The 71513-nt window shown below is 34.1% G+C and overlaps 9 protein-coding genes across 16 annotated transcripts; 4 read left to right on the top strand and 5 right to left on the bottom strand.

The window, feature by feature from the left end:
* Window positions 1–7669: 7669 nt before the first annotated feature.
* Window positions 7670–10914, bottom strand: LOC132312579 (MYB-like transcription factor ODO1). The gene is made up of 2 exons (XM_059810996.1): window positions 10523–10914; window positions 7670–8536 (listed from the first exon to the last, which is right to left on the bottom strand). Exons 1-2 carry the CDS (start codon window positions 10783–10785, stop codon window positions 8008–8010), a joined length of 792 nt encoding a protein of 263 aa, XP_059666979.1. The 5' UTR covers window positions 10786–10914; the 3' UTR covers window positions 7670–8007.
* A 7217-nt stretch (window positions 10915–18131) lies between these two features.
* On the top strand, window positions 18132–32138 carry LOC132312576 (probable UMP-CMP kinase 2). Of its 3 annotated transcripts, none has more exons than XM_059810994.1 (10): window positions 18132–18523; window positions 19149–19228; window positions 27056–27109; window positions 27953–28007; window positions 28840–28957; window positions 29027–29183; window positions 29770–29850; window positions 29941–30048; window positions 30407–30480; window positions 31683–32138. In XM_059810994.1, exons 2-10 carry the CDS (start codon window positions 19163–19165, stop codon window positions 31687–31689), a joined length of 720 nt encoding a protein of 239 aa, XP_059666977.1. In that variant the 5' UTR covers window positions 18132–18523; window positions 19149–19162; the 3' UTR covers window positions 31690–32138. The 3 variants fall into 3 exon arrangements, with proteins under 3 accessions (XP_059666977.1, XP_059666976.1, XP_059666975.1); XM_059810993.1 differs by having other exon boundaries at window positions 18939–19228; XM_059810992.1 differs by having other exon boundaries at window positions 18906–19228.
* Window positions 32139–32371: 233 nt separating this feature from the next.
* Window positions 32372–34656, top strand: LOC132312575 (pentatricopeptide repeat-containing protein At4g25270, chloroplastic). Its single transcript, XM_059810991.1, has one exon. It carries the CDS (start codon window positions 32791–32793, stop codon window positions 34357–34359), a length of 1569 nt encoding a protein of 522 aa, XP_059666974.1. The 5' UTR covers window positions 32372–32790; the 3' UTR covers window positions 34360–34656.
* Window positions 34657–38684: 4028 nt separating this feature from the next.
* LOC132312578 (21 kDa protein-like) lies at window positions 38685–39485 on the top strand. The gene has a single exon (XM_059810995.1). It carries the CDS (start codon window positions 38732–38734, stop codon window positions 39326–39328), a length of 597 nt encoding a protein of 198 aa, XP_059666978.1. The 5' UTR covers window positions 38685–38731; the 3' UTR covers window positions 39329–39485.
* A 2366-nt stretch (window positions 39486–41851) lies between these two features.
* On the bottom strand, window positions 41852–42796 carry LOC132312574 (21 kDa protein-like). Its single transcript, XM_059810990.1, has one exon. The coding sequence runs from the start codon at window positions 42643–42645 to the stop codon at window positions 42037–42039; it is 609 nt and encodes a 202-aa protein (XP_059666973.1). The 5' UTR covers window positions 42646–42796; the 3' UTR covers window positions 41852–42036.
* A 1425-nt stretch (window positions 42797–44221) lies between these two features.
* On the bottom strand, window positions 44222–45060 carry LOC132312573 (21 kDa protein-like). Its single transcript, XM_059810989.1, has one exon. It carries the CDS (start codon window positions 44923–44925, stop codon window positions 44296–44298), a length of 630 nt encoding a protein of 209 aa, XP_059666972.1. The 5' UTR covers window positions 44926–45060; the 3' UTR covers window positions 44222–44295.
* A 4547-nt stretch (window positions 45061–49607) lies between these two features.
* On the top strand, window positions 49608–50472 carry LOC132312571 (21 kDa protein-like). The gene has a single exon (XM_059810987.1). The coding sequence runs from the start codon at window positions 49723–49725 to the stop codon at window positions 50320–50322; it is 600 nt and encodes a 199-aa protein (XP_059666970.1). The 5' UTR covers window positions 49608–49722; the 3' UTR covers window positions 50323–50472.
* Window positions 50473–51580: 1108 nt separating this feature from the next.
* LOC132312572 (uncharacterized) lies at window positions 51581–55412 on the bottom strand. Its single transcript, XM_059810988.1, has 6 exons — window positions 55195–55412; window positions 55029–55084; window positions 54183–54306; window positions 53974–54080; window positions 51911–51980; window positions 51581–51818 (listed from the first exon to the last, which is right to left on the bottom strand). The coding sequence occupies exons 1-6, from the start codon at window positions 55280–55282 to the stop codon at window positions 51739–51741; spliced, it is 525 nt and encodes a 174-aa protein (XP_059666971.1). The 5' UTR covers window positions 55283–55412; the 3' UTR covers window positions 51581–51738.
* A 944-nt stretch (window positions 55413–56356) lies between these two features.
* Window positions 56357–66310, bottom strand: LOC132312570 (pentatricopeptide repeat-containing protein At5g62370). 6 transcript variants are annotated; one of them, XM_059810983.1, is made up of 7 exons: window positions 62859–66310; window positions 62635–62708; window positions 59442–59780; window positions 59140–59252; window positions 57985–58192; window positions 57130–57242; window positions 56357–56690 (listed from the first exon to the last, which is right to left on the bottom strand). In XM_059810983.1, the coding sequence occupies exon 1, from the start codon at window positions 65952–65954 to the stop codon at window positions 62946–62948; it is 3009 nt and encodes a 1002-aa protein (XP_059666966.1). In that variant the 5' UTR covers window positions 65955–66310; the 3' UTR covers window positions 56357–56690; window positions 57130–57242; window positions 57985–58192; window positions 59140–59252; window positions 59442–59780; window positions 62635–62708; window positions 62859–62945. The 6 variants fall into 6 exon arrangements, with proteins under 6 accessions (XP_059666966.1, XP_059666963.1, XP_059666964.1 ...); XM_059810980.1 differs by having other exon boundaries at window positions 57130–57222; XM_059810981.1 differs by having other exon boundaries at window positions 57130–57222; window positions 57985–58186.
* Window positions 66311–71513: the final 5203 nt, after the last annotated feature.

The following is a 71513-nucleotide window of genomic DNA, read 5'->3' as shown; positions in this document are numbered from 1 at the left end:
CACAGGGGCTGAGCCAATTAAGGCCCTGATGGGACACGTGCCCCTCTCATTTTGCTTCAACCTACTATATATAAATAAATATTTTTGATATATGCATATACTTACATGGTAATTTTAAATAGTGCTTCCTCTCAAATTTTCAAATTCTTCTAATCTCCTTTTTAGAAAAAAAAAAAAGTTACATATATCCCTTCTTCAGGTATACAATATATTTTTCCTTTTCTAATTTTTGTTTCATTTTTCAAAAAAATTTCTTTTTTCACTTATGTATAATTATGTATTTTTGTATTTTTTAAACTTATTTCTTTTATCGATGGCATTTGTGATTGTATTTAATTAAAATATTATTAATTAATATTTTAATTCTCATATTTGTAACTATATTTTTTTCAGTATTTATTTAGCATATTATTTTACAACTATTTTTTTCTTATTTGCCTTTTTGATTTAAAAAAATTATACTTCCTATTTGTCATGTTTATTATTTTTTTTTATTATTATTTTTTTTTAACAAGTACATTTTACCCCCTGAAATAAAATTCTAGCTCCGCCCATGGTAGGATACTATTATGAATTCTACCATAAAAAGGTATCATGGTAGGACATTAGTATGAATTCTCCTATAAAAAGAGTTGTCAGGTCAACCCATTGAGGTATGATATAAATTTTATATGGGTTAAGTGTAAAAATCTCCCCTCTACTATTGATATAGTATAAAAAGGTTTATGTGTGGTATAAAACTTCCCTATACTAATACCCTCACTTCAATTAAATAAATTAAAAACTATAAATACAGGTGATGTAAAATTACCCTTTTGTCCAATTTGTTTAAAATTTTGTTTGTTTGGGACAAAAATAAAATAACCTCAATTAAGAGACTAACAAGAGTAGATGAAGCTTTTTCCCGTTTGGTATAGATATGATAAATTAAGGTTTAATTAGTAAGAAACCGCTTCTCTCTAACAATTTATTATTATTATTTTCATTTTTTGTTGTTTTTTTTCCTTGTATGGTCATTTTTATTTTATTTTTTGTAAAAGTGCTAGAAAAAGTTGTGAATTATGAATTAAGTCATGCTGATTTCTTTCAAATGAATAACATTTTCTATGGAAATAAAATATTGCTTAACATTTTCTATGGGAAGGAGTGGGTTCTTGTCCACTAAGGACTTGGCTGCCTCAGTGTTGCTCGCTATTGCAGCATAATGTAGAGCTGTCCTTCCACGAATACCATCACGTAGAGCCACATCCTCTGGTGACATCAACTCCAAGAGCAGCTTCACAAAATGGTTTTCCCGCGCAGATGATGATCTAACTACTACCATGAGTGCTGTTTCATTATCTATCGTGATCAAGACTCTCTCTACACCTGGTTTTTTTTTAATAAATTTGTTGGTTGTCTCCCAATGCGGCTTCGTGCAGCGACAAGTATTTACTAAGTGGATCTTCTTCTGTTTCTTCATCTGTGACAGTAATAAAAAACACACAAATATATTAATCATAATAGTACAGATCAGAATCACTTCAATTAGTTATTTCCTTCTTGAAATTTGAGAATTTCATGAAGAGTGATACAAAAAATCTCTAATTATTGAGTAGACGTGATACCATTTTCTAACACTATTGAGGGAGGGGGTGTTGTTAAGGAATTGGGTTAGGGGGTTTATATGCACATATGTGAGGGGCAAAATGGAAATCAAAGGATAAAATAAGGTTTTCATATTTAGTTTTTTGTCAAAAAGTGGTCAGAATGACTTATTTGCACTTTTTTTTAATTTTATGGACTAACATACACATTTTCAAAAAGTAGGGACTAGTTTTGCACAAATTCTATATATCAGAGTTTTTTTTGCACTTAACCCATTTTATATTTATTTCTTTATTGAATACACAATTAAGTACTAACTTGATTGTCGGAGTGCATTCGACCAACATTACGCCAGTCATCACTTCTCTTGTATCTTGTGTTGCAGGAAAGACCGGACTCCGAGGCATTGTGTAGTCACCCAGGATTTCTTAAATGCCCTTCTTTATTTGTTGAAAATTTCACTCAATACACCCAATGAAATGAATTAAAGAAAGAAGGAATTAAGATGAACAATCAAACCTTAAAAATTTCCATCTTTCTCTGAAAAAGAAAGACTGTTATCGAGAGAAAGAAGAACTAGTAACCAGATAAAGCAAAAGTATCAAAGAAAATGGGCCTCTCCCTGAAGAGGAACTAACAAAGAATTTAAGAAGATCCAAGCCACCAATTGATAGCAAAATAAAGTTTTAATAGAGGGTGATGAAATGACGGAGCTCAAATACGGAGTCCATATTAAATGATACATACTATACCATATAGATAGGTATGTGTTTTTTATATTTGCATTTTGTGGTATTGAAGTGCATTTAAGAATCACGGCTTCATTTAGATGGCCTTCACCCGTCAGTGGCAAGAACAAGAAATTGGTCTTAACAATCTTGGACGGTAATACTTTCAGAATTAAAAAAGATCAATTCCATTAGCATTTAGGGTTCAAAAAGATCATTGAGATTATTAGATTTTAACCCAGTTGACTCATTAAATACAGGTTTAATTAATTTTTAAATTAAAAACACGTGTTAGTATTTTATTGAATCGGTGTCATTTGGAGGACAACGTTGGTCCCAATAGGGCAAGAACAAGTATTGTCCCAATAGATGATAAAAAAAACATGAACACAAAAATAAAAATTTTGAAATATGTAGTTTGCTACAATGAAATTAAGAAATGTTAAAACATGGCGAGTAGTCTTTACTTCCTTAGAGGTGATATGTATATATTCTCTACCTTCATGTCAATGCACATACTTAGGCATGTTTAGATTGGCTTTTCAAACACTGATTTTGATTTTTGGGCCTAAAAGCTCTTTTAAGTAGTGTTTGACTAGTTTTTCCAAAGGATTTTTAGGTCTTAGAAGAGCATTTTGGAGAAATTGCCATCCCCCAGCTTTCTAAATGACGGGTTAACCTTTTTTTTCTTACTTAATAAAAAGGGTAAAGTATATTAACACCCCCTAAGGTTTGGCACAAGGACACTCAAGTGAAATTTATCTGTTTCTGGGACAATGACACCCCCTTGAAAAAATTATATCCAAACAAGGCCTTAAATCATATGAAAAGACAAAATTACCCCTTAATATTAAATTCATATTTATTACAAAATATCATTACATGTCAAAATGACACAATTGCCCCTCAAAATTTAGCACCACAAATGAGCACCAAGTGGCACCATATTAACAATCCATTGAACTACACCCCAAATACCGCCCCTCCCTCCCCCTCTCTCTCTCTCTCTCTCTCTCTCTGTGCGAATCTTTCATTTCTTCCCTTCTCTTCGTATCACCGTCTACCCTAGTCACCATGATCATTTTGAAACCCTAATTCTGAAGGCTAATTTCACGATCTCATCAAAACCAACCATTATCTTTGTTCCAACCATTATCTTTGTTTTGCTTTGGCCTCCACACATCTCAGATTCTCTCTCAACGCACTTTTCTCTTTATATATATATATATATATATATATATATATATATATATTAATCTATTCTTTTTTTCCTAAATTATATTAATCTATTCGTGTGTATGTATATCTATATATCTTTATTCTGTTTTTGATTTTATTTGTAGGTTTGATGAGAAAATCTTCCATTGAAACTTTGATCTTTCTTGAAATATTTTTGTTAATTTACAAAAAAATATGGGTTTTTTTTTTACAAAAATTTTGTTCCTGATTTTTTTACAAAAATGGTGTTTCCTTTACAAAAAAAATATTGTAAAGAAAATATGGTCTTTTCTTTATGCAGTTTTGGTTTTCTTTATTTTCTTTACTAAAATGGGGTTTCTAAATATGGGTTTTTTGTGTAAATAAATCTTTGTTCGTGTTTCTAAATATGGGATTTTTTTTTTTTTGTAACAAAATCTTTGTTCCTGTTTTCTAAATATAGGAATTTTTTTTTTAACGAAATCTTTGTTCTGTTTTCTAAATATGATTTTTTTTTTTTTTTTTTTTTGTATGTATGTATGTATGTAAAGAAATCTTTGTTCCTGTTTCTTTGATTTACAAGAAAATTTTTCAACAAAAAATATGGGGTTTTATTTATTTATTTATTTATAACCAATTTTTTTTTTTATTTTGAGAAATTATGACAGAATGAAAACAAATGGTTTTTTTTTTTTTTAACAAAAAATTTGTTATTAATTCACACATGCTATAAGATTGCATGTTTCTGACTTTCTGCAACCATAGTGATTGATCTATGAATGGTTGGTTGACACTTGGTTGCTGGATGGTTGGTTGACACTTGAATGTTGGTTATGTAATGATAGATTATGTAAATTTTGGTGTCAAATGTTGGTTATGTAATGACTTGGTACAAGTTTATTATAGATTGTGGGCCGTGGATGGCTACTTTTATGAAGTTAAATGTTGGTTATATAATATGACTGTAACGACAAGTTATGTAATTTTTGGTGCAATGTATTATTCTTCAATTTATTAATTTGTTTTAGTATATATATATATATATATATATAGTCTATACTCTTCATTTGGGGGTCAATGCTGGTACGCATAAATTTTATTCTCCAATCTGTTATATATATATATATATATATATATATATATATTTATTTATTTATTTCATCGGTTTCAAAAGGGCAGTTTTACTTAATTTTGTCTAATTTATTAATTTGTAAAGGTAAAAGGTCAACTAAATAGTCAAAGGGTAATTTGGTCAATTTTTCATGTCGGTTGGCTTCAAGGGGTGTCTTTGTCCACTTTTCAATCTTTAAGGAGTGTCATTGTCCAAAAAATAGGTAACTTTTACCTGAATTTTAAATTCCAAACGTGTCCCCATTAAAGACTTAATAACCTTGGGCAAAACTGGAAGAAGAATTTGGGGGCTCTTTCTCTTCTTTATTATTCAGAACAGGTAACCTTTAGGTGTCGACCCTTTCTTTCTGATCTACGACCACCTTTGCCTTGTCCCCCACCTGTTGAAAAGGGAGGTGACATTTCTAGGGTCTCCAATAACATTAAATTGCGCATAACCCTAAGCAATGATTCATTATTATTTTTGTTTTCGTCCTATTTATCAGATAGATTAGCAATTTAGCATCATATCTTTTTGCTTTTATTTTTATATGACTCGATTTGGTTTTGAAGCTTTGGGTATACCCGTAATATATGTGTGTATATATATATATTTTAATTTACTTGATCAAGGTTTCGGACAAGCATAATTTTATTAAAGAGAAATTATCAAAACACTTAATTTCAAAAAATATTTTGATACCGGCCACTTCCAAGATTACTAGTCGTTTTTAGTTTTCTCCGATGATGGTCACCGGCCACTCGCACAATAATTGTCGTTTTTAATTTTTTTTGATGATGGTGTCTGCACTGTACCGGTTGTAGACGAATAAGGGTGTGAAAAAAAAAAAAAAACTTATCTTTTTTTTTTTTTTTGTTGTGCACCCACAATTGTGTAAAAGCACATTATATTTAATTTCCTTGAATATTTCAATAAAATGTGTTATATATATATATATATATATATACATATATTGATGTTAAAAAAATAAAAGAAATTAATTTAAAAAATTAAATGTGAAAATCATTCATGAGATTCATGGTGTGACAGAATTTGTGAACTTGTATATAACATCACTTATATTTAATTTCCTTCAAATTTATCAAAATACTATATAACAAAGAATTAATAAAAATAATTAAATATGTATTGAGGTTGAAACAAAAAATTAATTTAAAAAATTAAATAATTGACTTTAAGAATGACTTCCTTATGTAAGAAAGCACCGTCATTAGTTGGGATACATTGGAATGCTGAGTATTTTTTACCCTCGTCTCATTGATTCATGCGGTAAAAGTGCTCATTTGATCAATTTTTTTAAAGGCTTTACAAAATTTCTTAAGGTATCTAATGATTTTTGCAATCTCTTAATTATTCTTATTCTTATTCTTATTATATTATTAGAATAAATTACACTCATATCCCTGAGGTTAGGTCATATTTCAGGTAAATAAAGATTTTGGTTTTAGTTTTCACTTACATTTGAATTAGTGGTTTAACATTTCACTTACACCCCAAATGTCAATTTTTTGTGGGATCAGAGTACTTTTAGGTGTTAAATGACTATACTAGCCTTTGACCTTTTGTTGACTATTTTTAAGACCAAACTACCCTAACATACAAAATAATTTACACATAAGCCATCTTCTCTCTCCTCCAATCTCTCTGCACAGAGCCATTAAAAATGAACTACGAATACTACTTCCGTGTAGTCCTCGCAATGGACCTCAACTACAAGGGTATGGTCACCGAGCTATCCACCATCCCTATCTCTCCACCATCTGAGCTCTCTGCCATCGATCCTTCTGAGCACCGCCGCGAGTCATTCACGGACACCTCCGGCGAGTTTGAACCGGCCAGAAAGGACTCAGACGGCACTGCGAAGATAGAAGATGTGGTAGTGCACAGCAGCGATGGTGGATGCCGTTGGGAATTTGGGACTGTTCGGGGGCGATGTACTTCGAATCGGCAAGTACACAGGACGGCGAGGCACAACATGGTTGAAGAGACGTCGGTGATGGCGGTTCGCAATCACGGTTCTGGCAGTGTTAAGGGATGGCGAGCAAGGTCCAATCCTCGGACCAGAGAGGATTCCGGCGAGTGAGCAAGAGGGGACTCGGCGTTAATGGATCTGGCCGACGGTGGTGACAAGGTTGGTTCGCAATGTGATGTCAACGATGGTTGGACCTTGGAAGATTGTTACCTTGGTGGGATTGAAAGGCAGCGTTGCTCTGCAGAGAGGTAGAGGAACGGCGATGGGTAGTGGGTCTAGACGACGGAGTGGGGTGGTGGTGGTGGTGTTGAGAAATTGGGTTTGGGTTGGCAGAAAACTTGATGGGTATTTATTTTAAAAAAAAAAAAAAACAAACAAAACTGGGGATGGCTTTACGATGAGGATGACTAGATGAGTGGTGATTGTGGAAGTTTTGGGTGATTGATGGGTGGAGGAGCAGTGCCGATTTGGTTGAAGGTGGTAGTTGTTATGGGTTTGATATGTTATTTGGTTGCCGATTTGGAATGGGGTGATGGGTGGTGGTGGGGGTTATGGCTGGGTTTGGTATGTTAATCAGTAACAATAGAGGATGTCCTCCTGCCTGAAAAGCAAATTGTTTTGGTCACTGCATAACAATGGTTTGGACGGTTAGGACTGAAATAGTGTATCTATATATACAGAGAGAGAGAGAGAAAGATGGGGGGCTTTTTGTCTTTTAAGATTATATATATTTTATATTAAAAATTTGAGAGTAAAATGGTCAATTAGCAGGTAAAAAGTAAATTGGGGTATAAGTGAAATACTAAACCAATAATTCACATATAAGTGAAAATTAAAACCAAAATCTTCATCTACCTAGAATATGACCCAATCTCAGGGTGTCTTAGTGTAATTTACCCTTATTGTTATGTATGATTTTTTATGAATAAATTTGATTATATAGAAGGGTTTATTTGTACATGTTTAAAAAAAAAATTGGCATAAAACAGCTTAAACAACTTTAGTTTGACAAAACAGTACAAATATATATATATATATACACAGTTTCCAAACGCTAACTAATAAATTAAATAGAAGTAATAATTTATACTTCTATTTTTATTCTGCATAAAAGTACAAACAGAAGCTATGCCAAACAAAGCCTTATAAGTGGGCCAGCTTTTGATTGTCCGGCTCCTACACAAATGTTAATCTTTTTTACAATCAGTTTTAATTACAGTAGTCTCCATTGCCTTCACATTCTAGGCAGAGAGTAGCATACAATTCTATGCTCAACCGCTGTCAAGTTTCTATTGGTATAGATGACCGACTAAACGAACTATAGGATAAGAAAATCATCTCCAGTAAACTGTGCTCCTCCAGTACAACGCCCAACTATAGCATACACGCTACTAGTACTTACCACCCATCTTTAATGTGTTTGTGTTTGTGTTCATGTCCATATCACTAAAAACCCCTAAACCAAAGTCCTCATCACCAAATTCCTGGTAGTTCAACCACCATTCAGAGCTATCCTCTGATGAACACAACCCAAACTCACTAATTTCTTTTCCGGTAGCGACGAACTTCCACAACGCCTCATCTGCAAAAGTGTCCGATAATATGCAACTCATTAATGGTTCTTCAATATCATTGTGAGTGTGTAGTGATTGAGACTCTTCCATAGTCAATTTTTCAGCTGGGTAGCTAAAATTGTCACTAGAAGTGACAATAGCTTTGATTTTGGACGACTTCTGCTGATTAGTATCACGAGAACTTGAGTAATTGTTAGTGTGTGAGGGCATTTCTTGCTCATGGAGTGGTTCATGAGTAACAGGATTAATACCCATTTTAATAAGCTTCTTCTTAATGTGTGTATTCCAATGATTTTTTATCTCGTTGTCCGTTCTTCCGGGCAGTCTTGCCGCAATCTTCGACCACCTAAAAGAAATGAAAGTGCTATGTTATTGAAATAATATACCATATACCACAAAGTGTGTGTGTATATATATTATATTGAACATTTCAATGCTCTTTACATTTCTTGTTACCTCCTAATTTAAGCCTTAGCGTTGTACCTTTTAAAAAGAGGACAGCTAGCTATGATCTATCAGAAGACAAGTCACTAATAATCTAACAAAGTCGAGCACTATCACTATTAAGTATCAACGAAGGTTCGTTTGGTTTTATTGTTCAGGGGAAATTACTGATTTGTCCGCTAAACGACATCATTTTGGTGTATAAGTACATAATTCAGATGGACCCGTGTTAAGACTTTGCACAACCTTTGTATACTAAAAGTCTAGAAGGATATAGTTTTGATGCATATGACCCTCTAAACATAAAAGAATCTTAGTATCTGATTCATATGTATTGACTCATGTGACCACCAAATAGTTAACGTAAACATAAAATAAAATACATCAATAGTTAATGTAAAAATAATATATAATAGTAACTTGTAGAAATTCAACTTTAGTTTATTGCCAATCATTTGGTTTTGGAACAACTTTTTACTAAACATGCAGTTAGGAGTCAGAAAATTGAGTGAGATGAGGCAATAGTGTAATTTTTTAATAATTTTAGTAAAGACACTAGTATAATTTCGAATGTATATATATTAAAAAATAGAGTAAAGTATAGTCACACTCCCTGAGGTTTGGTAAAAGGACACTCATATGAAACTTATCTGTTTTTTGAATAAAGATACTCCCTGAAGGTTCAAAATTAAACAAAGACACCCCTTACATGAGAAATTGACCAAATTAACCTTTGACCGTTTAAGAGACTGTTTTAACTTTACAATTTAATAAATTGGACCAATCTACCATCATGAACAATTTATGCATAAAAAAAAGTAACAAAAAAAAATTATTATTTACTTTATAAATGTCTCCACTTCTAAAAAATGTAAACGATTTTTTAATCAAATACATATATTTCAAATAAATTATATTTTGTTATTACTTCTTTTCTTTTTCTTTTTTATTTTTAAATTAAGATACTTAATTCTTTAATCTAAAAAAATTAAACCAATCTTTTTTTCTTAAAAATAAAAAATATGGTACCAGTATAATTTTATACATCTTAAATTATATATCAAATATTATGCATTTTCTAACATAAAAGGAAAAAAAATAATAATAAAACAAAGGAAAAAAATAATAATAAAATAAAGACATGCATAAAGTTATAGTAGTACCTATTTTCTTTTATATTGAAAAATACATAATATTTGATATATAATTTAAGATGCATAAAGTTATACTAATACCATATTTTTTATTTTTAAGGAAAAGAGATTGATTTAATTTTTTTAGATGAAAGAATTAAACATCTTAATTTAAAAAAAAAAAAAAAAGAAAAGAAGTAATAACAAAATATAATTTATTTGAAATATATGTATTGAATAAAAAAATTATTTTAAACGTCTACATTTTTAAGAAGTTAGGATATTTATAAAATAAATAAAAGTGAACAATATAAAGTTTTTTTATTTTATTTTTATGCATAAATTATTCATTAGGATAAATTGGTCCAATTTATTAAATTGTAAAGTTAAAAAAAGTCTCATAAATGGTCAAAGGGTAATTTGGTTAATTTTTCATGTAAAGGTGTGTCTTTGTCTATTTTTGAACCTTCAGGATGTGTCTTTGTCCTTTTGCCAAACCTCATAAGTGTGCTGTACTTTACCATAAAAAGTATAAATTAACAAGGTATATTACTATAGGGAAAAAAAAAAAAAAATAGAAAAAAAAAAAATTCAGGGGTGGCGATTTGCCCCCATGACTTGTGAATGGCTCCCTCCGTGTAAACATTTGTGACATTCAATCTTTTGGAAAACGAAATCAAGTTATTTTCCATTAGAAAACTAGTACTGTGATCACAGATCATTAAACTTCCATAGAAATATGAAAGAGGATATACCTATTGCCAAGATGAGCATGGAGATCAATCACCAATTTTTCCTCCTCTTCATTAAGGAGGCCTCGCTTCAAGTCCGGCCGGAGATAGTTGGTCCACCGGAGGCGGCAGCTCTTACCACAGCGGCGGAGGCCGGCCAGCTGCGGGACGGCCCGCCAACAACACTGGGCATTGGTGAGCATAAAATCGACAAGTTTCCGGTCTTCCTCAGCCGTCCACGGTCCCTTTTTCACACCCGACTTGTCACAACAAGGCTGCCTTCCCATGATCAGTACTAGTATTTGCTACTGGCTTATTTCAACACCAATGACCACACTACTTGTCCTAGATTTTAAAAAAACACCACTCACCTTCCTATAAATACTAGGAGCGATGATGAGTGACTTGCCTTTATCATGTGTTAGTACAGGAGGAAGTTTTTTAAGTGTCACGCCAGTCCTGAGGCGTGCACGTCACTGTCCAAGCTATGCCTATGTATGCAAGTGACTAGCACACTACCAACTACTAATTAAGTACTTTGTATGATGTATCATTGTATCACATGTATAATACAAAAAAAACAAAAAAGGTTGTGTTTGACACGACTTTACGACAATTGTTAAGTTACCACAATTCTTGGCCCATAGAGATAGAACTTGTATTTGTTTGATTTTTTGTCACCCACTTTTACCTAACCTAATTTGATACCACGTTTTGTTTTTTTTTTTTTATCATACACAAAAAAAACCTCGTGTATATTTGTTCTTGTGGAAACTTGGAGTTTACACAATTAGGGGCATTTCCTTGTATTGGGTGATATTTACACATGCAAGTTTTAACAACTTCTCTTTGCAGACGATGCGAAACGTTACAATCACCACTCTTGGAGTCGAGCATCCTCGCTGGCATTCTTTTCATGGGCTTGTTCACGCTCTCTCGTTTTTAGCTGGGCATCGATTATTATATCATTTATTATGACCCGCTCCAACTCGTAGAGATATTATTTACTTTACACATTTCCCTCTCGTTACTCACTACTTATAGTCTAATAGACAATTGATGTAACACGTCAAATAAACACTCTAAAAATACTAAAATTATTGAAACTGATAACTTAAATAACATTTCTAAACATAAAAAACGAAATATTTATCCTTAATTTTATCGATTCAAATCTTTAATTTTGTACCAAACATTAATCTCATAGACACAACATATATATATATATAAACACACTTGTGTATAGACGAAGTTAAACTAAAAAGGCTAGGCTTGTTGACTATAGAAGCTATGACAAACATTTCTAAATACTAAAATACTAAAATATTAAAATACTCTAAAAATACTAAAATTATTGAAACTGATAACTTAAATAACATTTCTAAACATAAAAAACGAAATATTTATCCTTAATTTTATCGATTCAAATCTTTAATTTTGTACCAAACATTAATCTCATAGACACAACATATATATATATAAACACACTTGTGTATAGACGAAGTTAAACTAAAAAGGCTAGGCTTGTTGACTATAGAAGCTATGACAAAGCATATGTTTTGCGTGTGAGGAGATGGGGGAGGACCACCATGATGAGTCAGTGTTATGAAAGGTGCGTGGGAGCTACCTGGATGGGTGTCCTGTGAGTTTGGCAGGACCTACTGATGGTGATGGTAGAGGATGGGCCACTCTACCTCAATCAACCGACATCTAAAGCCATCCACATCGGCGTTTCCACTTTCCTACACAATTAATCTGGTCCCATTACCACACTTTCATGTCTTTCTTACTCCACCATTTCATCACCTGTTTGTCAGCACCACCCTTCATTTCTCTACTCCTGTTTTCATGGACCAAATCTTCCTCGAATTAACTATCATCCTATGTTCCGTTGTACGGAATTCGGACTTTACATTCGAAATTGAAATTTTAGAATTGAAGAAAAATTATTCAAAAATTTGAATCAAAATTTGTTCCAATTTCAAGACTTTAATTTCAGACACCGGAACGTAACCTTAATTCATTCCATTTACTTAGCAAAGGATGTAACACTGCCGAACTTGTCCCATTGTTACACCATGCCGCACCTTCATGTCTTTCTTACTCCAGCATTTCATCACCTGTAAGTCAGCACCACCCTTGATTTCTACTCTTGTTTTCATGGGTAAATCTTTATCAATTTAACTCTTAGGTTGTGTTATGTTTCATGGAATTGAAGTTTTGAAATTGGTGAAATTGAAAAAAAAAAAATTAGTTTAATTTTGTAGGTTATTTTTCTCTAATTTTACTAATTTAAATTCTGAGATTCCAATTATATGTGATCGAACATAGCCTTAATTCATTTCACTTACCTGACAAAGGAGGTAACATTGCTGAATATGTTTTGTGAATTGACGGGTCTGTGTTAGTTCCTAAATTATTTTCGATTTTGGTTGCATGGCATGATTTTTCTTGATTAGTCCGGACAACATAGTAGTGAACCACCTAACAATCTCTCAAGATAATGGGATTGTGGGCTTCACTATATACGGTGGGGTTTACACCCTTTATTGTTTTTTAAAAAAAGAAGATATTAAGTAAACACACACTCATCACTTGTGAGCGCTGGAGCTCCCATTTGAAAAGAAGAACCTGTACCAATTGGACTGTTGTCTATTTGATTGTAGGGCGCACACCCTTGATGTCTCATAATTAAACTTGGGTTGTGTGGGTCCAATTTTTTTTAATTTTTTTTATTAATGATTGAATTTTCAATGTTCAATTACAATGATGATCTCTTGGTTGGACCCTGGCTGTTGCCATGATTTGGTACCAAATTATTTGGCTAAACAGTGAAACCTATTATTATGGTTTTGCATTATAGGTGGTCCAAAAAGCTATGTTCAAAATTTTCACAGTGAATAACAGTGATGCATAACATCCATGGAGTCTTTGAAATTAGTGAGCATAGATACCACTGCTGCTTTATCTTTTGTTTCTAATGTTATATTTAGGAGCACTGAATTGATGAGTTTAGGTCAAAATTTGTATTGAATTTTTTCCAATCTCAAATTTAATGCGTTGACTCAGTGTCGCCAAACATAACATTACTGTAAAAAAATAAGTTGAAAATTTATTAGAGCGAGGCTTAGATTCTAATCCATTGGAGTTTCATGGTTTAATTGAATTTTTTTTTTTTAAATATTCAAAAAATGGTAGGAATACACGTTTAAAGAAATATTATTATATCATGCATGAGTAGAATCTTAAATGAAAAAGAAAACGTTGCTAGTCAAAATTACACCGCTCAAAATTTATGTCACATGTGGAACATACATATGTATGTCCACATATGACAATATTACATCATGTATGAGTAAGCATTGGTCATAAAACTCTACTCATATAATAAATAAAAAAAAGCTAAATGGAAAAAAGAAAAGAAGAGGACAATCAAATGTAACGTTATAAAGATCTGTTTGGTATGGTGGATTGAATCCTTGACATTCTTGAATTGGCGCAACCTTTTGAGTGTGAAGGCGGCATCATGACTAAACCCATTATTTCATGCAATCCACAACTACCACGTGTGCAAAAATAAGTTTGGGGACCACAAAATTGAACCAAATAAAGTGGTAAAAATATTTTGATATTACCTTAAAAAAGTGAGAAAGATGAAGATGATTTTGAGTCATTGGATTCAAAGTTGAAAAGGAATTATATTATTTTTCTATTTTAGCTTTTGAATTTTAGGCATGATTAGAGGCCAAAGAGAAATATTGTGTAATGATGATGATTATGATGAGTGGGGGAGTCCGCGGGAAAACATTGTTATATTCTATTGGAAGAAGGGAGAGTCGAAAACATGGACAGGGTTTTCAAATACTATATAATTCACGGGTCACTTGCTGGCCATTATAATGTGATGCCTCAACCTCCTTAATACATCATTGCAAGTGACTTGTAGACTTCTCTATTGTATGGATTTGTTGGGATGAACATTATTATTTTTAATTCTAGAATTATAAACATTACATTAAAAAAAAGGGGTAATTAAAATTATAAAACCCATTGTACTATTATAAACAATCCTATAACTCCATGACGTGATTATTTTATCATGTTTCGTGACATAATTGTTAATTAGATTGTAAAATGATAAAATTTACATTACTGTTTATTTTTAATTTAAAAGTTAGAAATTGTTCCAAGGGCATTTTGGTCCACGTCAAGAGTAAGCACTCACGTGCTCCTTTCTTGTTAGTGCCCAAAGGAAAACTAAAGAGAAGAGGATAATTTGATGACTTTTTAAAAAGTCAAGGATACTTGGTACGAGGGTGTTATATATGGATAAATTTCATGATTAAGGAGGGTGAATACTTCTTAAAAAAAATGCTTCTCTTACCAAAACAATTAATCGAAATAAAAAAGAGAAACTACCTTGGTCCTCTAATGTGTGGGATTCATGATGGATTCACGGTTCTACCGCATTAGAGGACGGTGATTGACCGATTACTACGAAACCATGACAATTTTTTTTTTCTAACTCTATTGCATTTTGGTAGTTTATATGGTTATGTCCACATAACTTCGGACATTGTTTTTCCTCATTTTTACAAAAACTTTATTCTCCTTAAAATCTTGACCATTTTTTTTTCTTCTAGATTTGTTGTTCCAAGTTCAAATAGATTTCACTTTGATTTCCTAAAAAAATTATTTATTTTTCAACTACACTTTCAAAACATGTTTTTATCATTTTGGAAACAAGATCATGTGATGGTGAATGGGTTGATAGTTTCATTGCGCAATAGTTACAAAGCCCACTAAAAGAAGTCATTTATGATCCTAGCTAGAACTTGTGTTCACGATTTTTAAAATATTTTTGGAAGAAACAAATATTTTTTTGGTTACATTAACTTTATTATTCAGTTTGTTTTGCCACAAACATAAGTATAGTTGTAGAAAAATGATATTTAAGTGGTTGTGGTTCAACCAAAATTTTAATCCACGCTTTATTTACCTTTGTTTATGTTTCGAGTGTAGTCATGTTCATCACTTAAAACATATTTAAGATAAAACTTATTCGATTAGAATTGTAGGTCAGAATATGTCCCCTCTCCTTTTAAAGCAGACAACATAGAGATTAGAGAGGGGGGAGTATTGTGAACATTATTCGACACGAATATATATATATATTTATTTCCCTCTTTGTCAATTCTCATGATCATCTCTTTACCGTTTACTCATCTTCACCACAAGCTGTTTTGAAAAGTAGAAAGGAGAAGTTACAAGTTACAGCTCTAGAAACTCCCGAACACACACTCTCTCCAACACTGAACAAGACGAACAAAATTCATATATATTTTTGGGATTGGGTTGAGCTCAGGACTAGGGAATGTAGTGAGAATAAATGAGTGATATCCTGTTATATTTTCTACTAATTGGGTTGATTTCAGCCCAACTCAACACACCTGGACGGCCAACCTACTTATAGGTGAGACTAGGGAATGTAGTGAGAATAAACTGAGTGATATCCTGTTATATTTTCTACTAATTGGGTTGATTTCAGCCCACCTCAACCCACCTGGACGGCCAACCTGCTTATAGGTGAGCCCTGTGAGATCATGAGTCCAATCCCCAATGGCTAAATTGTATTGACACTGACTAAGGTTTCAGTCAATGTCACTCAGATGCTGACTAATAACTTTTTTAACAATGACACCCCATATAATTTCAAATGTCATATTTGCCCTTGATTATTTAATTAACAAAATATCAGCCCTGTTAATTGACAAAACTACCCTCATCATTAAGCCTATTTCTCTACACTAATTTCTAACCTTTTTTTTTTTTTTTTTTTGGACATGGATTTTTTTTTTCCCTGTTGTGGTGCGTCTGGGTTGGTCGTGGCTGTTTTTTTTTTAAAAAAATAAAATAAAATTATATTTTGGTGGTGGTGGTGGTGGTTATGATGGTATATAGGTTATCAGGGTGTTTCAAAATTTTATTTTTATTTTTTCTATTGTGGTGGTGGTTTTGGTAACGTTTAAGTGTTTTGGTGGCGTTGTCTTGGTGTGGTGGTGGTTCTGTCTTGGTGTTTGGGATGTAGAAGTATGAGTTGACCATGGTTGTTTTCAATTTTTTTTTTTCTACTTTGGTGTTTGGGTGTGGTGGCGGTGGTTATGGTGATGTACAGTTATCTGAATATTTCAAAATAAATTATTATTTTTTATATTTTTATTTTTATGTTGTGGTAGTGGTTATAATGGTATAAGTATTATTATACATGAGCTATATCTATATGTAGAGACGAACCTATTACCAATTGAGTGGGGTGGGGGTGGGGGGAATTGCCCCCTTGAATTTTTAAATTTTTACCAATATACCATGTTTGTTTTTGTTTTTGTTTTTTTGTTTTTTTTTTTTCTCAATATATACCCCTAAAATATTGCTAATGTCCCTTCTGAAATTATTACAAAATTTCAGTCTTGTCCCCCCTTACCTAAAGTGTTTATATGTATAGAAGAGATGAAGATGTTGGTTTGGTCGTCCAAATTTAGTTATGAGGTTAAATTTATAATTTTATGATTTAAATAGACTTGTTAACAAATTAAAATGGTTAAAAGGTAATTTTATATGATTTTAGAAGTTTGGAGAGGTGTTAATGCATATTTTTAAAACCTTAGGAGTATCGATGTAAAAAAAGTCATTGACCATCGTCTGCTGAGTGACGTTGACTAAAACCTCATAAAATGTCAGTACAATTTACCCATTTATTAATTTGGTACCTATAAGATATGCTAATTTCTAACTAAAGCTGCCGTAGCGTAGTGCTTTTTTCTGTCTTTCAATGCCACTCATTTAAAAAAAACAAGAAAAAAAGAAAAGAAAAAAAAAAGTACTAATATCTAACCAGAATCCATAATTGCATAATTACTCAACATTTGATTTTCATCAAAAAATAAATAAATAAAAATAAAAATAAATTTTCTTAATAAGTATTTCACTCATTTAGAACTTGAACTTTTCATCATATTGTGCTGTGCTATCGTCGATCAAGACTCTGAGTCATGTTTTTTGTAAGTATATTTATTTCTCTATTTTTTTTAGACAACACATAATAAAACAATCAAAGGCTATGTTTGGTATTGTAGAACGAAAAAAAAAGAATAATATTAATTATGAGTGAAAGTAAAGAGAAGGGAATGATAATTTTAAGTATTTGGTTAATTAACAAAAAAAAAAAAGAAGAAGAAAAAAAAAAGATAATGATCATAGGAAAAAGAAAGAAAAGATAAGAAAAGTATTATAGTAAACATATTTATTTCTCTATTTTTCTTTAGACAACACATAATAAAACAATCAAAGGCTATGTTAGGTACTGTGGGAACGAAAAAAAAGGATAATATTAATTATGAGTGAAAGTAAAGAGAAGAGAAGAATAATTTTAACTTCTATGGTATTGGTTAATTAACAAAGAAAAAAAAATATAAAAAAAAGATAACGATCATAGGGGAAAGAAAGAAAAGATAAGAAAAGTATTTTAGTAAATTTATTATACTTTTTTATATTAAAAAAATAATTTTATGGGCCTTAGGCCCATGGATGATGGGCCACCAGAAAAAATATATACTATTTTTAGGGCAAATAATTTCAGCCTCCCCAATCGCCTCCATCTCAAGTATCGTTCTCAACTCTGAACTTTAACTCTCTCTCTCTCTCTCTGCAACTGCAAACTTCAAAATCGACAAGAATCAGAAGTTCAAAACCCATATATTTCAGTTTATCTATCTGTCTGCAAGAATCAAAAATTCAAATCCTATTACCGGCATATCATTTCAGATTGCTCAAAACCCATATATTTCAGATTGTTCCAAAAATCAAAACCCATATCGGCATATCATTTCAGATTGTTCCAAAAATCAAAACCCATATCTTTCAGTTTCCGTCGCCCGCTGTTGTTCCAGTTCGGGTTCGCCGTTCGCAAGCTTCAGCCGCTGTCTCTCAACTCTCAAGCAAGCTCCCCCCCTCTGCAACTGCTAACTTGTATGTATGGGTTTTGTTTTAATTTTTTTGTTTCCACCCTTTTCCATTGCACCAAACTGACCCTAAATGCGCTAGAGTTGCATAAATATCATTCCAAAAAAATAAACTCTAGCTGTCATTTTTTTATTTTATTTGGTTGCCATTGATTTGTCAAACAATGGTCAGAACTTTTTATTCCCATATATGTTTCAAACATTAATTAGAACATTTTAAGATATAAGAGAGTATTAAAAAAAAAATAATAACAATAATAGAAGTATGTAGCAGCATTTAAAAAGTTAACCAAAATAGTCTGCATATGAGAAGTACATTCCACTGTTACTACATACTACCACTATTGAATTATAGCTCCTTAAAAATATTATTATTATTTTTTTTATAGAAAAAACTCCTTTGAGCGGACGATAATATACAGGGACAGAGAGAGAGTTTACCACGAGACAGTTCCACGTGATACAATTTTCCCATTGGATGCTCACTAGGCTGACGGGACAGTAGAGGAGTACACAACCGCGAAAAGGGAATTACTCCACGCCCTCAATTTTTTATAAAGCATATAGTGTTCGACGAAATGTCTGTGTGAAACTGCCAAACCATTAACAAACCAATTTATTTTTTGAAACAGAGAGAGAGGCAGAGATGTGGAGGCGTCTGACTTCATTGTCACAACAGATTTCTTCATCCAAATCGTCCCCTCTTAACCAGGTATGGATCCGATCTCATGCAATCACTTTCTCTTCTTTACGTTGTTTGTTTTCTGTTTGATTGTGATTTAAGACTTCAAATCCAAGTCTCATTTGAACACTTTACGAAACCTCTCGTAGTCTCCTTTACGCAACTTTAATCGCCAAATTACTTTTCTTAGACGAATTGATAATATTTCTCTGTTTGGTTGCCGAGAAAATGAGGGAGAAGAAAAGGAGTATTTTGCATCTTAAATTTTTCTTTGATTTAGGACCCATCCCCAGCGACCTTAATAGCTGCTGGTTCGCCTGTGAAGCTTTTGATTGCCACCTCTAAATCGGAATGAGAAGGAATAGGTCTGAGCCACTTGATGGAAGGGAATGGCACTCTCGGAATGCTTGAAAAAGCGGATATAGTCAAAAAGGAATTTCAATTGATTATATAATTTACACGCCGAACCAAACCATCATGCAACGTAAATTATTCTCTTAATATAAGGGTAGATAAATTAGTTTTTCAATTTCTTTTTAATAGGTAGAATCCGATATGGAAAACGGAAAATGCAATAAACTTTAGCATATAATGAAGCTCATATAATCATATATGTACGTGTCTGGAGGATGGGTGGGAAACTTGTGCATTTCTAGTGCCTTATCAAATTTGGTAGCCTTTAGAGAAATTAACATTCAAATCAATGAATTTTGGTCACCGCGATCAATAAAGTTTGCCTTTCACTGTTCCTGGAATTTGATTAATTCAAAGTCATCTTCATCCTTGCCTGTCCCATACGGCTGGGTTTGCCACACACTACAAAAAAAATGGCCTTTTACCACGGGCAAAAAAGCATTATACCATGGTTTTCGCCCGTAGTAGTTTGTAGTAGTTTCCCTGTAGTCTTTTCTGAATGGATTTCTACTACGGTCCATACCCGTAGTAGAAAGTTACTTTTATACTACGGCCATGACCCACAGTAGAAAGTACCTTTTATACTACAGGCTTGACCCGGGTATTGCCCGTAGTAGAAAGTTCATTTTATACCACGGGCATGGCTCGAGTATTGCCCGTAGTAGAAAGTCCGTTTGATACCACGGGCATTGCCCGTGGTAGAAAGTTAATTTTGTACCACAGGAACCGCCCGTAGTAGAAAGGTCCTTTTATTACTATGGTTTGTGCCCGTAGTTGAATATAGTATAAAATATTTATAATACCACGGTTCAAGCCCGTGGTAAAATTAATGTGATAGTTTCTACCTCACATTAAGCCCATGGTATAAAGTGTGTGTGTATATATATATATATATTAAATGGGTAACCTGTCATCCAACAACATATATCACTCATATCCTGCTCCACATACACAACCAAATTGCAGCCAAAGGCATATATATACAACAATCACCTAAAATTAATCCCAAACAGTCATTAAATAATTTGAAGTACAAAGTCTCCATCATTGTTAAAAAAAGAACAACAATCACCAAAAATTAATCCAAAACATTCATTGAATAATTTGGAGTATAAAGTCTCCATCGTTGTTAAAAAAAAGAAAACCAAGTGCTAACAAAAGATTGCAAAAAGAAGTAGCACCGCCAAGCTTGCCCAACCATCTTCATTCACTGTACAACGCGTAGAAAGAAACTAAATCCAGCCGTTACATTTTTCCCTATCACATAAAAAAGTAACCTCTTAGAAAATAACAAATGTGCAACTCGTATATTCAAATAGAACCACAAAGAAAAGTGCAGGTATGCAACTTCTCAACTACAACAGAAACATTTTTAAAAAAATCATACAATTTAATGATTTGCTCAAGCAACAATATCACCACAAAGTACAGTGCACAATTCTCACAAGTTTGATTTGGATAGACATGGTATAGCCTATCTTTCTTTTTGTAATTTTTATTGAATCTGTAATACCACAACCACATCTCCTCTCCCTGAACCTCAATTTATGTACGTTGCTCCATGACTTATGCTTGAGTGATACATTTCCAGACAGATAACATGTTTAACAACTAAAAATAAAAATTAAGTCATGTTTTATTGTCCACCACTGTTCCCTTTCTTGATAGAATTTTGATTCAAGTAGGTCAGGGTGAAGTGCTCATAATCTGATTTTTGCAAAGTTTCATCATCAATTTCCTAGCACTTCTATCGAACAATTTCTAAACCTAGCACTTGAGTTTCAGTCTGCACTTGTCAAAAACACCACCTCATTTTTCATGGTACAAAATCCAAGCAATTATCTAGATGCATCACACAAGTCTCAAATTCAGTATGCTACTAACAAAATGGAAAGAACAAGATTGTCATTTATGAATCAAATAGAAATTATTATCACCCACAAACAAGAAAACGACCTAAATCACTGGCTTTTCACATGACCCATCATATAGATTCCAATATCGTAGCACTTCTCCAACTGAGGGATCAGTTCTTCAGTGTGTAGTATTTCTTGATTGAGATAGTGGAATTCATCTCTTAAATTTAGTGTCGTCTTATAATTCATTTGTGACAGGTTTATCAGGCTATGCTTAATTGACCACAAGATAATAAGTGATGCACTATGAAAGATTGCATTTACACAAGCTACTGAAATATTCATCTTGAGAGTTCTGAGACTAGCCATATTCTGTTAGTTTCTTCATAAATTCTTGTATGAGTCAAACCAATGTTCAAAAGAAAACAAAAGACAGAGAAGTAAATCAAAGATGTTCAATTCTATGAGCTGAATAAACAATTAATCCCTAAACCTGAAACCTCAGTCAATACACAGCCCAGTTCTAAGCATTCACAAATTTGTAATCAAATTTTTAAAAAAAAAAAAAAAAAACTATTATTCTTCATTCATTCCAGAGAAAGAGTAGGAAAATCAAAAGGACTTAATATTTGCATTCTCTTTGTGGCACTAGAAAACAAAATTCTCCATTTTTCTGAAATCAATTCAATTACATGGCTTTAAGATGATGATTTATCCAAACAATATCCATACAGCAGAGAAACACAAAACATGGGCCCATATTTTTGTTCCAAATTAGCTTTCTTTTCCAACATTTTCTTGATAATCAAATGGAAAATCAAGCCAAAAAAAATCCAATGCAGCTACATTTATTTATTTATTTATTTTATCTGTGAATGCATTGCACTACAACCAGCCACGCACACAAGTTCATACATAGGCATTGCATTCTCTTTGTGGCACTAGAAAACAAAATTCTTCATTTTTCTGAACTCAATTCAATTACATGGCTTTAAGATGATGATTTATCCAAACAATATCCATACAGCAGAGAAACACAAAACATGGGCCCATATTTTTGTTCCAAATTAGCTTTCTTTTCCAACATTTTCTCGATAATCAAATGGAAAATCAAGCCAAAAAAAATCCAATGCAGCTACATTTATTTATTTTATATGTGAATGCATTGCACTACACCCAGCCACGCACACAAGTTCATACATAGGCACATCACACACTTTGCAAGGGAAAACAATCTTCAACTTTTTATACATAGAATGCATTGCCATGGTGATAATGGAAAAGAAGAAGTAGAGTATCTGACCTTTGTTGTAGACTAGAACAATTAAGATTCTAATCCTTCTCCTCCTAATGAACTGGTGATAATGGATCCTGTCAGAAAAATTATTTTACAAATGTAATGTCAACAAAAATATAAAAAATCATATCATATGTTAATGGCTACTTTTCGGAAAAAATCAAATCATTTTCTATCTTCTTTAGTTGCAGCACAAATAAATATAATAAAATGTCCTTAATATATAAATTGCTATGTTGCAGCTCTTTGCAGATAGGAAAAAAGTGGCAAACCGTTCACTTTAGCCAATAGGAAGAAAAAGAAAAAGAAAAACAATTACACACTACAATTTGTTTGTACACAAGACTAGATTCAGAATTTAGTTAAAAATTCTACTTTTTGAAGAACTTCTAGCTACTAAATCCAATTTGTCCAAGGAAATCATTTCCCTCTCTAAAGTAGACCTTCTAGTTACTTTCCGAAATAGAGTTATTTGAATTCAGTTTGGTGTACAAAGTAATATATTCCTCGCATGGGACTAATCTGAATGCCTGGATTGTCAAGAAATGCTAGTTGGAGACAAAGGTGGGGAGTCCAATGGTGAAGCATAAGCTAAGAAAGAAAGAAAATAAGAGAAAATTTGAAAAATCTTCCAATCATTTGACAATCTTAGATGTTATATCTTTGTTTTAGCGTTATGACCTTATTTTTAATTTTTATTTTGAGAAAGTAATTAAAGCAAGCACACACACCCATTATCTTATTAATTCTCACACCAAAAATAGACTTCTGTGTCTTCCTAATAGGAGAGTGTTCATTGAATTCCGAGGATCGTGAGCAGCCGAGAGGGGCAAGTGAGTGGCTAAGATTAGAGAACCCAACATCTAGAAAAGAAAACTAAGACAACTGTTTAAAATTTACTGAAAAAATAGTAGATTTTACAAAAGTAATAGTACCAACTTACCCATTTCATCAAACACCCATTATGCAAATCAACTAATTTTTCCTTTAACATAGTCAATCGTCAAATGCCCAAGTATATTTGACCTGAAACTCAAAATAGAACCAATGAATAATACTGTTATTAGAAACCAAACTAACAAATAAACAATAAATAATGTACAAAATTGTTAAATTAAAACATTATATTTCCAGACTCCCATTTCACTAGAAAGAAAACATAGGAAAGAGAGATAGAATTTGTTGTCCATAGAGATAAATGGATTTCTAAAGAACATATATACCTCTTGCCATCTGAAATTGTTGTAAAAATCACCAGCAGTGTTGTCGGCGCCTACACCGGCACATGTACTTTTTCCATCGCCCCGCTGACCTCAGTAACAACTAAAACAAATCTTATTCACCCTTCAGTTACCAATGTCAAAAAGAAACTAACTCCGTTGCTTTATTTAGCATTTTCCTATTCCAAAAATAATATAAGTAAGAGTTAGGCTGAATTGAAGTCTTTTGAAGACTTTGCCCTGAAAATAATTATCTGGATTATATGACAATCCACAATTATCTTCAAAATATTCTTTATAGACCATTTAAGAGAATACTTGTATCATTTTTATTTGAAACTCCACATTATAAATACAGAATCTATTACTTGAGCTGCAGCTCCAGCTTATGTTCCTCCTCTTCCCTTAAGTAGGAGATTATGAAATTGTAAGTTTGATATCAACACAAAGGTAAAGCACAAGTAGGTTCAACATCCATAAGGGGAGTTGTCTATAGCTTGTTGCGTTGGTTGACATCTGATCACACCAATTTACAACAGGTAGAAAATTTTTGCATCCAACTCTATGGAGTAAATTGAAGAGCATGTTGTATATATAGTCACATGTCCCAAGTCTAATCAGAGTTCAAGCTTCAAATTCTTATTTAAACTTACTCCTTATGGTAGACAAGAGTAGTATTCCAACAAATGAAATCAAGATATGCTTCATTCAATTATACAAACAAAAGGATGAATAATTAAGAAATGAGATAAACTGAATGATGGCTATAGGGCTTCTGCAGACAGATTTATGTATTGGTCTCTGGAAAAAAATGGTTAATTTGAGCTTGATTTCAAATTAAGTATTAACTTGAAGCATACATTAAGGAAGCTTAGAGAGACCTTAGTGAACATAGCCTTTAGACTGAATTTGGATAAATTATTAGTTGCATGGACTTCCCTGGACCTAGGTAATATATCACAAGTAATTTTACTTAATACTAAGTTTTTATATTGTAGAACTTTTAATAGGATAAAGATGAAAAACTCTAGTTGGATTTGGAACAACAAGAAATCGGTCTCCGTAGCATGAAGGATCGAATAATACCGAATCGCAGAGAGGGAGCAATGATCAACCCATTCCAGTAAGAGACCATGACTTTATAAAAGTTGTGACAGCTTACAGCCAATGAATAAAAAAGCAAGAATTAACAAAAGGCAAATCACATGAAGACAAATTTGGTGATCCACAGCTACTAGACAAATTCAGTAAATTATAAGACAATTCAATGAAAACCCTAACCCCAATTTCATAAGAGAAATCACAGACTAACTCCAATTTCATAAATACATCAGGAAAATTGAAAACCCTAACCTATTCTTTAACTCCTCTGCCCAGCACTAAACTCAAAATTGTATTCGATGAATCCCGATTCCTCAAATGAAACAATCACGAATCAATTCACATTGATAAACAAACACATAGATATAAATACATATGCACACAAACATATTTGCATAAAAATGCATAGATATAGAGAAAAACTTGTGAAAAAGTTTAGAATGCTAGCCCCAGAGATAGATGGAGATTGGGGCTTATTGATGATGAAAATCAGAGAGAAAGGGTTAAATAGAATGATGAAAATCACAGGCGACTATAACAAGGCACCTTCGTTCATACTCGCTCGATGGTAGAACTCAATCAACTTCAATTTCTGAACTCGCTCGCTGAGTCGCTGCGCGTTGGTCTTCGTCGCTCCTCTACTGCTACACAGAAATGTGTATCGCTGATCTGTCCTTTGAGATTATTTTTATTTTTATTTTTTATTTTTTTCCATATATATTTTTAAAGTGTAACTTTAAATGTGCCTAAATCAGTTTGGCATGGAAGTGAAAAATTTTGGGGAGAAGTTTTATAGCTTATTCATGGGACAAAAAATCCCTCAAAAAATATCCCTTAAATGAATAATTTGGGTGTAAATAGTCACGAGGGCTTCTGAACCTTGTAAAAATGTTTTTCCACGAGGATTCCACTATATCCTCGTGAAAGTAGGATAAAGCAAAACAAAAAAATCCCGCCACTTTTCTTGTAGTGATAATTTTAGCGGGTAACTTTGGAGTTGAAATTTTTTCACTTTCTACAATGGGCTTGGCCCGTAGTAGATATATAAGGTTCTATCACGGGCCTAATTCGTAGTAGAAAGTTTCCTTTCTACTACGGGTCTGTATACCCTGTGGTAGAATTAGCTTTCTACCATGGGCTATACGGGCCCGTAGTGGAAAGGGAACTTTTAACTACGGGCTTTTTGGACCCGTGGTAGAAAGTGACTTCTACCACGGGCTATGCAGGCCCGTAGTAAAAAGCCCATGGTTAATAACCACTTTTCTTGTAGTGACATGACTTCTCTTTTTCTATTCTTTCCTACTATACACTGGTGTCTTTTCTTAAATTTATTTTTTGAAATTCATTTTTAATTGCTTCATCCCATGTAAGCTTTGGTTGGCCTCTTTGTTGCATACCTTCTAGGTAAACTACTCTTCCTTTTGATTGGTCTATGGTAAAGCCTTGCTGATTGTTCATTATCATAAACCGACACCTTAAGTGCATGCTATTAATGAAATTCTAATTCTTAGGTATTGGTTAAATTCATGCAGGAATACTGTGTATTATTTCTTTCTAATTTCTGATCTTATCGGAGAGTCTCGCTACAGTACCTATAGTTATGTGTCCTGACACTTCTTCATGCAGTTCCTAATCTCCATGTCCATAAAAATGCAACAATGCCATTAAAATATGGTTTACTTACGAGTTCTCAACCAGTTTATAACATAAATGAGAATGAGAAGAAGTAGATGATCGACCTTCAATCTGGCTTCTTGCTGATGGTGCATGGTTTTATAATGTATAAAAAGTAATTGCAACCAAGTTCTAGTTTTAATGGTACACTCAAATTTGGAGAGAAAAGGGATCCATGGAAGATATTTGTGGTATTCTGACACACATTTTATATTATTGTTTGTCTTTTTTAAGGCTATAGACATTAAAGGGCAAACTATACTCATTATTTAATTTTTATCTGTTACTGATGCAGACATTCTATGGATTGAATATTGGAAAAGTATACAGTACAGAAATACTGAAACCGGTATGTAGATGCTTCTTGTTATTCTCCTAGAAGTTAAGTGATGAAAATCCCTTGTTACATTCAAGGTAATGCGGCAGAGTATTCCAATCATGACATTGTTTGTACATATCTACTTTGCCAGCAAATTTGACTCCCTTTGCTAAATCTTCTGGAAGTAATAGTGGCCTGTTAAGAAATGTTCATTTATTGCGTATCGTGCGTGTAATGTTTCCTTTGAGTCTCTGACACAGTTTTCACAAGACAACCCTATTTATACTTATCTCAAATTAACTGTGACCCTACTTTAACTATTTGGACTTGTCTATTATTAGATTCACCATTCTGCTTTATACAGGATTACATGTTGAATCATAGGTCATGGGTGAGTTCTCTCGCAGCCTTAGACAAACATTTTATTGGCCTTTTCATTGTCCTTGTTGTCAACTTAAACCACTTCAATCATTGTTGTTCCATTAACTGGTTCCTTATTGCCATTTAACTTTTTAAAAGTAATGATTTAGGACCTTTTTTGTATACAAGTTTCGTGTTTAAGACCATGTCTTATTATATTGTTCAGGCGTATAATTCATTCAGTTCCTGCTGTTTTCCAGATTTTGTATTGAAGTAATGGCTTAGCTAGGTCTCTTTGAATCATATTTGAGCCATTGTTCAAACTTCAAACCAAACCCACCCCATATTAATATGAATTCTCTAACTTGTTGTGCACATTATTTCATATCACTTTCTCATTTGATGGTTATTCTAGGTTGCAATGTGTTATTTATGGCTAGTTCCCAGTGTTGCCTGCCCTTGTTTTGCAAGGTTCAGGTGAATTATTTATATTAAGTTTATTTTTGGCTGCAGGCAAAAGGTGTAGTCTCCCCTAAAGAGAGAACCCCATATATAACTTTTGTCTTGGGTAATAACCTTGCTTAAGTGATCTTTAGTAATTGTGCTACGTTTATGGTTGTTTTATTGACTTTTGGTTTAGATTATACTGTTGATATATCATTTTTATTGTCTTAAAATATCATATGCAAAAACAAAGCGTGTAAGAACCTACCCCACCCGAGCCACCTTCTACTCTCCTACTTTACAGTTACTGATTGAGCAGTGCCTAAAAATTTGATAATGCAAGATTCATATATTGTTTATTTTTTTGCTTGTATGGTCACTCACTCGTCGTCATTTAGGCATATCTTGTGCTTATTTTATTTTATTTTATTATTTTATCTTTCATACAAAACAAATGCAGAACTACAGTAACATATTTTTAGGTTTGGTCTGTTTTTGGCTAAACACACACTTTTTCACAAATAAACTGTCCAAGACTACTTATTATAGATGTTATTTCACGATAACTCTGATGGAGAAAGTACCAATTCAAATTTAATTGAGTAAAAATTGATATATTATTACAAAAAAAAAAAAAAAAAGTATTTAAATGCGTAGTACATGTCTACGTACCCATGTCCAACTTTTTGTCACATATTCCCATATCCTAAGATTTGGGTTTGCGGAGGTCCGGCATGTAGACACACGTGCATTTGATACACGTACCCAAGTCCAGGTAATAAAGCTTTTATGTACTATGTTATCCTTTCCAAAAAATTCCTTCCATTTGATTAGGAACAAATGTATGCACCTAAATTATGCATAATGATGACTCTGTAAAAGGTCTGTCATAATTATTTCTTGCAAGTTGCAATAATACTACTATTATGCTTATTAATTATGTCCTATGCTTTCAGGAGGCCCCGGCAGTGGCAAGGGTACACAATGTGCAAAGCTTGTTGAGAATTTTGGTTTTACACATTTAAGTGCTGGAGATCTTTTAAGGAAGGAGATATCTTCTAACAGTGAGAATGGGTAACTATGAAATATTCTGCAAGGAAAAATTGTTTGATGTTTTTCTGATGATTTTAAATGTTATTTCAGCACCATGATTCTCAACACGATAAAAGATGGAAAAATTGTTCCTTCAGAAGTGACGGTCAAACTGATCCAAAGGGCAATTGAATCAAGTAAAAATGATAAATTCCTCATTGATGGTTTTCCACGAAGTGAAGAGAACCGCATTAAATATGAAAGTATTGTGAGTCTTTCTCATTTTCCGTGACATGGTTTATGGAAACCAGGTTTCCTTATGCTGTTCTTCTCTGTTATGTTTAAAAGTAGTATTTAATGGGATATTCATTATACTGCATATTAGTTTCAAACATGATTTCAGTGAACCATGGTCCATGGGTGTCAGGAGCGGGAGGGAATAAGGGATTGGAAAGGTGTCTTTCCATGGTGCAGGAGATGGGAAAGGGGAAGGGAAAGGAAGCTCCTTTCTAATTTCTACCCTTGTAAAATACCCTTTTTTAGTATATAAGGAATAAGGATACAATGGTAAAATCATGTAATACCCATTCTCTTCCTTCTGTTTTAACCAAACAAAAGCAGTGAAGGCCTCCCTTCCCTAGGGATACCTCTTCCATCCTTCCACCTCCCATTCCTTCCAATTATTATTCTGTATAAAATTGATATAAAGTTTTGTAAAACCGTTGCAAGGACTAAGGGTCCCATTATTATAATGAGATATAGCAGCAACAGTTCTACTATTAATCCAAATAATTTGCAATAGTAGCTTTATTGTACTGCTTCTACAAAGTAATACTTGATGGTTTCTATTGAAGATAGGAGCAGAACCAAACAATGTGCTTTTCTTTGATTGCCCTGAAGAGGAGATGGTGAAACGAGTGCTAAGTCGTAATCAGGTGTTTTATTCATAATTTTTATAAATAATCATAGCACTAGAAGAACCTTTTTTTCCCCCGGGCATAAAGTGTAATGTTCTTTTGACTTAGGGGCGAGTGGATGATAATATTGAGACAATCAAGAAACGTCTCAAAGTGTTTACAACTTTGAATGTTCCTGTTATCAACTACTACTCTGCGAAAGGGAAGCTTTATACGGTATTCATTCACTTAGCCTTGAACTACGATTATCATCCTGTTAATGAGAATTATTTTTGTGTCTTGTTACTATTACATAGTTCAAAGGTTGAATTATAGTACTGTTGATTCTTTATTTAATTTTTTGTGGGTGTGTTTGATATGAATGTTTGTAGTTTTGTAGGAACATTATTGACCTTAATTACAGATGTTTGATAACTTTTTTTTAAGCACTTCTAATACACTTTTATATATTGTTTGCTCTTTTATTCTGTTGATATCAATTCAGTTCCATTTGAGGTTTCTTTGTTCTCGCATTTTCTAAAAAAAATATGTGTTTTGATGACTGTAAACTGCTAATGGAAATTAATGCTTGCAGATCAATGCTGTGGGAACAACAGATGAGATTTTTGAACAAGTTCGCCCAATTTTTGCTTCATATGAGCCTATGAGGTATGTTTTCTGGTAAATAAGTTTACTGTTGTGGCTGTGTTTTTCAGTTTATATTATCGTCAGATATGCAAATATATTTGTTTTTATAGTCAATGACACCAACTTATAGATTAAACATACCACAGTTTTCATGTTTCTTTCTGATCGAGTCAATCTTGTTTATCTTTGCATTAGATCTGGGTGCACCAGACGCTGCCTTCTTGGCATATGGTTAAGACTTTGTAATCTCCATCCCTAGCTATATTCGCACTGATTGTGCTGTTTACTTATTCAAACCTAGTGCCATTAGAAACTCATACATCTCAATACATGTTTTCGCTTTTCACTCAATCATTCCTCTTAATAGTTCAAACTTCTCAGACAGGATTTCTTCTTTATATTAGATCAATCTGATAAATTATTTATTCTTCTGTCAAAATCAGTAAAAATTGTATCAAGTATATTGCCAATATCAAGTCATGAATTGTCTATATATATTAGCCAAATGGTAATAACCTCCTAGGGGGCTCATTTGCACTATAGTATAACAAAACTTTTACATATAATACCCTGGGGAAAAAGAAGAAGAAGAAACTTAGATACAATTCATGAGGAATATAAAATTCCCCACTGGATGTTCATTTTTCTCTCTCTTTTTTATTTTATTTTTTTATTTTTATTATTTATTTATTTATATATTTTTTTTATTTATGTATTTTAAATAAAAATTGAAATGTTATTTGTTCAGGTCTTGAGTATATTAACAATATAAACTTGAAAGGAAACATTGATCTCAAATTTATCTGTTTATGTGAATTGAACAAATCAACTGCTTGCAAACAAGTGTGACAGCATAAAGTTTTTTCGTTTTTATATTTCAGTTCCTTAAAGATTAAAGTATAGCTGGGTTCTCATTCCCACGTCTCTATGGTTTTACTCCTGAAATGATTGCTTTCATTCAATGGGAAGGGAGTTCATTGGGCTAAAAGTGTTCATTCCTTTTGTAGGTGTATTTTTTATTTAATTTTTTATATAAAGTTCGGTATTTGGGAAAAAAAGGTGTTGTTGAGTTGAGTTGTATATATATAAAGTTTGGCAAATGGAATTGACTCTTTATAGCATAACTACAACCTCCTCCTTATTCTTCTTCTTTTTTGTTTTAATTTTTTATTTATTTATAAAAGTAACTAATTAAAACCATTCCTATTGATGTTGTTTGGCAGGGGGTGATTATTTGAAATTAAGCTCAATGAGTTGAGGATAAGAAAAAGGCTCTGTAGTATTCGGGTTCTGGCTTGCAATATCATGCTACTCATGTTGGTTTCTGCAATGCTGATTATAGGTTAATCAGTTTTTCCTCAAGAAATCCAACGATGCATGAAATCACCTACTAGTCTATTGTGTAACAGATTTTATATTTTTTAAACCCCCATCTTTTTCCCATTCTGCATTAACAGTTGACGGTCAATGTATGTAACCTAAGTTGTAATGAAAATCATGCCTCACTTGGCTCCATTGCCTATCTGTAAAGCCTTAAAAAAAAAGGCAAAAATACTATTTGATATTTTCACCAATAGTACCTAGGTGTAATCTCCTTACAACATGCATACGAGGGAACATTTCCAGAGGCTATGTTCAGACATTAGATGCCATTGAGAAAGAAATTTGATTTCATTTCATTTGTGTGGTTGCCTAACATCTTGGTTATTTTAAATATATATATATATTTTTTGTTTCATGGAATGCGTGGCAAATAAAAGGAAAAAGAGAAGGTTAATAATAACTGTATGTATGTGTCACATGAGCATCACAATCTTAGTAAGGCCACAAGTTGTTGTCAATAGTTCAATTCGGGTATTGACTTCGCCAATAATATCTACATCTTCCATCCCAAAATAGAGAGCTTTGGTCTCAAATTGTGAGTTACAGTCCTTAAAGCAATTACTATTTTGGGACGAAAGGAGTAGATAAGGACTACTAAGCTGTATGGTTGTAGCCGGTTTACCCCCTTGTACCACTTTGGTGTAGGCAGAAGCAACCTTATATTAATGTACTCAGCTTTTTGTTTTTTTGATTTTTTGGTCCTGTGATATGTATAGTTCTTTCATTTCTTCGCATCACTCAATTGATTATCTGCTGGGCATCCACCCAGCACAAATGCAAGGCTTGCGACTGGAAACTTCGCGCGCGATTCCAACCTAGAGAACGATACTGTCAGGAGTTCTGGGCGGCGGCCTGGTGTCTGGCGAACCATTTTCTCATTCCTTCAACACAAGAAAAGCTTCCATTCTTGAACGTAAAGCAACAAACCATTTTCTTTCTTCTTATAAAATGGACATCACATTGCAATCTCCAAACTTCCACACCATCTCTTCGTCCACTCTATACTCTTCTCTCAAGAGCAAAACTACTAATAAACAAAAAAAACAAAAACAAAGTCATCCAAATCAGAAAAACAAACTCTCATTCCCAAAATCATCTCCAACCCCACTGTTGATCAACCAAAAACCCTACCCCAAAACAAAACTCCAAGCCCTTGATGCTGTCGTCGACGACCTCGAGTCATCCATCGACAATGGCATTGAAGTAGAGACCCATATATTTGCTTCTCTTCTTGAGACATGCTTTCGCTTGCAAGCCATAGACCATGGTATACGAATTCACCGCCTAATACCCAAAAACTTGTTACGCAAAAACGTTGGCCTCTCATCAAAGCTACTCAGGTTGTACGCTTCGTGTGGGCACATCGAAGATGCTCACCAGGTGTTTGATGAAATGGCTAAACGAAAAACATCGGCTTTTCCGTGGAATTCGCTCATCTCAGGGTATGCTGAATTGGGTCTGTATGAAGATGCATTGGCGCTTTACTTCCAAATGGTGGAAGATGGCGTTGAACCTGACCAGTTCACTTTTCCTCGTGTGTTGAAGGCTTGCAGTAGACTTGGGTCTATTCGAATTGGCGAGGAAGTTCATCGTCATGTAGTTCGTTATGACTTTTGGGATGATGGGTTTGTCCTCAATGCGCTTGTAGATATGTATGCCAAGTGTGGTGATGTTGTGAAGGCTCGAAAGGTCTTCGACAAGATTGGAGATAAGGACTTGGTTTCATGGAATTCGATGCTTACAGGTTATATTCATCATGGTGTTCAAGTGGAGGCACTGAACATCTTTCGTCGGATGCTACATGGTGGTCATGAGCCTGACTCGGTTGCCATTTCCGCGATTCTCAGTGGTGTGTCGTCGCTGAAACTTGGAACTCAAGTTCATGGATGGGTTATTCGGCATGGAATGGAATGGAATTTATCTATTGCGAATTCTTTGATTGTTGTGTACTCTCATCAGGGCAACTTGGAGCGAGCGTGCTGGGTGTTTGATGAAATGCCTGAAAGGGATGTCGTGTCCTGGAATTCAATAATTTCAGCTCACTGTAAGGATCCGAAAGCTCTCATTTACTTCCAGCAAATGGAAAGTGCCGGTGTGTTGCCAGACAACATCACATTTGTGTCATTGTTATCGGCATGTGCTCATTTGGGCTTGGTGGAGGACGGTGAGCGGATATTTTCAATTATGATAGAGACGTATGGGATGAGTCCGATCATGGAACACTATGCTTGTATGGTGAATCTTTATGGAAGGGCTGGATTCGTTGACAAGGCTTACGACATTGTGAGGAAGAGAATGGAGTTTGAGGCCGGTCCAACCGTGTGGGGAGCGTTGCTCTATGGTTGCTATCTTCATGGCAATGTGGACATAGGAGAGATTGCTGCCGAAAGTCTTTTTGACTTGGAGTCCGATAATGAGCATAACTTTGAGCTTTTGATGAAGATTTATGGCAACGCGGGAAGATTGGAGGATGTAGAGAGAGTGAGAATAATGATGGTAGAGAGAGGGTTAGACTGAAACACACAACTATGGTTTAAAACCCTCAAACCAAATTATGACAATGTGAATTTTTTAATTAATTTAAGGAGAATGTAAGGGGTTGTGCTAGCCAAACAATTGTAATATGTTATGGAGCAGGATCTACATGTTGAATTGGACCTGCATCTCAGAAAACCATTGATCCAAGTGAAATTGGTTGTCGCTCAAGTAAGTCATTTGTATATTTAAGGAAATTAATTATTTAAAACTATTCTTGTAACTGGGATATATGTGAGAAAATCAATGTCAAAAAGAATTTTTTATAATTATTCAATATAAGAAAAGATCATAGTGTTATTCAAATTCTTGTGTACTTTTCTCTTTTGTAGTGTACAATTTATCCATCTTTATTGGATAGAAGAAAATTTGTTTTACTTGTTCGCTTGTTGTTGCGACATTATTACCTTTCGGTTGACCATTGAAAGGTGGCATGCAACTAAATGTTATTATTTTGTGTCATCTTTTTATTGGCCGGGACTACATGTTATAAATTCTCCTTGTTCTCTCCCTCTCTTTATATATGTATATATATATATAAACAATACATGATGTATATGGGGTTCACTGAAGCTTAGTACTTGTAGTCAGTCTTTGATTCACAAGTGATGAAGCTACTAATTACAAATAAATATTAATTCATAATAAATTGTAGATGGTCCAAGTTCGTCTCTCCAAGGTAAATAATGGACCCATGTGTACTAAATAATCTTTAGTGCATGTCTATTTGTGTATTCATGTATTTGATTTAATTAGAGAGGCCGACAGGCCCCAAACTTGGAAAACTAATATAAACCCGCAAGCGCTTACGACTATTAAGTTGATTATACTCTTTACTTGCAAAACAAAAATAAATTTACGTATTAAATTTGATAATGCAGTTAGAAGTATTTGAACAAGCAATGGTCATGAATATGATTGCAAACGAATAATTCAGCTCTTAATCAACACCTTGTGCTCAACTCGAACTTGTTTGTTAAGTAAAAATAATGCATTTAGAAGTATTTCAACAAGCAATAGTCATGAATATGATTGCAAATGAATAATTCAGCTCTTAATCAACAACTTGTGCTCAACTCGAACTTGTTTGTTAAGTAAATACGCTAAGGTCTTAACAATTCATAATTGACTCGTTTATTACAACTTGTTTGAATTTATAATCAAATTTTTTCTTCATTTTGATCTCAAACTTTATTTTGAACTTACTAAGAAAATGCAAAATCGAATCCTCTCCAGAATACTCTATATATTTAAATTAATTATACAACACTTACACAATAATATTAAATTGACAATATAACAATAATGTAAAAGCGTTCTCGATTTAATGGTATTGCCAAATAGTATGTTGCATGTGGATGTAATATTAACTTGTATGAATCTTGTATTTTCAATGCAACATATTTTGTTAAGTGTTATATTATTGTTTGTTACGTCGGCAACAAGCTGTCAATTTAAGATGTCGTTGATGAATGGATATATTGTAGACAAACTGTAGAGGTGGATCCGGGTCTACAAATGTGATGTAGTGAACAGATAGCTATAGCCATGGGGCCCTACAAGTTGGAGCAGCCCATTTTGCAACCATCACTACACACATGGCCCAAACCTCTCATAAATAATTATCCTAAATTGGCGCTAGCCACATATTACCAAAACAGTATTTGTGGGGGTCCAGCACCCACACTTTGAAACTGTGAATCAGGGCCCAGGACACGTGTACAACCTCTGGACGCACAAATGTTCCCCGCATGATGTACATACTACAAATTATTTGTATTTTTAAATTTTTTTTGGAAGGCACATACTCTAAAATCCAAATTATTGAGTGTCACACAATAATGGAATGATATATGTATTTTTTTTAATAAAAAATTGAGACTGTTGAAAAGTTTGAGATTGATGTGAGTTGGGACCCGCATGAGTCAGCCACGGATCTTCCACATCTATTAACAATGACTAAGGTTGTTATGAGTCACCATCATTAGCAAAACGTCGAATATTTACACATTTAATAATATCGTATCATTATTATAATGTGTTATTATATACCCATGTTTCAACGGCAGTCCTTAATTTATGCATGATTTGCGCACCTTATTTTTCTCGTTCTATTTTCCTCATTTAGATGCCTAATAAAATGAAGTGTCAATACTATATGACATCAAGTTACCAAGTATTGTATACAATTATTTTAAGGGTGCAAAAACTCCTTAGAATTGGTAAATAAAGTTAGGTTTTATTTGGGGTATGGAATTAAAGAAAATTTTGGTCTAATTTATTAAATTATTTTTTCCTTTCAATTTCATTAATTCCAACTTCAAAACTTTAATTTCATATTTGTCAAACATAACATTATATGATTTAGTCTAATTCTACAATAATACGATTTGAATTCAATTCTAAATAGGTAAATAACAGTGATTTTGATTGGTCCGGTTTGAATTCCAAGAGGACTGAATTATTAATAATAATTTTATGCGTTATATATATGTATATTATACTATACATTTGTTCAATTTTGATTACGGAGTATTAGAGAATATATAACTTATGAATTAGGATACACCACAGTATATATATTTTCATCATATATATATATATATATATATATATATTATATTCAATTTTTATTATTTCAAACGACGAGAATGTTATATGAATACTCTTATAAGAGAGTCTAAAACTATAAAATTAAATCAATTAAACCAAACCGAATTGATTCAATTCGGTTTAATTTTAATAGTTTTAATAATTCTGTTAGAACCAATCGAATCAACTAAGCGCGTACATCATCACATGTGGTGCTATTAGAATAAAAAAATTTGATCTAATTTATTAAATTATTATTTTTTTTAATTTTACTAATTCTAACTTCAAAACTTCAATTTCATATTTGCAAACATAGCATTATATGATTTAATCTGATCCTAATAATACAGTTTGAATTCAATTCTAAAAAAAGTAAATAACTGTTGATTTTGACTGGTCCGGTTTGAAATTCTAGAGGACTGACTTATTAATAATAAATTTATGTGTTATATATATATATATATATATATATATATTATGAGTCACCATCTTTAGCAAAACGTCAAATATTTACGCATTTAATGATATCATATCATTATTGTAATCTGATACACATGTTTCAACGGCGGCCCTTAATTTATGCGTGATTTGCGCACCTCCGTTTTTTTTTTTTTTTTTTCAATGCAAAATGCTCTATTTTTCTCATTTAGACGCCTAATAATAAGATGGAATGATAATATCTAGATTATATAAAGTGGAAGCGAATTTGAGAATATATGCATGAAAATGGTAGAATTAAGTCATATAATATAAGAGCAGGAGCTTGTTTGGAACAGAAGAGTTACACCCATTGAAGAGAATTATCTGACTTAGGTCAATACTATATGGCATAAAGTTACTAAGTGTTGTAAACTATTTTGATATACTTATATATATATATATATTTATATATAATTTTTAAAAGTGCAAAAACTCATTAGAATTGATAAATAAAGTTAGATTGTATATGGGGCATGGAATTATAGCTTTGGAATTAGAGTTGGAGAAAATTTTGGTCCAATTTACTAAGTTGCTTTTATTCGATTTCACTAATTTCAATTTTAAAACTTTAATTCTATATCTGCCAAATATAGCATTTTTTATTTTACAATAATACGGTTTGGATTCAATTCTAAAAAGTAAATAGCGGTTGATTTTGATTCAGTGCGAGTTTCTTTTTTTATTTTATTATTTATTCTTAGAGTATGTATATCGACACCATTCAAGTAATGGGAAGTTTCGAATCCAATTTGGATGTATATTATGCGATACATTTGTTCATTTTTTATCATGAAGCATTAGAGAATATATAACTTATGAAATAGGAGTAGGATACACCACAATATATACTTTCATCAATATATATTATTCGACTTTTATTATTTCAAATGACGAGTATGTTATAAAATCAAATCAATTAAACCGAACGGAATTAAGCATCCTCTACAGTTAGATTCAATTATGTTTAGTTTTATAATCCAATTGTGTGCATTCCAAATTCATTTTTTATTTTTATTTTATAAATGTAAAGTGAAATAATGATTAGTTATCGTCGTAACGTCATGTTATGAAAATCACCACCTCTTTCTCATAATTTGAATTTAGTAACTATCGAATCTCATCATAAATCACATACAGCATCGCAAGTGGTGCCAATTAGAATAAAGCCAAAGCCAAGGGCTCTTCTAGAACAATATGATAAGCCTCCCAAGACCTCTATAAATATTTAGCCACCTCCAAATTATCTCCTCTACCCTTCAAATATCTTATACGGTCCAAAACAATGGCGAGAGCCACCATCTATTTGCTACCACTATTAATCCTCACCCTCCTTTACCTTTCCGGCACGGCGGAGCCGGCCTCCTCCACTGCGGCCGCCTCCTCGTTGAACTTCATCAAGGCTTCATGCAGTGCCACCCGCTATCCTGCGCTGTGTGTCAAATCTCTCTCAAACTACGCCTCAGCCATTCAAAAAAGCCCACGCCAACTGGCCCAGACCGCTCTGAACGTGAGCCTAACCCGGGCTGAGTCCACCAGAAAGTTTGTGACAAAGCTAACCAAATTCAAGGGATTGAAGAGCAGAGAGTATGCAGCAATTAGGGACTGTTTGGAAGAGATAGGTGATAGTGTGGACCGGCTTAGCAAATCAATAGGGGAGCTCAAGCACATGGGTAAGGCCCACGGGCCGGACTTTTTGTGGCACATGAGCAATGTGGAGACTTGGGTTAGTGCTGCACTTACGGATGAGAGCACTTGCATGGACGGTTTTGCGGGTCGGGCCTTGGATGGTAGGATTAAGACCTCAATTCGGGCATGGGTAACTCATGTTGCACAAGTCACTAGTAATGCACTAGCTTTGGTTAACCAGTTGGCCGCCTAGTACCGAGCCCATTGGTCTTGTGGTTAGCCGGTGGACTAGTCTCAAAATGTTTTTTAATTTTACAGTTTAAGCTCATCTTATTTTGGTTGTATATGATCTAAATGTAACGTGTATGTGTGTGTATATATCATACTATAGATTTGGGGTTTAATTTTTACAGCTTTGGATGGGTTTGGAGTTTGGACAACTTAATTTACTTTAAAAGAATAATCCTACTTGTTGGAAATAACCCCAACTAATTTCTTTCTTTTTTTTGGGTAAGTTGAATTTATTAGAAAAAAAACAGGAATATACAAAGAGCCCAAAAAAAAAAAAAACACACACACACACACACACACCATCTGCTCAAACAGAGCTACAACAACACATCAATCAAGGATTCAAAAAAACACAGCAAGCACATACTAACTGACTGAAATACCAAAGGCAAACGCAGCATTAGTCAGGGAAGAATTCGGAAAATGAAAGAGGAAGCTAGAATCCAAAGCACTATTTTGGCACAGTGATCTAAGTTGTTGTTAAGGTCCAACATGTTGAAACGAGCGAATAACAGATGAGATTATAACGAACTGAGTTATTGATAAGGTTCGGCATCTTGGAAGGTAGCGGAAAATAGATAAAACTACAGTGAATTGGGCTGTCGATAAGATTCAGTATCTTGAAAGGGAGGTGGAGAACAGATAAACACTTGGAAGGTGGGAGAGGGTCTAACATGTTAAAAGGGTCCAACAACATGTTAAAGGGAGCAAACAATAGAAAAATTTAAATTACAACGAACTGGGTTGTTGATAAGATCCAATATTTTGGAAAGGGGACAAAGAATAAATAAAACTACAGTTAATTGAGTTGTTGATAAGATTGAGTATCTTGAAAGGGACGGAGAATAAATAAAATTACAGTAAATTGAGTTGTTTATAACGTTCAACATTTTGAAAGATGCAGATAAAACATTGTAACAAGTACAATTGTTTCTTTCCAACCCAACATAATATATTCAATACACTTCACAAATTCGACCAATTTAAGGCAACCCATTGGATTAGGGAAGACCAATCGTCCGGAACAATGTGAAAAACACAAGTAAATTGAATATATGACCAAATAACCACAACTAAATTTCACTTTATTTATGATTTCAAGATTGGAAATCATATTTGTAGGAATTAGGCATTACAGACAATCAGCTAATTAGAAAGTTTGAGTCCAATCATGTTAACTATAGAAGTTAGGTGCAACTTAATTTGTTACGATAGACCAGACAACTAATTTGGTCCAAGGAAATAGGAGAAAATGACAAACACACACTGTTTAGTGACTAGTGAGTGTGAGTGTGAAAGACATCTCAATGAATTTTGTTAATGTGAAAGAAAATTCTAAATTCGAAAAAAAAAAAAAAATAGACCATTATTTAATGTGAATGGAAGGCGATCAATTTACTTAAATAGATGATATCATTTTGGCATTGTTTAGTAGGTCTACAATTTCGATTTGCATAGCATTATTAGAAAGAAAATGGTGTGCATTGAATGACCAACCAAAAACAAAAGACCTATACCTTTCAAAAAAAAAAAAAAATCATGACCTATCTTTCAATTCCGAGAAAAAATATTAATAGCACTAATAATATAGTACTCGTATTCAATAAATACTCACTATTTCTCTGTATCGGGGTTAGGAAGGGGGATTTAGTTTCGACAGCAACATGGTGACTATTTACCCGGGAATTTTTTTTTTTTTTTTTGTGACTGCACAGATAGAAAGAAGAAGGAAGTAAAACAGTAAAATGATGAACCTAGGCGTTCAAATTAAACTCGAATCTTAGAATTTTTTGCTTTTCAAAATACAAAATAAAACTTGAATGCACAAGAAAAATTGAATTCCTAAGAGGATAAACAAAATAAATCTCTCAAATCTTAATTATTGCAGAAGTATAATGATCAATTTTAGTTTTCTTATTGTAAGTCAATTTATAACCTTAAAGAACTTGGAATATAAGTGATAATTTGGTTAAAAAATAATAATAATAATGATAATCTGTGATTGTATAGATGAAAAAAACTGTACAACTGAAGGGGGCAACATCCCAAAACGGATCTTACCCAATGAATAAATAAATATATTTTTTTTCAGAAATTAAATAAATAAAAATAAAACCCCCAAAACAGAGCCAAAAAAACAAGCCTAAATTTTTTCTAAATATTCCATTAACATGGGCGCAGTTGTATCAAATAAGTGCCTTTATAAAATATTCAATTAGAATAAACCATTAATATGGGGATAAAATTGGGTCATATATGTGACCCTCACGAGGCTGTTTAAATGGCTTTTAATTTGCACCACTCCAATTCATTTCCAGTGTCGGTAAAAATGCCCGACATGGCTTATTGCCCGATAAATTTTTCTTCAATACACTTTTACTTAACTTTCTTGAGTATCCGTATCAATACTTGTCACATTCATGAACTTAAATTTAAATTATGTATGTGATTTGTGATGAATGTATCGTCTAAAATTTACAAATCATTTTAGAATTTAAAGTGACTCACATGTGCACCTGTTATTTTTATTCACCCAAAAATGCAAATTATGATGGACAGCACAATCAAGAGAACGAAAGTTAAAAATAAACACACACACATCATTCACAACATGGATGCAGTTCCATTTCGGATACAAATTAGAAACCTTAAACAAGTAGTAGTTTAAATTTAATAAGTGAGGTGGTTGATGAGAGACAGAGCATTGCTGGTAAGTTTGGCAACACCCAAGATGCTGCTCCTCACCTTGTTCTTCACACTCACGCTCACTTTCCGGCCAGCGAAGCCATCGGTGCACGTGTCCTCGTCCGTTATGGCGGCACTCATCCATGTCTTGACACTGCTCATCAGAAACTCTTTATCCACATCAGTACTACTCCCCAGACCTCCCATTGCCTTCAGAGATTGCTTGAGCTCGTCGATGCTGTCTCCTACATTCTCGACGCAGTCTTTGATGGCCGCTGCTTCGCTGCTCGTGAGTCCCTTCTGTGCAGCCAGCTTTGATACCGTGTCCAAAGTGTTGCGAGCGGCCTGTATGGTGACGGTGAGGGCGGCGTTGCAGAGCTTTTTCGGGTTGGTTTGGACGGAGGCGGCGTAGGAAGAGAGTGATTTGTAGCAAAGTGAGGGATATGTGGTTGAATTGCAAGAGGTTTTGATGAAGTTTGTGTAGGTTGTGGGTGTTTTGGCAGCTTGAATGTGTGTGATGAATAGAAGAAGAGTTAGGAGGAGGAATGTGAGCACATGGTGTGAACCTGAGTTCTTAAGAGTGTAAACTTCCATCTCTCTCTATAGATATCTTAATTTCCCTCCTCTGGCTCTCACTAAATACTTGTATATTGCAGGTTGAGGAGTACTGGTCAATATGCCATTTTATAGGGCACTATTAATTGTCAGGTGGATTAGTTTGTGTGTGTTTTTATTGTGTGCATATATATAATTATATATATAGGGTAGTGTGAATTATAGTGTGTGCATATATTGTGTGAATGTACGTACGATGAAATCATTTGGGTGTGAATGCATGTTTGATGAACACATGAATTTTGGGTGACACAGCCACATGCATGCAATGATGTAGCGTAGGGCCAAAGATATATTGAAGTCCAACCCTCACATCACGGAGTAATCCACCACTAAAATTCAATAATTGTAACACGATGTAAAATCTTATATAATTGTTTTATTTCTCCATATAAATGTGTTGTATAATCTTTTTAAACTATTATATTTTATGGTGAGACGATATTGTATTGTGATATAGTTGTGGCACATCAGTGTACGTAATGGAAGAGAATCAAATTCATGATCCTAATCCAAAATTCTGCATAAGTTAAAAATACTTTGAGATATGTTGAAGGAAAGTATTGTGTTCTGTTCAAGTAAATGAGACAGAAACACAAAAAAATATTAGAAAATGGTAAAATTAAAACAACGACAGAAACACAAAAAAATATTAGAAAATGGTAAAATTAAAACAACGATTTGAAGCTACTAGCTAGTACAAATAGAGGTCTATGATAAGCCATGCGAGTCCCCCTCCTATGTCTTCATGATCATATCTTAAAAATAAAAGAAAAAAAGTCAAAGACGTGGACGAACGTGTTAGCGTTTTCACATACTAGAGTGCGTGAAATGCTGCTGGACATATGGCGTTGGCCAAGGAGAGATTGATTGATCATCATAATTACTTAATTAACCTACCCTACATCAATTTGAATCCAGCGCCACATGTCCTTTTTAACCTAACATAATCAACCATAACCTCAAACTTTCCGAGAAAAATAAACTAACATGATAAAAAGGGTTGGTTTAGTACACAAACACATTCATGTCACAATATAATTAGATCGTAAATAGCTGTCATTTAGTAATATTTTTTTCGAAGAATAAGATGGTTATAATTAAGCCGTTCGGCCCAAGAGTTTTTTGAACAGAAGCCCACTAGAGTTCGAATAAATTTTTAGGCCCGATAAGAATTGGTTATAGCTGAAATTGGGCTACACCCAACCCACTACTTTCTACAAGGGGGTTTCAATTTTCACCTGATTAACTTTGGACCTACTACAGTTATAAAAGGTTCTTCCTCAAATTCAAATAAATCCAAAGTGAATATTATATCATTTTCACTTTTAAATTTACTTGTGCTAACTCTATTATTTGGAGCAGTGATAAAAAAAAAAAAAAAAAATCGTTTAATTTTTTGAGAACAGTTTCTGTTTTCTGAAAATTATCTTTTATAATTCTCTTAAAATGGTTTTTTTTTTTTTTGTTTTCGGAGTGACAAATCAAACAGATCATTACCATAAAAATTAGACAATAATGTAAAAATTAGATCAGTAAGGTCTGAGAGAGAAAATTAGCAATAAAATAATAAATATATACGACTAGATATAACGTGAGATACAGAATTACATGTCTAATGGTGACTAATTAAGTAGATGATAATTTGTTAACGAGTGCCAAAGCATTGCTAGTTAACTGAGCAACATTGACAATATAGCCCCTAATAGTTCTCCTAATTTTCCCCTTCATACCAGCCTCTTCCACCCCATCCATGCACGTATCCTCATCTGTCAACGCAGCGCTTACCCATGTCAATATATTCCCCATTTTCGTTTCGAAATCCGGTCCTTCTAAATCCTCCATCGCCACCAGCGATTGCTTCAGCTCATCCACGGAGTCTTCCATGTTCTCCACGCAATCCGTTATAGCACTAGCTTCGCTTGGCTTCAAATCGTGCCCTTTCGACAGGTTTGCTACCGTGGTTGAAGTCGCCTGAGCGCCTTTCAGGCTCACGGTGAGGGCAGCATTCGCCAGTTCCGTAGGGCTTGTTTGGATGGAGCTGGCATAAACAGAGAGGGTTTTGAAGCATAACTTGGGATACATTGTTACCCCACACGAGGATTTGATGAACCGTGTGTTGGTCTTGACATGGGGTTCAATTCTTGCAGCCAAACAGGTGTTTGTGACCGAAATGGTTATCAAGTACAAGAGGGTAATAGTGGCTACAAGGCCATGGCAAGAAGAGGATGGCTTTGAAAATCTGGAATGTACCATCATTAAATTAGGAGTAATTTTGAAGGACAGTGGATGGTTGTGGTGTGTGTGAAGTCAGTCCTTGCCCTAGCCTTTATAGATGGGGTTTGTGTCCTACATATGTAGGGTTGTGGGGTACATTTCCCAACAATTTTGGATGGTATGGAGTGAATTCACATGCATCATGGATAGGATTGATGAAGATATCTCCTGTTCATCAATATATTTCATTTTCATGACCTTATCACAGTTGTAAGTATGGCAATGGAAATTTTGTGGTAGGGAATTTACAAATATTTGCAAATAAGGGAGGAGGGAAATGCCCAAACCACATTCCCAAATCCCAGTTTTAACAAATAAACTAATTACTAGTATACATTCATCATATATATATATATATATAGACAAGACAAGTGCACACATCAATTCATATACCTAATTTATTCCTTTTCAAAAAACTCGAATCCTTACCATTTATTTTGGGAGGTAGAAGATAACACTACCATTTTGGGAGATAGAAGATAACACTGATATATATATATATATATATGATGTATCCAACTAAAATTCTTTACACACATACAGGTAATCTAAATCTAAGAAGATTTTGTGACCGGTGGCACACACATTAATGACTGTTCCGGCCTAGATGTATTATTGTGAAGATTGCTTATGTGTGTGCGTGTGTACACACACACACACATGTATATTATGTAGCAACAGAAAGTGATCTGAGAATGATTAAGACATTTGTTCTCACGGCGGTTGCAAAATCGAGGAGGATTATAAAAATATTAATGACTGTTCCGGCCTAGATGTATACACACACACATATGTATATTATGTAGCAACAGAAAGTGATCTGAGAATGATTAAAAGATTCGTTCTCACGTCGGTTGCAAAATCGAGGAGGATTATAAAACTTGTGAACATAAATTATTTTCCACAAAACAACAAAACTTTCACATTAATAATAGGGTTAAATGCAAAAAACCCCCCTGAACTATTGACAAAGTTGCAATTAACCCCCCTAAACTACAAAAGTTGCAACTAACCCCCTGAACTATTCAATTTTGTTTCAGATAACTCCATCCGGCAAAAATCCGGCAAGTTTTGGCCATTAAAAATAATTTACTTATTTTAAAAGACCATACTGCCCTTATATGCATGAAAGGACTAACACGCCCTATAACTGTTCACCATCTTCAACAGCAGGCGTTCGTGGTTCAACACCGACAAGCCCATCTTCCACACCGAAAGCCGTTTAACCCAAATCACACTAAAATCCCACTGCCACCACCATTCGAAGCAATTGAACCACAATTTTAAAAAATTTAAATAATTCATAGTGAACCAGTCCAGCCACTGCCATCACCGCCGTAGCCACAAACGTTTCTCAAACAATTTCCCAATTGAATCAATTCAAATACAGTAATTCGTACTGAAACACCAAAGCTCAATCAATATATTTATATATATATAGATATACACACGAGTCGTCACTGGTAATCACCCCAAATTAATTGCACCATGAGTCGTCATTAGTGGTGGCTCCACTACCACCACCATCATCCGAAGGCAAGCTCGCTGCTGCCATCACACCGTGAAGCACCTCATTGCGGCTGAGTCCTCTCCACAACCCGTCGCCCACCGCTGCGAAAGCTCGCCGTCACCGTCTCGCCCCCATCCGAGCACTGCCGAAGTTCATCCACAACCCATCTTGCCCGCTGTTCTATCAATCACCGGCGCACAAAAGCCGTTGTCGCCAACGCCAGATCCGTCGCCGCTGTGCCATTCTCTGATTTGTGCCAGAATCGCGACTTCCCTAGTCGCTGTTCTACACCATCGAGCTCTCTACCAGCCGAAATATCCACAACCCACACCGCCGAGCTCTCTCTCACGCGCCGACTGCCATCACCTTCACCCCTCTCTCTCTCGCTCGGCGGCTACGACGATGATCGATGCTCTGTTCCACATCCACGGTTGACGAATTGCAAAGAGATCTCCACCAGTGCTGCCGCCACTTCTTCCATTTCTGCAGTGTGTGTGGCTTCGGGTTTGGTTGTATTGAGTATATAACAAACTTGGAAGGGCAGTTTCGTCTTTTTACTTTTCCGGTGGCCTGAGTGGGCAAATTGCAACAAATTCATAGTTTAGGGGTTTTTTTTTAATTCAAGGGGGTTAGTTGCAAAACCCCCAATAGTTCAGGGGGAGTTTTTTGCATTTAACCCTTAATAATACTACACCACATTTTGATGAATTATTGAACATAAAAAAAAAACCTATGGGCTTTTCATGATGGTGACGTTGGTTCACGGGTGTGGACAAGTCACGTGTACACAACTGACACACACATGTAGTATACTGTGTAGCCACAGAGAAAAAATTTAATATACATGAAAATATAATCCTCACACGTTGATCCTAAACTGATTGGAAATGTTGGTTTCATATCATGTGTCATCATTTTATTATGTTTCTTTTTTTCAAAAATTAAAGCAATTTTCGAAAATCATTTTATTATGTTGGTTTCATATCATGTGTTATTATTTTATTCTATCCTGTCAAATAATTTAGACAATCATGTCAAATAATTCAGACATTTGAGAGTGGATCCATGGAAGGTTACAAATTCAAAACCAAACGAGAGAGTCTTTCTGCATGCGTACATTTAACCCTACTCATATCATGTAATGATAGAACTCTCGTGAGTACACTGTTTTTGAAGACTCGGACTCCCAATCTGATACTTGGGAGTGAGTAGAGAAGCGGAGAGGAATCTTCTACTCATTGTGTTCCACTTGATCCACTAGATACACTTGTTCACCAGCACTACTTGATAACAATGTCAAGACTACATATGGGTCTTATGTGTTCCAAAACATGAACCTATTCCCAAGTACATGTATGTACACATTCAATGTCTGTGTTCCAAAACATGAACCTATACCCAAGTACATGTATGTACACATTTAATGACACTAGAACCACTACATGAATTGCCTAGATGGATATGCAGAATTTCTTTGATCTTTTTCACATTCTCAGACTTGAGGGATTCTTCTACTTGGTTTCACATAATCAAGCATAAGTACCTTCTAATATAATGTGGGATCATATAAACAAGAATCTTTTGTCTCTGAAAAACCCTTCTTCTCGACAAATGCTCGTCAGAAATGCCAACACTCCCAGACCACTGTCATAAATTATTTTCTAGACTGAAAATATATTACACCTAGTCAGAACGGGAATGACATTGACAATGTCGGCCAACTTCTAAAGTTTTTTCTGATTAATTATTTCTGTTTTCGTTTTTCTATTGCATATCCACCATCGGTGTAACGTTAGGGCATGGTAAGTCCAATTTTGCTACCATCAGATTCTTCAATTTGATGAATATAAAATTGGTCCCAAAACAAGTTGGGGGTAGCATAATATAGACAATTCAATGGGCCAATTGAATGAACCATGTTGCAAAGTGATTGCCATATATCTTTAGGACGTAAGACCCCACCCCACATGCATTGAAGGTAATACAGGTTCAGTTCAAGCACCATCATATTATTATTCGTTTCTGTTTGAGAACATGTTCATGTCCCCACTAGGTACTCTAATACATTCGGACCACATGAATTATTAAGTTGATGTACACTTGCAACTTATTCCTTTTAAAAAATCTTCCAATGTTTAGACACATGTTTTTGGACCACTTATTTTCAAATGAGGTCCTTCAACATAACATGTTTCAATACTCTCTAATGTATGACCCCTCTTGTTGAATGCATTTTACACTATCTGTAGATGTATCGAAATTCAAATGCACAACCTTTTAACTTCGATTCTAAGTTAATAACTACCCGATCTAGAAATTTTAAGTGTAACATGTTTATTCAATACCAAATTCATTACTATTTATGCACTATTTTACAATGAGTATGGTGGCACACTAAACCAGACCCGAAAAGCAAAACAAAACCAAAAGTGCTACATCAAATGTTACTTTTACTACAACTAAACCAAAACAAGAACAACCATTTCTTGTCAATTTTAGGTATGAGGTATCGTGGTGAATAAGAGTTGGGATCCTCTCCTGTACAACATAGTAGGGACGGCTGTGATCGCTCACACGTGTGGACACGTGTGGAGCCCACACGTGTGAGCAATCATAGCCACCCCTACTGTTAGCGGAAGAGGATCCTTACTCAGTGAATAGACCTATACATACAATTTTTAAGCATTAAGACTATTTGTATAAAGTGACTGCTAAAAGGCATATAAGATATGTGTTTTGTGCATATATATATATATATATATATATGAACACGAGATATGTCATATGTGCATTGTGAATCTAAAGATACTTACTACAGTATTTCCGTGAGGCAAACCTTCAAGGTCTAAGTAATGACAAGATTCATTAACTGTAAATTCTACTCTGTTGGTTGTCAAGTCTCAATCTCCTAAATTACACCATAAGCCCTGACCACAATATAGCCAAAAATCATGACACCACAGAACATTATAAATCTATTATTTTCCTAAATTATCAACCAAAAGGACGGCCCAAATTAAATAATTTTATTAGAACTGTTAGAGGAAGCACATCAATCCATTATTAATATGGATATTGAACCACACAATCTCTATATATATATATTTTTTTTTGTAAGTATGAACCACTTGATAACCCCTCACCAAAAAAATCTATTCCACTGCCCACATGAGCTGCTTCTATAAATTTGAAATCTTTCCCTCGCACTCTCATCAAACCACTAGCTTTAAACTTAAGAGAGAGAAGGAGAGATCTAGAGAGAGAGAGAGATGGAAGGTTCATTTTCTAACCATTTTCTGGCAACCCTTCTCATTCTGCTTGCCTTCACCTCTTACACAAGCTCAGCTGCACGTGTAACAGCCCAAGAAACAAGCAATGAGTTCATCAGAACATCTTGCACTTCAACAACTTACCCAAAACTTTGCTACACCTCACTCTCAACCCATGCAAGTGTCATCCAAACAAGCGCCAAACTTCTAGCCCACACAGCCCTCTCTGTGACACTCCACACCGCCCGGTCCACCTCCGCGGTGATGTTAAAGCTGTCAAAGAGCCACGGCATGAAGCCGAGGGAGGCTGCCGCCATGAGTGACTGCATTGAAGAATTAAGTGACTCGGTGGACCAACTGAGAAGATCTCTAGGGGAGATGAAAAAACTCAAGGGCTCAAACTTTGAGCTCATGATGAGTGACATACAAACCTGGGTTAGTGCCGCTATGACGGACGACGACACGTGCACCACAGGCTTTGCCGGAAATGCCATGAACGGGAAATTGAAGACTGTTGTGAGGGGCAAAATTGTGAACATTGCGCATTTGACTAGCAATGCATTGGCTTTGATAAACAGTTATGCTTCTCTCCATAGCTAACCCATGTCAAGTCGGATCTAGATATTATAACTAATAAATAAGTATCATCAATTGATCACTATGTGAGGATTGCTCCTTCAATCCAAAGTGATATTTGTATAAATTATAATTGTACTGAATTAGTGAAATTGTGTGCATGTATTTTGACTATATCATGTAAACAGTGTGAAAATAAGAGCGAAATTTGTGTGTGAAAGTATGAAATTAAGAAATTGAAAGGGATCACATTAGATTAGATTTGTACTGGATCTGAAATGAATCCTGTCTATTGCTATCACGTTAGTAACTTAGTACCGTCATAATGGCTAACCTACTCAGGACAATAATTGTTCAAAATATCGGATCTCCAACAGAAACAATGACTTTTGCAAAATAAATAAATAAATAAACAAAGGCCATTCTCCATTACCGTTGCCTAAGAGTAGTGCTATAACAAAAATAAAACATAAAAATAAATAAAAGAGAGAAAGCAATGTATAAAGATCTAACCTTTGAAATTATCCTGCACAATGGGACTGCTCTGTATCTGCGTCTCTGTCAAGTCAAGCTTTTACCATTTCATAAAGCAATCCACATACAAATGTGAGGTCAATTGAAATTCAAAGACCGAGCAATTCAAAAGTTAATTGAACAAACTCACATCATTCATTTATTCAGGGAAAAAAAAAAACTCACATCATTTTGCTCAAGCATATGCACCAATGCACGTCTAATGTCACTCTTCTACTAAAGACAATTGCACTATTATTGTTAGTAGTGAGGATAATGACTGGACAAATTATTATAGTTTTGAATGTCATGCGATGCTTGAAAGGGGTCTTTTCTCATGATGTCAATCTTATACATGAATTATCTTTATCTTTGATGATGTGAATATTTAATAGAGTTTACTAAGTTAATTCGAGGTATGGTTGTCCCTTTTCTGCTTGTGCCAGCTGACCAGAGGTCTTCCATAAAAAATTATTCTTTCTTACCACAAGTTCTCTACCCTATTCCCTGCTCATGCTACCCCTTGATCAGCTGAGCAGCCAGAGGATGGACACGAGTAAAAAAGGGATTACACCTTAAGGACAGCACTCCCACTTCAGCATATCACTTCCAAATTTGATAACAGCACTTGAGATCATCACCTGTTTTATGATATTTATCTGTACTTATGGGTAAAATAAAATAGCAACTAGTGGCAGAAAGCACTATTACGGACGGGATAGCACATCTAATTCTTTGATACTGACACACTCAGTGAACAAGGATCACATGAATTTAAAGAAACTATATTGAAGGATCAACAAATTGTTATTCGTTTATGAAATTTTCTCATGCAAAATGAAATGGAACAAAATAAGAAAACCGGAAAAAAAGGAAGAAAAGTAAGTGATCTTTCGCCAATGAGACATGTAATCTAACAGCAAGCCATCAAGAAGCTCTCTTAGGAGGAGACATGTTATGAATAAGAGACACTGTTGTTTTGATTGCATATATCTGTATCATCAATCCTGTAAACATTGAAGAGATAAAAATTACAAGGGTGATCTGTAGGTATGCCATATGCATCATCCAATAAATAGCATAAAGATATGGAACTTACCAACCACAACACTAGCGCTCCTAAAGAGCTCAAACTTCTTTGTTTCCCAGCCACTCATATCTTGAAAAACCTATTAGTAATTCCACACACCTTGTCAGAAAACTTCTTATAACCAAGGAGATTGAATCCTCTCCTGGTGAACCGGTTTTAAGTCTGGGATGATCCCAGCCATTGCCGGTGCACTGGAGAGGATCCAGATTCATAACCAAAACATCAATAATGGTGCACTGGAGGGGATCCAGATTCATAACTAAGACCAACAATAAACGGAATTTAAGAATTGGTCAGTCACAAATAGGACCACATCACATCTCCTAAGATAAGGTTGCTCGTTTCCCAGCAAGTGAAAAAAGGAAGAAAAGGTAAAGATTGCCCACATATATGCTCTCAGCTATTAGAAGATGTTTGGGGGGGGGGGGGGGGGGGGGGGGTGGGGGTGGTGTTTTGTAACTTCATGATCAGTGCTCGAAGAGCGTGATGAGATGCAGATAAAATTTGTAAGGAAATGTATACCGAGAAATAATGAAGTAAAATCATTATAAAAAATGGTTATATAAAAATAAAAAAGAAGAGGATCTAAATATGTTATGAGAAGCATATAAGGAAGATGCTGTATGAAGCAGTGTCCAATACTAATCACTGCCTGCCTCATTATCAATAGTCTAACATCTTAATTAGATTACTAAGAGCTGAGAGAGCCATATTCTTCTTCAAAATCACACCTTCCATCAATCCGAAACCCATACAGAACTCAATAGTCTAACCAGTACTCACTGCTTAAAGTCTGTCCCAACACATTACAAAAATCCTTAGGGTGTGTTTGGATAGATAGGGGAGAAAAGAAAAGATAGTATTAGTTAGGAGAGAAAAGAAAAGAAATGATAGTAATAATTTCTATTCGTGTTTGGACAGATAGGGGAGAAAAGAAAAGAAATAATAGTTATTCTTGTTTGGATAAGATAGAGGAGAGAAAAGAAAAGAAATGATAGTGACCAAATTACTGTCCTACCCTTTCATAACCACTTCACACATTATCCATTTCCAAAATCTCACATAGGATATTTTGGAATGTTTCTTTCTGATAGTTCAATGCAATGGGTAAAAACAAAACAAAAAAAGAAAAAGACGAAAGAAAAAAATAAAAATAATGGGTGAAAACAAAATTAGGACATAAATGAAATAACTTTTATGTATATTGATTGTGGAGGGTATTTTTGGTATTACTAATTAATCACTTACTCCACTAGCTATCCCTCCATATCTCTCCCTATCCTCTCTTTTCTCTCCACTTAACCCACCCAAACACACTCCCACCTATCCTTTCTTTTCTTTTCTCTCCCTATCCCTCCAAATCAACCCTACCAAACACACCCTAATACTTACACGAACAAAATACTCACTGCTTAAACACTTTCTCAATAAGTACAATAATCCCTAGTTGTTACATGAACGAAATACCTCATCCAGCCATATCACGCCTTTTGTGTGGCTGCATGATTTTGAATCCTTCAAATTTTGGAACAGACATAACCATCAACTAAGAAACTGTTTTCTTTTTGCAAGAACACCCAAGTATCTTCAGAACAGCATTCTTAAAGCTCTATGATTTCCACCCACAATGTATTTGTCATTAGAGAGTTCATTCAACACTATACAGAAGAGGTCTTTGCAGGAAAATTATTAGCAATTAGAGGTGAAAGGAAACTTGTCGCTTAAAAGTAGTTACGTTATGATGGGTGAAGGATTGCAAAAGTGGGATGTGGGACATTTTCTAAATCACATGAGAAAGTCACTGAAAATACTAAGGCAGGGAAAGTGGAAACGTTTGCATAACCATATTTGTAAAAGTTCTTTCTTTTGTCACAGACACATATATTGATCTTATTTATCCTGTGAAATCCTGCTAATCTGATCTAGATTACACATTTAATAGCATAGGTTGAATAGAATTGTAATTAATTTTAGAGAGACAGTAATGCAACATTTTTTGTGAGCAAAAATAACTTAACACTTTGCCAACAGAAAAGAAATACTAGACTATGTAAAAGCATGAATGTTCCTACCTCTAACGAGAATTTAGACCCAAGGACAATAGCAATTGAGAGCAGTATTGCTATAGATGATGCAAACATGTAACACTTCAAAAAGTTTATTCGGCTGCGCCTTCGTCCTTCAACAAACAAAAAACCAAAATAAATAAATAAGAATAAAATAAATCTAACAAATTAACAATTATGAACTTGATGACGTATAGAGATCAGGGGTCAGCAACCTAATTCTCCTATTATGAGTGAAACAAAACCAATGATTACGGATGAAACAGCAAGTCTATCAACAATCTCCTCCTTTAATATCGATAGAACCATGGTCAGCACTCCTACCAGTTCTACGATAGCCTGCCGTAAACAACAAAAATCATATCAGAAAGAAATAGAAAGGGTACCCAACTTGAAACATGAAACCTTCATTTCTAAACAAAGGAAGAAAAAAGTTTCAGAAACCAAATAAATAAAAACGAGCCCACAAAGTTCATCAAGAATTGAAAATCAATATTATGTTTATAAAACCTTGAGGCTCAGTTAGAAACTCGAAAACCAGGAGGGAAAGGATAAGAAAGTATACTATTTACTTTCCCTTGTTTAATTTTGTTGGAAAACTGTGAAGAAAAAAAAAAATATATATATATATATATATATATATATATCAAGGGAAAAACCATAAGTTCTTCAACTTCGAAGAAACCCAATTTCCAGTGTGCAAAAATTATCCCGTGGTCTGTGCGGAAAAGAAATCAAATTTTTCATAAAATGGATTATTTTCTTTCCTTTTCCTTTCCATTTCCTTTTCCTAGATGGTTCGAAGAACCAAAAAGAGTTTAAGAATCACAATTAGGGTCACATGGTTTGAATTTGAACATTGAAATAACATTCAGAGTCCAAATTCAGAATCCCATTCAAATAAAATCATATGATTGTTAAAAATCTAGACCACTATGTTTGCAAGCCTTAGTTCAAAGTAATTGTACTAAAATTACAAACTTATTTCAATTCATAGATATATCGTAGCAATGTATATTAGAGAGAGAAAGAGATGCAAAGAGAGAGAGAGAGTAAAGAACCTGAGCTAAGATGAGTTTGGAGAGTCTCGATTTCCCTTTAGCTACCTTTGTGTACCCTAAAAACGAAAGCCATTGATATCAAAATCTTAGCTTTAAATAACCTAATTTTTTTGAAAAATAAAAATAAAAAAAATTAAAAGGGGAAAAGAAAGATGAAGAGGCTTACTGGAGTCAACAACCATGCGGTAGGAGAAATCAGAGCCGTCCGTACCAGATGGTCTTCCATTCCCAATTGTAGATTTTCTCTGCTGCATATTCGAGACACACTCTCTCTCTCTCTCTCTCGTTTCTGTGTGAAACCTTGAAATTCGAGGGACCTAAATACCACTATTGGAAGTTGGAACTACGAACTGAGAGCGCGTGTTACTCGAACAAACCATTCGAACACTTTTTTTTTTTTTTTTTTTTTTTCTTTCCTTTTAACTCTAATATATTTGGAATGCTTGAAATTGATATTCCGAATGTAATTGCTATTGTTTGGAATCAATGAAATTTAGAATGAAATGGGATTTTACAGTGTTACTTATATATTGAGTAACTTACAAATTTTACAAGGTAACAAATTTATAAATTTTTATGGGATATAAGTAACACTGTATATATATGTATATATATTGTAGTGAAACACAATAATAAAATGATACTCCATTAAAGATATTTTTTCTTTATAATTAAATTTCAATTTATTTCAAGCAAATGAAATTTCAATTCGAATTCTAATTTTCCAAAGACAGCGTCTCTACTTTTTTAACCCGAAATGACAATAACTCCATTTGCTATTTCTTTTACCACTTTATTTAAAATTTAACATACGTGATTATGATATATTTGATAAATCGTTGAATTTAATTATTAGTTCAACAAAAAGATTATTGAAAATTTGACATTTGAGATTATGATAAATCATTCAATTTAATTATTAGATTAACAAAAACATGAATCCCATAAAAATTAAGTTGGTTTATATTAAATGAATTAATTTCTAACCAACTCAAATCCGACTTGTACCCAAAATTGAAGTTGTCAACCCAAATCCATCCTGATTCTAACTCAAAAATACTACAATATGTGAAAAAATTATAGCACATGAAACTCATAGGTTTATTTGGAAGTAAAATTCTAATTTGAAGGGTTAAGTAAGAAAACGACAGTTAATTGTGTTATTGATAAAATTGTGAAAACCAGAGGTTTTACGTTGTATTTTTGTGCCAAAATAATACTTGAATTGCTATAAATTATACCCGAACCAAACCCGGGATTCGGCTGAAAACTTTTGTCAGTAACCATAGGTAGGACATTGTCAATAGTGAAAATCATGGTCCATAAAGTTCAACAAAACTACACATTAGTATAGGCACATAACAAGCAAAATAGGTATGCCAAGAGATCATCACTTCCTTTGCTGCCTAACTAAGAGCTAATTTATACAGAAGAAAATAAGTATCACCAGCAATATAATTAACATCACACACAATGTATCTCTTCTGAATAATCATTTCCAACATGTTTCCTCAACAAAAACCGCGGCAAACAATTTACTTATCTATGTCAAGGATCTCGGCATCTAAAAATGGAACCGGATCCTCTTGCGTCATTTCATCCCATGCCACGTCCTGTACCATGTGCCATTTAGATCGCTTATGCAATGCCTTCACATCATTTCTGCAACAATTTTACATCACTTATACAACAACTACATTACATCGCTTATGCAACAACTAGATTTTAAGAACTGAATTTTAAGTATTAATTGAAGGGAGCTTTTCACCCTCGTGACTTTTGGACCCAATTTTATATCAGCGTAGACTTGCACATTCATAGTTGAAAGAAAATATAAATCTAGGATGAGTAATTCTAACAGGATCTATCACAATGTGCAGGTTCCAAGTAAAAACATTTGTGCATAAGCACCTATTTGAAATAAGACAACACAAGGGGAACGGTCATATTATTCAACATGAGAAACAACCATCAAAATTCATTTTAAAATGAAACAATTCATCTCATCCTGGATTTCATGCAGCCAAAACAGAACAGCAAATGCATGCAACACAGGATTGGCATAATTCAAAGAGGCAAGAAAGAAATGAACTTTGCATACCTTATGGAGCACAGGGTCTCACGTCGATAAATTTCTTCTCTATTCGTATTTGATTGTATGTATATTTGAAGGCACAAAACTGAAATGGCATCACTGGAAGAATATGAAAAGAACTGTAATCAACACCAAAATTCATTATAAAAATCTTTATGTAACAATGACAACCCCAAAAAGAGAGAAATTCAGCTCAACAAAACAAAGCAAGACCACAAAAGAGATGTCATACATAATAAAATAAATACCATTCCACCAAGAAGAAAATTACTCATTTGATATTACATCTAAAACATAATGGAATTTAAAATGACCTTTAATATGCTATCAAAAAAATTACAGTGGAAGACATCAACTTAAACTTCACTCGATTGTTTTTACTTTAATGTCATCAATAACCTTTGAGAAGATATGAAACACGTGGAGGAAAACTTTGGAAAGACCCTGTTTTTTCTTTGCCAAAGAGGCAAGTTCTTTGTCACCAACCATAGGATGGTTATCGCCACAAAATTTAATGAATGCCACTGCACTGCATTCTTTATTGGACAAGAGCAGAACTTGTACATTATTAGCAAAGCTGTAAACAAGTATAAACAATTACTACAGAATATTTTTATTGTCTAAAATATTTCATATGCATATTTAATCATGAATTCGGAGTGAATATGATTATAAATCTTGTATAATTAAGTGATATTTAAGTAATAGATGCCAAACATCTAAATACAATGCTTAATTAATTTGTATTATGGTACTTATGTCTTGATCTTTCGCTCGGTATTTTCAAGTAGTTTCTGCATCATCCTTGAGCTTTATAAATTGACGGGCAAAATATCTCTTTACAAAAAGTTATTTACTTACAAAGCAATCAAAGTTCTCTTTCAGCTCTGAAACATATGGGCCTTTGCCGCTCGGTCATCAGATTTGATGAATGAGGAAGGCATAATTGTGTGCATGGCTAACAGCTTCACCATTGGTTGCTTACACACTGCTTGTTCTTTAGCTTTCTGAACCAGATCTATGAAGAACTTGAACTTTTCCTCCACGCACACTGGTTAGATTGCTGTACCTTGAAAGTTAAAAAGGGATCAAGGAGGAAATATAAAGACATATAGCTATACAAGGTAGGTATAAATTGAGGTTTGAACAATGAGGAAAGGCCAAAGAAAATTGCAGTGCAAATTCTCTAGTGCTCAATTTTTCAATTTAATGCCTCATGCCTTGGAATCAACATTTCCAAAGTCAATTTAAGACAAATAATCAATTTTTTATTTTTATTTTTTTGTATTAAAAAATAAATAGACCAACTCATAGCGGCAGAACCTTTTAAACTAAAAGTAATTGGGAAAAAGATATAGATTTTTTTATTTTATTGGATGCTAAAATATTTAAAATATATTTCGATATATGCAAAATTATAGTTACATACAAATGCATGCATGTGCATAGCTGGGTCTGTGAATGTACCTTGATTGTTGACAACTAGGCCAGATCATATGCAAGCTATGTTACATGGACTCGGGTAAAGGTATGCATCCGTGCGTCAGACGTATCAAATCTCAAACAAAAGGACACATGTACACTACTACATATTCATTTTATTTAACATTTTTATTTTATTTTCTAGGATAAAATAATGTATTTTTGTAACATAATGTTCAATATAGGCATTTCACTCATTTTGAGTAGTAACATAATTAAATTGAATTATTAGATATGTTTTTTAGGTATATGTCTAACGAAAAATGTCGGACACATCCCATACTCATGTCTGAGTAATGTGTCTTTGACACGGGTATCCCACCTACTTTTGAAGAGTCCATGTAACATAGTATGCAAGGGTTGTACCGCTAGGCCACAGGCCTATTGGTTAAAAAAATAAAAATAAAAAGTTTGGGCTTATTCACTGTGCATCTATTTTCTTGTCTTATATAATACTATTGGCAGCATCAAACAGCACTATGAAGGTGTGAAATATACACTGAATGCTATTTTGAAATCTGAAACATAACTTACAATTTTGATTGTGTTACACGTTGAATTTTACAAACCCGTCTCTAATAGTGAATTTCGTGTTCAGGTGGAAGTAGGTTCTGGGCTTCACTTGTCTGCTTCAACATTGCAGAATTCTGTAAACAAAAATTTAAAGGTGAAAAGGGAATAATTGCTAAAAACAAAATAGAAGTGAAATAAAATACTATTCCAATGCCGTAAAAAGTGCAATGTGAAGGTAAATCTAGTTTAACCATTTTTATTTTAAGAAGTATAAATCTGTACATGAATTTCTGTTTGCAAATAACATGTTATGGGAAACCCACCACTGCAGGCTGTGAATCTATGGCAAGCCACTACATTTTTCCATTAGCTGAGAAAAAGTAGGACCTGTAGCTCAGAAGACTAGAACACATGGCTACCTAGCCCAATATTGGAAGCTTCAATTCCTTGTCACAACTGCCCAGAAGGGAAAGCACCTTTCCCTCCGGAGATTAGAAAAATATCCTTGGGGATAGCGATCAAAAGCTATGGAACTAGGGTGTGGGTCTGTTGTTAAAATGGAATGGCCTTACTTCTATTGTTTTATCTTTGATGGAATCATTACATGTTCACTTGTCTTTTTGTATCATTCACCATACTCTTCCAGCCAGACCTAGGCAGAACTGCAAAGCAAGTACTAGTATTAGTAGCATAAAAAACATGTCTCCGTGGGCTTAATAAAGAAAGCTACTTTAACTAGGAAAAAAAGAAGAAAGAAAGTAACTTCAACTCTACATCCAAATTTCATTTCAAATCAAATTATTGATCTATGCCCGATTATCTTTCGACCAATTCAAGAACAAGGAAAATAAATCTAGTAATAAATATTCAATAGGATAATAGATCTTGTAAATATTCTTGTTTCTTGGGTAACAAATGTTCTTATGAGCTTATTTAGGTGTATATGGATATAGAACTTGGAATGATATTAAGGAATTGGAAATCATGAGTCGAATTTCACATGATTGAAATTTCCTTGAATAAAAAACCCCACAATACAAAAAGTAAATTGGCTTCAAGTTAATTAATGAAGATGCTCATATAGATGCAATAACAAATGATGCTGCAGTGATCGGGGTAATGGTGGCAACAGCGAAGTTCTTCAAAGAGATTGATGTGGGTTGTCACAATGGCAGTGGAGTTGTGGAAAAGGCAGAGGTGTAAATGTAAGGCGCACACTTACAAACTATGAAACTCCAATTGTTGCAATATTGTTGTGCTGAACAAGATTTTTAGGGTTGATTTTAATCAATTTTATGTACAGATATACAATTTGATCAATTAAATATTGGTGCGTCACGAATTACCCTGTATCACTGGTGTCAGACATGTATCTTACATGGATACGCCACCTTCATAGAAATGTCCCTACCTAGACATTGGTGCAAAGTCAACTCTCTCTCTCTTTAACAAGTGACCAAAATTTTCCAATGTTATGCGGTTAATGGGCTCTCAAACAACAAAAACGAATTTGGAGCTGTATTGGTCTGTGAATAGCAACCATGAATAATAAAAGAGCTACTTTTACTTCTCTTTTGAGCTAAGATTGATTGAAAAAGGGAAGTATTAGGGCTTGATATAGGATTTTAAGGATAAAAGGAGGTTAGAAAATATCTGGTTGTAGGAGTGTTAAGGCTTATATAGTGTAAAAATTAAGAGAAAGAAAAAGCTCTAGAAATTCGCTCCTAGAACCCCATAGGCATAACATCTAGGATTTGAATTTCATAATACAATCCATGAAGAAAATAACTGGTGAAAATTTCTCTCTCACATCTAGGGTTTCAATTGTATTTCCACTAAGAGCATAGTAGCTAGAAATTCCATGTTCTCTGTTGAACTTAAACATTGCATGACCACATATAGACCCATAGGTAATCCTGACTTGTATGACTTAATTTTTTATTTTTTTTAATTAATTAGACTTCACATTATATTTAGGAAGTAGTAGACTTTGACCACTAAAACACAAAGCAATAAGATAAAAACCACAAATTAGACTCAATACCACAACTTCGCTCAAAAGACGACACATAGACCAGGGCTGCAATCTGTGTCAAACAAAGCTTGAAATTACCAAACTTCCCCTTTAACCTCTAGAATACAATAAAATGTATATAGAACTGACCACCAGACAGCAGCATAAAAACTAAAAATAAACATACAACAGCACTCTACTTTTTTTCCTAGTTGGTACTCACACACACGTCTCTTCTAAGACTTGAACCCCTGACCTCCCTTTGAGAAGTAAGAGGCTGATACCACTAGGCCACTAGCCCGTTGGTAATAGCACTCTACTAAGACGGTAAGACTAGAACTCAACTATGGAAGGACCCAAGTGACTCTTTGAAATCAAAACAGTTCTTAAAGTTCCTCTATTCTTTGGATTTACTTTTTCTTGAATTTCTTATCAATTGAAACAACCTGATGGCAGCAGTATGTGTTTATTTTTTTCCGGTAAATCAATGTATTAAACCAAAGGAACTATACAAAAAGGAAGAGGGAGGGCAAAGCCCAACAAGCCCAAAGGCCAAAGCCCAAAAGCACCAAAAATCCACCCACCTAGCAACTAACCAAACCAGTTGATGCACCAGAACGTGCACCAACTGCAGTAGAGAGGAAGAGGGGGAATGAACATTATAAACAGGCAAAAATTAAGGGTGTTGTTCCCTCAAGACAGAACTAGGAAGACTCCAATCTGCAGCAACTGACCTAGAGGCAGGGCAGTCCCCGAAGTGAGAAGAAACAAGCTTTCCTCTGACACAATCCTCAATAGTCTTGCATACCCCAACATAACTAGCAATGGTGCATAAAAAAATGATCAGGGTGGTAGTAGTGATAATGGGTATGAAGTAGCAACCAATGCTTTATTCCTCAATTACAAACATTTTGGTACAATGCTTTGGGTCTCCAGATTTTGTCCTTCAATCTCCAAGAAGATTGTTCAGAATCCATTCCTACAACTAGAATTTAGCATCAAAACAATTGGGAGCCCTATTCCACACTGGAATTCAACTTATCCAAATGACTACCAAGTACAAAGAACCCAATAGTTGTGGTATATCATTGACTAAGTAACAAATTGTTAACCATTAGGTGCTATAAATTATTATTTTCTGTAATAAGTATGATACACATCTACATTCCAAATGGAACCCTCACACCTCACCTTTTGGTGGTGGCAGGAGATGCTAGTCATGCTAAGAGCTGGTGGTGTAAATACCGCAATAAATCTACTTCTAGATGCATTATATTTCCCTTCTTAAATCTATTACTCTATTACTGCTTGAATTGGAAAATTACACGCGAAACTATTTTACTAAAAAGAAAATGTCAAAACACTTCTCCCTTGACTGGGCTTAAAGAATAGTTAACATATAATAATTACTATACAGAGTCAGTTATATCAAATATTGGGAAAAAAAAACATATTTTGAATTACCAACCTCAAGATCCATTATATCAAATATTGGAAATTACCTGATGGTTGTCAGATGCACAACAAGGCCTATTTAGCAATCCTGCAGAAGGGATTCATAAGCTTTAATATTTCCCTGTTAAAATCACTGATGTGGATTAGTCACATACACATGACATTTAACACCAATTAAAATCATTATTGTGATCAAGAAGGAAAAAACATTGATTAAGAAGCACAACAGGAAAAGGAACAATGTGCAATCATTTAAGTTATTCAGAATTACCAAAATCCCAGACATGCGAGCTCAATGATGTACTGCAAAATGGAAAACTTTGTGTTATCCTCAGCATGCACAACAATTTTCCTTCAATCATGAGATCAGTTCCAGTTCTCTTTGCCTATAGCATGATTCTGTCAGAAGCCTCTGTGTAGATTCATATAGAAAATTTCCTCTAGTCAGAATCATATCATGTATCATTACGGCTTCACGCAATTTGTTTTCTTCGCATAATATCCCAAGCAACCAGTTACGATTATATCGGCAAGGTACAAAATCATGGGCAAGCATGTCTTCGCAAATCCTCATGGCATGAACACTCGAACCACCAGCACAAAGACCACTGAGTAAATATTCATAAGAATTCTTGGAAGGAGAAAACCCTCGTTTACGCATTGTATGTGAGAGTGACAATGCATCGAGTAGTCTTCCAGCCCTACAAAGGCCTCGTATCAAGGTGCTGTAGACAATTCTGTCTGGAGCACAACCATTTGCATTCATCTTATTGAACAACCCAATGGCACAGTCTGTTTCACCTAATCGCATATGCCCATCAATGAGAATAGTGAAAGTCACCTGATTGGGAACTACCCCCTCTGTTTGCATCAATTCAAGATGACCATATGCATCTTGCATCCTATTCGCCCAACAAGACCCATATATCATAGCATTATATAGGTACAAATTCGGCATAAATCTTGAGGCTTTAACTTTTTGCATCAACTTCAATGCAAATAAACTTTTTTCTTCAAAAGAACTAATTGAAATTCTCAAACTATCTTTCATGGGCACCAAACTTTTCCGCTGGAGCAAATGGAACAACATTTCTTTTTCCCTTTCAGACTTCCGATGTGCCATGTGCCATGTTCCTGTTGCACATGAAATATTTCTGCAAACACCACTGAGCATTGTAATACAAGAAATCAGGTCATGCTCAATCTGACTATTTTCCATCAAACCAACCAATCTAAAGGCAAATTCCAACTCTCTTTTCCTCAAGAATTGTTTGATAAGAGAGGTATAAAGCACCCTATTAGGCATAAAACCATCTTCCAACATTCTATCAAGGTATAGGCAACCTTTCTCAGTCATGTTTTTCTTCACTAGCCCATTTATAAGTGCCGTGTAAGCATGAGAATTGGGAAGAATACCATGTTCTACCATCTTCTCAAAAAGTTGGTGGGCTTCATTAGCTTTCCCATTTTTGGAGTAGGCATTAATCATTGTGACACAGATGACTTCATCAGGATCAACACCATCCTCAAGCATCCTCTTAAACATATCTTCTGCTTCAAATATTCTTTTTTTTCTGCTTAAACAACCTATAATTGAGTCATAAATAGCAACACTAGGCTTCACTCCCATTTCATCCATTTGGTCCAGAACATTAAAAGCTGATGCAAAGTTACCACGCTTACAGTTTTCACTTACCAATATCAGGTAAGTTGCTAGATTCGGAACCATTCCCCTGTCTTGCATGAGGTCAATCAGAGACTTGACATCATCAAGAAGCCCCTCCTGGCAAAGAGACTTGATCACGGAGTTATAAGTTGAAAGCAAAGGCTGGCATCCGATACTTTCCATTTTATCCATCCAAAGCAAAGAAACATCTGTTTTCCCTCGGGCACACAATGCAATAATATATACACCGAAAGCAATGTCAGCCAAATACGAGTTTCTTCTCCCAATTTCCCCCAACAGATGCTCAATGCCAAGCTCCAAATCAGTTGTAGGATCAGAAGTAGCACAGGTCGAGAGAGGTGGAGGGTCAATACCACAGCCATTCTTGGCTATTGCCCGCAAAATCATGAGAGCAAGATGAAGCTCTTTCCCATTTGGGTACTCCTTGATAAGAGTAAAATACAGTACATGATCAGGAACAACCCCAGTTTTTACCATCCTGATGAATAATTCATCAGCCTCAACAAACCTGTTCTCTTTATGAAGTGCAGCCAACAAGACTGTGTAATAGTGCGCATTGGGAGTGATATTGCCATGAGTCATATTGTTTAAAAGCATCAAAGCACAATCAACTTTCTGTTCCTTGCAGTACTTACTAATCATAATATGGTAAGTTACTACATCAGGTTCTATCCCAGTTTCAGCCATATGATTATGTAACAGCCACCCTTTATCAAACATACCCAAATTAACAAACCCGTGTATTAGTGTGTTATAAGTATACGTATCTGGGTCACACCTCGTTTTGAGCATTCTAAAAAATAACCGCATAGCCATTTTCATTTTCTTGCTCTTGCAATACTCAAAAATAAGAGAAGTGTACATAATTTTATCTGGACATAGACCTTGGGACTCCATTTCTATACTCAGCAACTCGGCCTCCTCAACCCGACCTCTCTTACAAAAACCATAAACTAGTGATTTGTACAAATGTCCAGTAGGTGGCATCCCTCTATCACACATTATATCAAACACATCAAGGGCCTCATCCAAGTACCCACTAAAGCATAATCCATCGATCAGCATTTTGTAACACCAACAACTTATAGAAGTTCCAGCATCATTGATCCTTATAAAGCAATCGAATGCCTCCAAGAATCTATCATGGGCACAAAGATCCCGAAGGAGCACATTGCACGCACCTTTACAAGGCTTGGATTTCATTAAAATAAGCCTACCAAAATGGGATTTTGCTTCCTCCAATTGTCCTAACTTACAATAACAAATAATCATTGAATTCAATATCGATGGATCAGAATCCTTACCTCTATGTAAAATGTTATCTCTATATAGGAACTCAGCCATCTTGGTTTCACCAGAAGTCACAAGTTTCCGTATAAGGACACCATAGCTACACAAGTCAAGCTCCATGCCTCGCACCATGGCAAAATCAACGGCCGAAATTGCATCCGGAACTGATGAACATTGTGATACAATTCGCTGGATGACTTTTTGCGCAGATGATAATAAGCCACGACGAATGAGCTGGTCTGCTAATGAAAGGCAGAGACTTTTGTGGTCTTGAGTGATAGGTGAGACTGAGGGACTTGGAGGCTCCAGTGGAAAAGGGCAAGCAGTGAATGGTTTTCTGGTTCTAATGAAGAAGAAGAGGTCGGGTGAATTAGGCTTCTTCTTGATCATATTCGATCAATGTGTGACTAGGAGGAGAAATTGAAATGGTTTAGAGGCAGAGATTAGCATTTCAGATACCGACTCAGTTGATAAAACGGGAGAATTTCATGAACCCAGAAGATTAAAAAAAAAAAAAAAAAAAAATGGCGACAAAACCTGGAAGAGACTGAGCAAAAAAGAGGCTGATGAAGAACAAATAGAGAGAGAAGATACAGAGACCAATATATATGCAACTAACCTAAATTGAATTTAAATTGATAAATTGCAGAAACAATTGGGGTATAAACAGTGGACTAGAGAGAGAAGGGAGAGAGAGAGAGAGGAGTGGTGTACGTGCAGTGGGGGACGACGGTTGCTGATATACTAAAGCCCTAACTAGGGGTTAAACCACCACTTCGGGCGGGGTCAAAACCGGTCAGCCCTGTTTTTGGAAATAAAACTAGGGATCCAGACGCAGACAACTCTTGAACCGTTGAGCCCAGGATAGTGTCTTGAGCCCAAATTCTAAGGCCTTCTTATTTTGGGCCTGTAATTGTCTATAATCGTTGCAATATTTTTCACCGTAAATTGTACGCAGTATCATTATTTGAATTGAGCAGGTGATCAACACAAAGATATCATGAACCTTTCAAGGGTACAAATCCTCTCCAATGCACCAGTATACCATAGTGCATCAAAAAATACTTCAATCAATCCACATAAGGTGGTATTTTATGCTGAGTTGGTGCATCCAAAGTATAAATTATCTATGTTCTCAATGAGAAATTATTAGATAGTCTTAGATCATTAACACTTGGTGGACCAGTTAAGTATAGACTCTCGGATTGAGAAAATGAGCCCACAAAAGTGTATTACAGTAACAAATTACAAAACTTCTTGATGGGAGGGTTTTCATTAAATTAGTCCACCAAGTGTCAAATAGACCAGGACCATTTAATAATTTCTCGTATTTTCAATATAGTTGTCCACTTCGCAATTTACGAAGTGGACAATTATATTGTGATGGAGGGAGTGTCAAATAGGATTTTGATTTTATTTTAAATGATAACGAAGTGTCAAGAATTTATTGATTAATATGGTGAAGGAAAAAAAAAAAAAAAAAATTCCAAAAAAAAAAAATTAATAATTAAAATAAAAAAATAATGATTGAGTGCTTGAATCACTTACCTATAGCATATCCAAAACTATCCAAGCAATTAATTTTCATATTAAACCACATTTTGGCAATTATTGGATTTGACAGGGTTCTAACCTGCCATTGGAAATGTTAGCAGGCTCTGGACCCTCATGGTTAGTTTGGACGGGCCATGAGCTGGACCGCATCATATATACTTTCTTTTTTTTGCCATAGCAAAGCAATAATATTATTCGAAGCAGGAGCAAGTGCGAGAGCAAAAGGACAAAAACAACAAAATATGGATCACAAAGAGTGGGAGGCTAGAGCAGGAGCGAAGAGGCTTGCGGAATTGAAAAGTAAGAGTGCATACGAAAAACGAGAACGACATCTATCTAAAAGAATTTTGTGACCTACGAACGAATACAAAGAAAGTTCAAAGAATAGCCACAAGGGCCATATGACCCAGTCCACCTCCCCTCTTTGACTATGAGCTGCCCATTTGCTCATCAAACCATGAGCTACCATTTTACAGTTTCTTGGTGTCCATCTCAGACTCCATTGACTACAATGCATTGTTGAATCATCACCTTGAATGTATGAAAGAGACTACTCTCCCCTAAATGAATGAAAAAGAGGTTTAGCCTAATAATGCTCTATTTTAAATCTCAAAGGAAACAATATTAGTTTCGGAAAGGTCTTCCTTGAAGTAGCATTTTTATTTTTATTTTTTATTTTTGTTTCGTGGTACCTTAATTTGAGTATTTATTTATATCACTGTTCTAGTGCTTTTAGGGTTCCAAATAGTCTACAAATGATCATAATGATAATAATAAATTTGTTGTTGTAATTTTCAAGATGGAGGTGGTTTTTGTTACTAAAAACAATAAATGTGATTAGTGAAAACTCATTATTTTTCTTTTAAGATAATTGGAAGAATAGTCCTAAAAACTTTTTTATGGTTCCATATTTTAAAATTTTAGATTTGTGATAAGTCATACGGTAATAACTTTCACGATAACCAGATACAATGCTGTCTATTTTTGGAATCTTCGAACTAAAGACTTTTTGGGGGGTTACCCATCCTAGTACTACTCCTGGTTAAACACGTTTAACTCTGGAGTTTTGATGAGTTTACGGCCATCACGGCTTTAAAATGTGTTGTGTCATAAAAGGATATTGAATCTAGATATAGCACTTACCTCATCCATACTCAGACGAGTGGGATTGTAAACCTATAATGTTAGTGCTTCGCACCTGCCCACATAAGTCACCACAATCATCTCTCCTTTGGGACCCAACGTCCCTGTTGACCACACTTTCAGCTGGGTCAAACTCTGATACCAGTAATAAAATTCGAATCCACTTCAGTACATTGCAATGCACAATATATAGAAGATACCATAGATCAACAAGATAAAATGACGCCATCTTTTCATCACTCAAATTAAATTTGTCCGCTATTTTTTTATTATTTTTTTTTAACACGATTGCATTATTAACTTTCCATTATTGAGAATAATTGGCCTAATAGTCTATGAAGATGATCTTAATCATTTCATTTTCTATTTGTTGGCCTTTATTATTTATTTTTTATTATCATGGTTATTGTTGTCACTATAATTTTGAAGGGGACTTGTAAACCAATATGTAATCATCATTTCTACTATTACATGTATGATTTATCTGTTTTTAGGTGAAAGTTCCGTTCTTAAAAGGAAATGACAACTACTAGCTACATTAAAGAACAATTACTAATCTCAAGCCCTATAAATTACTAAAAGAAAAAGATATATATATATATATATATATACACACACAATGTAAGCTGCACTTGGGTGTCAAAAAAGAGGTCGATGGTGCAATTGTTTGACAGGCTCACAAGAGAGATAAATTAGCCAAGACAACTACGTCATTTAAAAGGTAATGTTACATCATTTGTAGGCTTAACAAAGCTGACGTTTAAATGATTTTTTTTTTTTTTTTCATCAAAAGATATTGTAAATTCATAGAAAATATCTTTGAGATGTTCCACTTTTTTTGGCAAGAAATATCCCAAATAATGTTATGGTTCTTATTCCTTTTTTAGAATAGGTTAACCAAACAAAGCCTTATTGCACTAAATCTCTTCTCGTTTTAAAGCATTACACAATATTATTATTATTATTATTACTTTTTATTTTTGTGAAAATAAACAACCACTATTTATTAGTCAAAAGACGGTTATGTAATTTGCTGATGAAAATTGCCACGGTTAAAATAAAAAATTAAAAAGTTCAGTCACAACCTAATTACACCCTCCAAAATCACATTCATTAATGAAAAATTTTAAATAAATAAAATACTAATTAAATTAATGACTCAAAAATATTAAAACATCAGAAGTTATCACTTAAATATAATCACGAAAGGGATAAAAAATGGGGGAGGGGGGAAATGTTGCTGAGAGCTCCTCAAAATATTAGGTCTCTATTTGTTAAATAAAGAAAATCTAACACACAATTTTTTGTTTGACTTACTTATAATTAATATATGTCTCATATTATACGTATATCAGGTCTTTTTTCTTTTTTTTTCTTATCTGGGTAACATCGCCCCAAAAAAAAAAATTTAATTAAGATATACAATATAAATATAAAAACAGGGGAAAAAGGAATTTTTTCTTCTTCTCTTGGTAACAACATAATATATATATATATATATATATATATATATATATATATATATATAATAGGAAAAAAGAATTTAAAAAAAAAAAAGTAGAGACCTACAGTACCTATATTATGAGTCATTATATCAATTATAAGTAAATCAAATGAAAAATTAAATTTCTTTTATTTAACAAATAGAGACCTAATATTTGTAGCATTTAAGTGGTAATTTTTTATGTTCACATAATTGGTGGATGACTTGGTAATCCAGTGGTTTAATACTTCCAGTGAACTTTGGAGTATTAAAAAAAACATAATTATCTTTTTTTATTTTTGGGTATTTATATAATTGTTGTCTCTGTTAGTCAAATATGGAAAGCTGTAACAACTAATAAATAGATGTTTGTCGCCAAAAAAAAGAAAAAGAAAAATTGAGTGGGAGCATTGTGCAACGCTTTTAAACTAGAGGGTTCAGTGCACTAAGGCCAGATAACAATCTTCAAACTTTTGAAATAGAGAATCATTTATGGATATATACGCGATAAATAATAATTTCTCATAAATAATGATAATTAAACAGATACTACAAATAAATGTTTAGAGACGTTTAGTGGCTCCTTTAAAATAATTAAAATCTTTCTTGTGATAATTAAAACATCAACTTGTGACCGCTGTGATTAAATAAAAATCAAAGTCTTCCACCAATTAACTAAGTAAATTATATCATTTGTGTCATAAGATATAGAAAATTTATAAAATTTGAAGAATTTTTAAAGAAGATTTCATTATTTATATATATATTTTTATTTATTTTGAAACACCTTCCAACAAATCTAGTTTTCTTCCTATATGAATAAAAAATTGGGTGATCGACAAAATGATGAGCTTCTACATCTCTATGGAATACGATTCAAACCTGTACTTGAGTATTACATACTCCTTGATGGTACAAAATACTTGTTTTATATATATATATATATATAGAACCTACTCTCTTTTTTATATATACATACAATAATAAAATTGGATTGAACTTGTAACCACCCATGCCTTAAAGGGACCAAATGGTAATGACTGATGGATCCCTTGCATTTTTATTTTTTATTTTTATTTTTATTTTTTTTTGCTTATTTGTGAAATTTCATTGTCGAAGAAATTCAGCGAAACAAAAAATCACCGGAAAAGATTTGAATCCCTCCATACAAATTAACCACTCTTATTATGAGAAGCGATCTTGTAAGGGATCTACTTTGCATTACAAGTATTTTTGTGAAAACAAAATAAGCGCCCCCCCCCCCCCCCCCCCGGCGGGGGCGCGCGCCGCGGAACTATGAGCATATTGCAACAAACCCCTCTAAACTAAAAATAACCTCCTAAACTATAAGATTGTGGCAATTCAGGACAAACGGTCAACCACCGTTAACAAAAAATTAAAATTACATTTTTACCCATGAGTTAAACGATGTCGTTTAAAGTATTTTCTAATCTCAGTTACTGACATGGCAAAAGAAATTCCAAAGTCCGGTAAAATGATAACACGTACATCAAAACCCTATCTCAACTCTATTTCAGTTATATAGTTGTTACCCGCCAAACACGCCCTTCTTCAAATGCCAAACACGCCCTCCTTCAAATGTTTGTACGAAGCTTTCTCATCTGGTTCAATTACTGTTGTTTATGTTGGGAAATATATGTATATATATAACCTTTGGGACAATCAAAGCACTGGTCTCTATCTTTGTTTCATGGATGACGCGTCGATGGCCGAAAATAGAGCAATAACTTGTTCTTCATGATTTTTTG

This window comes from Cornus florida, unplaced genomic scaffold (assembly GCF_030987335.1).
Source record: "Cornus florida cultivar Cherokee Brave unplaced genomic scaffold, ASM3098733v1 CherokeeBrave_3.0.0_Hap2_Chr06, whole genome shotgun sequence".
Lineage (NCBI taxonomy): Eukaryota > Viridiplantae > Streptophyta > Magnoliopsida > Cornales > Cornaceae > Cornus > Cornus florida.
The sequence above is the reverse complement of the archived record's forward strand: the minus strand, read 5'-3'. Positions and strand labels throughout refer to the sequence as shown.

Bases quoted from the DNA above. Each gene is read 5' to 3' on its own strand.
- LOC132312579 (XM_059810996.1), bottom strand. From the start codon at position 10,785: ATGGGAAGGCAGCCTTGTTGTGACAAGTCGGGTGTGAAAAAGGGACCG. The intron at 8,537-10,522 runs GTATATCCTCTT...CATTTCTTTTAG, and splicing joins CATGCTCATCTTGGCAATAG to GTGGTCGAAGATTGCGGCAA.
- LOC132312576 (XM_059810994.1), top strand. From the start codon at position 19,163: ATGTGGAGGCGTCTGACTTCATTGTCACAACAGATTTCTTCATCCAAA. The intron at 29,184-29,769 runs GTGAGTCTTTCT...TTTCTATTGAAG, and splicing joins GCATTAAATATGAAAGTATT to ATAGGAGCAGAACCAAACAA. The intron at 29,851-29,940 runs GTGTTTTATTCA...CTTTTGACTTAG, and splicing joins GAGTGCTAAGTCGTAATCAG to GGGCGAGTGGATGATAATAT.
- LOC132312575 (XM_059810991.1), top strand. From the start codon at position 32,791: ATGGACATCACATTGCAATCTCCAAACTTCCACACCATCTCTTCGTCC.
- LOC132312578 (XM_059810995.1), top strand. From the start codon at position 38,732: ATGGCGAGAGCCACCATCTATTTGCTACCACTATTAATCCTCACCCTC.
- LOC132312574 (XM_059810990.1), bottom strand. From the start codon at position 42,645: ATGGAAGTTTACACTCTTAAGAACTCAGGTTCACACCATGTGCTCACA.
- LOC132312573 (XM_059810989.1), bottom strand. From the start codon at position 44,925: ATGATGGTACATTCCAGATTTTCAAAGCCATCCTCTTCTTGCCATGGC.
- LOC132312571 (XM_059810987.1), top strand. From the start codon at position 49,723: ATGGAAGGTTCATTTTCTAACCATTTTCTGGCAACCCTTCTCATTCTG.
- LOC132312572 (XM_059810988.1), bottom strand. From the start codon at position 55,282: ATGCAGCAGAGAAAATCTACAATTGGGAATGGAAGACCATCTGGTACG. The intron at 55,085-55,194 runs GTAAGCCTCTTC...TTTCGTTTTTAG, and splicing joins CCGCATGGTTGTTGACTCCA to GGTACACAAAGGTAGCTAAA. The intron at 51,981-53,973 runs GTAGGAACATTC...AATTACTAATAG, and splicing joins GGTCTAAATTCTCGTTAGAG to GTTTTTCAAGATATGAGTGG.
- LOC132312570 (XM_059810983.1), bottom strand. From the start codon at position 65,954: ATGATCAAGAAGAAGCCTAATTCACCCGACCTCTTCTTCTTCATTAGA.